General features: G+C 52.5%; 2 protein-coding genes across 2 annotated transcripts; one reads left to right on the forward strand and one right to left on the reverse strand.

Annotated features, from left to right (window-relative positions):
• Window positions 1-1,673: 1,673 nt before the first annotated feature.
• Odf3l1 (outer dense fiber of sperm tails 3 like 1) lies at window positions 1,674-5,076 on the reverse strand. The gene is made up of 5 exons (XM_040730230.1): window positions 4,975-5,076; window positions 4,735-4,863; window positions 3,823-3,933; window positions 3,086-3,199; window positions 1,674-2,305 (listed from the first exon to the last, which is right to left on the reverse strand). Exons 2-5 carry the CDS (start codon window positions 4,853-4,855, stop codon window positions 1,824-1,826), a joined length of 828 nt encoding a protein of 275 aa, XP_040586164.1. The 5' UTR covers window positions 4,856-4,863; window positions 4,975-5,076; the 3' UTR covers window positions 1,674-1,823.
• Window positions 5,077-15,966: 10,890 nt separating this feature from the next.
• Window positions 15,967-51,672, forward strand: Cspg4 (chondroitin sulfate proteoglycan 4). Its single transcript, XM_005069575.4, has 10 exons — window positions 15,967-16,167; window positions 34,149-34,312; window positions 35,630-39,169; window positions 40,838-41,320; window positions 41,563-41,739; window positions 43,498-43,696; window positions 43,806-43,940; window positions 44,044-44,210; window positions 48,321-48,504; window positions 48,803-51,672. Exons 1-10 carry the CDS (start codon window positions 16,080-16,082, stop codon window positions 50,635-50,637), a joined length of 6,972 nt encoding a protein of 2,323 aa, XP_005069632.1. The 5' UTR covers window positions 15,967-16,079; the 3' UTR covers window positions 50,638-51,672.
• The last annotated feature ends 17,848 nt before the right edge of the window (window positions 51,673-69,520 follow it).

The raw sequence follows: 69,520 nt of genomic DNA on the forward strand, positions 1-69,520 counted from the left end.
ATCCCAGCACTCGGGAGGCAGAGGCAAGTAGATACTTTTAGAGTCCAGGACAGGCTCTAAAACTACGCAGAGAAACCCTGTCTCAAGAAAAAAAAAAAAAGAGGAAAGAACTATTAGACATGGCAACACCACCTGTAATCCCAGCCCTGAGGAGGCGGAAACAGGAGGATTTCAGGGGATTCCCTGGCCAACCAGTCCAGCCAACCTGAGGAGCCTCCAGATCAATAAAAAACCTGGACTCAAAAATTAAAAGTGGTGAGGAATTGAGGCAGACTCTAAATGTTGACTCTGGCCTCCAGGTGCACACATATGTGTACATGTATGCACATGTGTGTGCACACACATAAACACCTAACACACACACACACACACAAAACAGTTTTTTAAGAATCCTGTATACTTCTTGCTCTTACAAGGATGAATCATTTGGGAAGTCTGGTGGTGCAGACCTAGAACCCCAGTTACTCTGAAAGCTAATGCAGGGGCACCCTGAGTTCAAAGCCTGCCTGGGCTGCAAGTTTAAAACCAGCCTGTTCTAAAATAAGGGAGGGAGTTGGGTGTAGTGGCATGCACCTTTAATCTCAGAGGCAGGCAGATGTATGTGAGTTCAAGGCCAGCCAGATCTACATGCAGAGTTCCAGTAAAGCCAGGATTACAAAAAGAGACACTGTCAATAAAATAAAATAGAGGGGACAAGCTATCAGACACCAGCTCTGGTTCTGAATGCCCACCAGTGGACTCGTGAAGGGTAAGAATCAAGAGTCAAGGAATGCGAATGTCCCCACCTACAGGTACCTGCTGACCACCCAAAAGCAGGTGGAGCCAGGCCGGGCCCTGAGGACTGAGGCAGTGCTGCCCTCCCCTGGCCACATTGATGTTCTCTGCCAAGCTGAGCTGCTGAGATTGTGGAAGCGGCAACCGACTCTCCAAAGACAGAGTGTGACACTCAGAGCCCCTCCCAGTAGCCCACAGGCTGACCACAACCTCCAGCACTTCCCATGCTGGCCAGCTTTCTCCAACTGCTCAAAGGCTTCCGGAAGTACTGTCTTCACTGGGTGTAGTGTTGTGCACTAATCCCACACTTGGAAGGCTGAAGACAGCTTGGGCTACAAAACAAACAACAAAACCACTGTGTCCTATCTAGCTAACGCCCTCGGGGTACAGCTGGAGTTCCTTGCTAGATCTTCCCCTCAGCTTGTACCCTTTGGTCACCCTGCATGCTGTCACGACTTCTACCTGTCCCCAACAGTCTCCACATGTCCATTCAGGTCCTTTTCCAGGAGCCTGACTTTCCTGAGCCCAAACCAAGATGATCCCTCCCATTTCTGCCCATGTCCTGACTTCTCTATCTTGAGGATGGACCACTGACAGGAACCAAATATACAGCCCTAGAACTGGGGGGAATTTAAACTTCATTCAAGACTATCCTGTACTATTGGAAAGGGACTGTAAGACCCAGAGAAGTGCAGGAAAATGCCACACAGCTTGTCAGTGGCCACTCTAAGGTGGGCCTGCCCAGGCTACCTAGAGCTCACACAGCTGCTTCCCCTAGGGACCACCAACGAAACCCATGTATATGCATAAATCATAAATATATGTACCAAGGATCCCCAGGCCCTCACCCAGAGCAGGGTCCAAAGGAAGCAGCTGAGAACGTTTGCAAAACAAAGGAATGAATAAACAAAAATATTTATCTAATGCTTCTTGTGTTGGTCACTCAGCAGGCACTAGCTCTGCTACAGGAATCCTTGATCAGGTTGCTCAATGTCACACAGAAAAAAATAGCATCTGTGAGGAAGGAGGGGCATGTACCAGCAGTGGCCTCAGTCAAGAATGTCCACAATTAGTGGGCACAGGTGAGGCGAGTGTTTGGTGCCCATGGTGAAGGCAGGTATGCGGGGCTTGTGCATAGTGACCAGCTGGACGTTGTGGGAGCCAGGGCCAGGACGAAGTGTGTGGTCCAGCGGATAGGCAATGCGCTTGGCCATGCTGAACACAGGGCTGCGGTTCTGGTAGACGGATGGCTCAGGTCGGGCACGCATAGCAGGTCCAGGACCTCCTGCTATATTCTCTTTGTAGAACCAATTCTTGTTCGAGGAAGCCAGGCTAGAGCAGGGGGCAGCTCGCAAGACTGGGATGTTGGGCCCCAGTGAGAGTGGCAGCTGGTACCGGTTGGGGGCCGGGTTGGGATCCATCACTCTGTATGGACACCGGTAGCCAAACGTGTACTGGGGAGCTGTACGTTCCCCAGGGGGGTTAATCTTCTCAGCTTTGTAGTGGCAGGGGTCTGGGGTGGCGCTTATCCCTGAAAGGAAGGAAGGTGGGGAGAAACTCACAGGCCCTGGTGGGAGCTGCTGGATCAGGGAGGGAGCTGAGTTCCTGCCCAGCCCTGGGGGCTTCAAAAACAAACAAACAAACAAACAAACAAACAGCTCAGCAACAGGGCAGGGACATTAGGACTACATGATGCCGTGGGCAGGGAAAGGGCCCCAAGACAGTCACCATGATGGTGACATTGTTTTCATAAAACAAAAGCTATCACTGCCATTGTAGCAATGATTCATTAGCTGTCAACATGATGGCATTGCCCCAAGACCCATGACAGCACCAGGAAATTTTCTTTAGGTCACTAGGTCTGTGAGCTCATTAGCATGACAATATTGCTACTTTGACATGAGCCCTGTGACATCATAACACAATGTATATTATAACATTGGCTTCTATGTATAAAAGCAATGACACATATATGGTGATGGCAACATCATGCTATTTGTGTCATACACACACACACACACACACACACACACACACACACACACACACACACGCACGCACGCACGCACGCACGCACGCACGCACGCACGCACGCAACCCTGACTGGCCTGGAACAAGCTGTCCTCTGCTTTCCAGGTGCTGAGATTACTACTATGGGCCACCATACTTAGCGAACATGGGAGTCCTGATGAGGTAATGAGCAGATGCCAGCATCTCAGATACGCCCCTGCTTGGCCCCTCCCCAGGTTCTAAGGAAGGATGCCTCCCACACCCCACCCTCCCAATGGCCCACCTTCTCAGCCCATCTTACGAATGTTGGAGATGTGCTCCTCCATGGGGACCTGGGGGCAGGTAGACATTCCAAAACGAGTTACTTTGGGATCCAAGATATAGCAAGGTCCGGGACTGTACGTATCTATGATCCCTGCAGGGGACAAGGAGGGGCCTGCCTGTCACAACTGCCACCCCACCAAGGGCTCCCTTCAGATTCCTGTGTGCGTGACTGCTGGAGGCTGCTGGCAGGGCCAGATAAGAGAAGGAGGACCACAGTGTGGTCAGTCTCCTACCACAGACAAGTCTGGGTTGGTGCCAAGGGTAGTGACAACCACTGTAGCTATTGAGAATGTGGAGAAAGAGCTCAGTCCCAGCCAAGAAACCTCTGCCAAGGAGCTATGACTTGGGGAAGGGAGTCAGGCACCCTAAACCTCGGGCCCCCAAACAAACGACCATATCCCCACCCCACCTCTCATTTCAATGACCTTGGCTATCAGCCACCAGTCATCTCTGACTACTGCAAGCATCCCCAGCAGAATATGCGACACCAGAGCTGAAGAGACCCAGGGAAAGAGAGCCCTGCTCTGCCAGTGACAGTTCTAGGCCCCCACAGCTCCCTGGGGAGATCTGTCCAACCGGCTGCACAGAGCGGCCTTGACATGTGGGGGTCCACTTAGGTCTCCATCTTCACCGGCCCCTGTCCCCAGTGGCCTGTGGCTGCAGTCTTGGACAGTAGCCCTGACCCTTCAGGGACAGACAGTGGGGAGTGCTCACGTTTCTCGGTGTGCCGTGCGTGCAGGCTGTAAGCCGGCTCTTGAAACATAGAGGGGTCGTGGTCTATGTAGCCAGTACAGGATGGCCGGAGGTACTTGGCAGGCCCTGGACCTATGAGGACAGACAACACAACCTTTAGCCTCGGCCCCCAGTGTGATGTGCCATGAGAACACAGGGGCTTTGCTCTGATTGATGGCACACTGCCACGGAGCTGGGCGCCGGGTGGGCTCCCTACAAGGAAGGTAGTATGCAGAGCTAAAACGCAATTTCCTGCAGATCCACAGCCCATTGTGAGAAAGCAACAGCCACGGTTCATTGAGGACTTGGTCTGCACTGAGATTCATACGAACCACTTGATGGCGTTCTTCCAGTTGAGCCTCTAGACAACCTTATTAAGACAGACACTCTTCTCTTTTCCATCTTACAGATAACAATACTGAGGCTAAAAAAAAATCTATCCAGCTACAGTAACTGGTGATGTGAGAATCGACAGAACCGGAACATTTGATCACTGCTCTAAGACACTTCCCATGTAATCACCGGCCAATAGCAACCTAGTGAGAATTCATCTGCCTGGCCGCCACTGAAAAGAAGGAGGCATCACTAAATGTGGGAAACAGCTGAGTGGTGGAGTTCTCGCCTATAATGTATGGGTCCCTGAGTTCAATTCCTAGCACCTATAAAAGTGAAAACTGAGCTAAACACTCTAATCCTTTCCCCCAAAGCATGTTATATGCCCCCACGTTCCAACTCTCTTAGCCGGCTCACAGAGCCAGTGGGCCTCGCTCGGAGGTGCAGGTTGCTTTAAGGTTTTGAGGGGTACTTTCTGGGGCTCTGCTGGAGGCGGGGCTGGCAGGCTAGGCCCTTGACAGCAGCCCAGCAGAGTGGACCCTAGAGTAGGGCTGCTCTCACCTTTGATTGTGGCCATGACGACAGGGGTCTGCTTTACTTCCTGCCGTGAGGGCATTTCTTCCCTCTTCTCTGGGTGCTGTGCATAGAACACACAGTTCCTGGCCTCCTTGGGCAGTTTCATGGTGAAGACTGGGAAGAAACATGAGCAGTTACCAACAGTAGCCCTGCCCAGGCCCCCTCCATCCACTCCCCACCCCACTTAAGAGACTCCAAACAGCTGGGGACTGAGGGGAAAGATGCCTGGGCTCAGCAGCTGAAGCCACAGAGGTACAGCCAGCACAGGGCCCAGTGACTGGAGTGGAGAATGACATCACATCACGGCAGAACTTGTACTGTGAGGCCCGGAGTGTTTATTTCTCCCGTTGCCGTGGCGCCTGGACTGTGGCATAGCAGCTCTGTGTTAAGAACCCAGCTACAGGAAAATTCAACTCCATTGCCCACTCTTACATCCAACCAGGCTCAATGCCCTGGGCGTTCCTCAATAGCCCTAGTCTGAGAAGGGAGTAGTGAGTGACATGACCCTTGAGCCAGCTACCAGTGGGTATCTTATGACAGAGGACAGGAACAGAAAGAGTGAGTAGGTCCTGGGTGATGAGTTCTTGCTCACCCCCACAGCCCTCTGGGACCTTCTAACTCTGTCCCTTTCACCAGTCTCCCCCAGACTCTGGACAAGTGCTTTCTTCTATCAGTCTTCCTGTTTAAGCTAAACTATTGTCCACTAAGCTGTGACTGTCTCACAGTCCCTTCCCAGGCTCTTTTGCCAGGGCACGGTATCTTTAAAGATCCACATCTAGCTAAAGGGATGCTTACCTAATGGTGGCATTTCAGACACAGAGTGAAGGCAAACAGGAGGGGGGCTCACACTCATGTCCACAGCTGCCCATGCCTACAGTGGAGAGCACCGCTGAGGGAATATTCTGGGAAATGCTGAGGGATGGAGCAGCATGCAGGCTCCACATGATGGAGGGATGGGCTCCAGGGCTGGGAAAACTCCAGAGACCTCTTCACCCCTGAGAGCTCAGGCAGATCCAGGGCTTCCATCCACCCCTGGGATTTGATCTGAGCCAGGTCAAGAAAGGTCTTCATCATAGGAACTAAAGGAAGAAGGGTAGTGCCGTTTAGATGGGGTCAGTCACCAACCCAGTGTGGACACCAAGACCACAGCAGGGATCAAGGGTAGATGGGCTTTTCTTTTTTTCTTTTTTTTTTCTTTTTCTTTTTCTTTTCTTTTTTTTTTTTTTTTTTTTTTTTTTGGTTTTTGGAGACAGGGTTTCTCTGTATTGTTTTGGAGGCTGTCCTGGAACTCGCTCTGCAGACCAGGCTGGCCTCGAACTCATAGAGATCCGCCTGCCTCTGCCTCCCGAGTGCTGGGATTAAAGGCATGTGCCACCAGCGCCCAGCTGGGCTTTTCTTTGGGTGACAATTTCACAAAAAAACAACATGGAGACTTATTAGTAATTATAAAAACTCGGCCTATGGCTTAAGCTTGTCTCACTGACTCTTCTAACTTAAATGAACCCATTTCTATTCATCTACGTGCTGCCATGTGACTCGTGGCTCTTATCTGTCCTCCTGCAAGTCTTGCTCCCTTTTCCTCTGGCTGGTGACTCTGCCTTTCTTCCTCCCAGAGCTCTCTGTCTCCAGAAGTCCTGCCTAACCTCTTCCTGACTAGATAATGGCTATTCAGCTCTCTATTTATTTATTTATTTATTTATTTATTTAAGTCTTGTTTTTGTTTTGTTTTTCAAGACAGGGTTTCTCTGTATTGCTTTGGAGGCTGTGCTGGAACTCTCTCTGTAGACCAGGCTGGCCTCAAACTCACAGAGATCCGCCTGCTTCTGCCTCCCGAGTGCTGGGATTAAAGGCATGTGCCACCAATGCCCAGCTCCCTCCTTGTATCTTAGAGTCCCCTCTTGGTCACATGGGTTCCAGTGTCCAGAAAGTAACTCTCCTCAGCTTCTCGGTGCCACCTGTCCCTCACTTACAACCTGGTGGCCCTGGTTCATGACTGCTACTGCCCTTCTCCTAACCCCTGCCATGACCCTGGAAACTTTGGCCCACCCAGAACCCACCCCCCAATCAGTGCCTAGTCACCCTCATCTACAGAGACCTCTGTCAACTCCCTCTGGAGCCCTGGGCTCTGCATTACCTCCCACAACATCCACTGCTGCCTCCCTCTGGACACCAGCTTCCATTTCCCACTCCCTAGCAGTTTCCATGAGACACCTGACTGCTAAGCCTGTACCTCCTCACCCTCAGGCCCTTCCTGCCTTCAGAGCTCTCAACTTTGGATTTGGCAGCCTCAATAAGCCTCATCTCCAGGCAGCTTGCTCCCCTGTCCCCAGACATTGTCCCATCATGTCATACTCCTGTCTACATGACTAGGTCTCCATGCAGTTGCTATTCACCTGCATCAAGCAAAAGCAGGCCATGAAGCCAGGCTGCAACTGCAGCCCTGTCAGCCAGCCCTTCCTATTCCACTACCCGCCGGAAGCTATGGCTGCTCTCCTCAGATTTCCACATGGCACCTCTGATATCTAAGGTCCTTATGTCTACTAAAAACTGTGTTTCTGGGGGGGCTGGACAGATGGTTCGGTGATCAAAAGCACTTGCAGTTCTTCCAGAGGACTGGGGTTCAGTTCCCAGAACCCACATCAACCACCTGTAACTACAGCTCTGGAGGATCCAATACCCTCTTCTGCCCTCTAGGGCCCTACATGCATGTGGTACTCATAAAGGGAAAAAAATGAACCTTTTTAAAACTAAAAACAACTCTGCCCTTGAACCCACACATGTCTCTGTTCCCACCTGTCCCTCTCCACCAATCCACAGGCACATTTACGCAAAGGGTGTTTTCTCTTGTGGTGGCCAGTCTTGCCTCTCCTTCTTGACTCACTGAAAGCTGGCTTTAGGCCTACTGCTCCACCCAAGCTATGCTGGACTAGATGCCCACAGACCTGCACACAGGCACTGCACACAGTGGACTCTCAGCATCACCTTCTGATTTGGCCAACATGGCTGACTACTCCCTGTGTCACCCAGAGCCTCTCCTGGCTCCAAGATGTTCTCCTGGTTTTCCTTCCCTGGTTTTGACTGTCCTTTTATAGGCTTTCTTTTGGCTCTTCTTCCTCACCCTGACCTTTCAGTATTCGCAAATGCTTATTAATCACAAAACGGAAAATACTAAGTTTACTTGGAAGCAGTCTCGGAAGGCTCTCCCTCAACCAGGTGATACATGTGAAGATATGCTTGCTGTGCCAGTATGAAGATCTGAGTTCAGACTCAAAGGATCCACATAAAAAGCTTCCAGGAGGCCAGGCGGTGGGGGCGCACCCCTTTAGTCCTAGCACTCCAAAGGTAGAGGCAGGCGGATCTCTGTGAGTTCAAGGTCAGCCTGGTCTACAGAGCAAGCTCCAGGACAGCCTCTAAAACAATACAGAGAAACCCTATCTCGAAAAACTAAAAAAAACAAACAAACAAAACAAAACAAAAAGGAGGTGGGGAGCAACGCAGAAAGACAACCAGTGGTGGTTGACCTCTGACTTCCATACAGGTGTACACACATATCCCTCACACACAGTATTATTATTACTATTATTTTATATTGTGTATTGTATGGGTATGTGCATGTCACAGTACATGCATAGAGATAAGAGGACACTTGTGTGAGTCTTTTCTCTGCTTCCACTGTGGAATCCAGGGTTTGAGCTCAGGTGTTAAGTCAGTGAGCACCTCTACCCACTAAACTAACCTGTCTTGCTGGTTACAATTTGTGGGGAGGGAGACAGGTATCATCATGTAGCCTAGAATGTCCTGGAACTTGCTATGTAGACCAGGCTGGCCTCAAACTCAAAGAGATCACCTGCCTCTGCCTCCCAGTGCTAGGTCAAAAGGCATGCACTGCCAATACCTCATTTTCAATGTTTTTAAATCAAAACCAAAGCAAAGGCAAATAAAACAAACCCCCACCAAGGGAGATGCTGGAACTTCCTGGTAGGGTGACACAAAGAGGCTACAGCATCACTCTAACATGTTTCACAAAGATGTAAAATCTGAGTCAAACACAAGACCAGAGAAGGCAGGATTCATCCACAAGATGGAGTCACAAAAAATAAAAATTAAAAAAGCCAGTACTGGGGGCTGGAGAGATGGTTCAGAGGTTAAGAGCACTGTCTGCTCTTCCAGAGGTTCTGAGTTCAGTTCCCAGAAACCACAGAGTGGCTCACAACCATCTGTAATGAGACCTGGTGCCCTCTTCTGGCCTGCAGGCAGACATGCAGACAGAACACTGTGTACATAATAAATAAACCTTTTTTTTTTAAAGCCAGTATCACAGAAAAAAAAAATCCTGAACTGTGCCAGATTTATAAAAGAGAGGGGGGGAGGGGAAGGGGAGAGAGAGAGAGAGAGAGAGAGAGAGAGAGAGAGAGAGAGAGAGAGAGAGAAAGAGAGAAAGAGAGAAAGAGAGAAAGAGAGAAAGAGAGAGAAAGGAAGGAAGGAAGGAAAGAAGGAAGGGAGAGAGAAAGCCAGACAACACAATGCAGCATGAAGGGCAGGGCAAGAGATGTAATTAAGAAAATTAGCCAAATCAGAAAAAAGACTGGTTTATTTCCTGATGGATCACTGCACTCCTAAAAGAGAAGATCTTTGTTCCTAGAAGACACATACTGACTTGTTTAAAGGAAAGTGCTGAGTGTTGTGGCATCTGCCTTTAGTCCAACGCTCAGGAGGCAGAGGCAGGCAGGTCTCCATGAATCTGACCAGACTGGTGTACACTAGTGTGGAGAGTAGACCAATGTAGACTGGTGTAGAGCTCCATCGTAATCAGGGCTGCACGGAGACCCTGTCTCAAAAATAAACAAAAGTGTGGCAAAGTATTAACACTTTGGAAATCTAAACAAATTAAAGTGTGAAGAGTATGTGAGGACTATCTGTAATAATGTTGCCACTTCTATGTAACTCTAAAACTAAGTGCAATTAAAAAAATCAAAAGAAAAAATTATCAGGTTGGGGAGATGCCTCAGTGGATAAAACACGTGCCATGTAAGATGCACAGCAATTAAGGAAGACACCTGATGTTGATCCCTGGCCTCAACATGCACACACACAAACGTACACACACACTCATGTTCCCGCACATGCACTCACATGGACACATGAATGCACAGCACATATACACACACTGAAAGAAAAATAAATGTTTTGAGGGGCTGAAGGTGCAGCTCACGTAGGACATGACTGGTTGAGTTCAGTCCTCAGCAGAGGGGATGGAAGGAGGGATGGAGGGGGATGGAGAGGGATGGAGGAGGGGATGGAGGAGGGCTGTTTGAGTAAGTAAATTCTTTGGCCACTCCACCAGTGCCAGCAGGAGCAGAGCACCCTACTGAGTGCAGACACTGGCCATCTCACTGGCCTACCCTTGGCAGGCAGCTGTTCAGCCTTACACCCATTCCCTAGTGTCACAAGACACGAAGAGTTTAGCACAGCAATCTCCTGTCTCACACAGGGCCTGGGTTTAGGAATTTGGGAGAGATCTGGCTGGAGATTCTGGCTCTAGAGCTCTTGGGAGAAGGCAGTCAAGATAGCAGTAGTGCCTGCAGTCTTCAGAAAGTTTATTTGGAGAGCTGGCAGATCCATACCCAAAGACGGTTTGGTCTCATGACCGGTGAGTTGGTGCTGGCTATTGGCAGGAGGCCTCAGCTCGTGGGCCTTCCACAGGACACTTACTGTCCTTGTCCTTATTCATGGAATAGCCACTCACTAGGAGTGATCAGAGGGAGCAAAGCGGAAGCCACTATGCCACTGTGACCTTGCCTTGGAGGTCACACCATCCTGCTACCCTTTCTTCTTGGGTGTACAGGCCAGTTCTATTCATCCAGGGCAAGGACTGCACCAGAATGTAAATGCCAGCAGATGGGGACTACTGAGGTCATCTTAGAAGCTGGCTGTTGTGAAGTTGTGTATGTATGTACTACATACATGTATGTGCAAGTGCGTTTGCCTGTGCATGTGGAGGCCAGAAGTTAATATGAGCTGTTTTTCTCTGCCACTTTCAAATTTATTCTTTTTAGAGATTTATTTTATTCTTAATCCTGTACACAGGTTTGTCTTTGTGGGTGTGTGCCATGTGACCCCAGGAAGCCAGAGGCACTAGATCCCTGGATCTGGGGGTTCAGGCAGTTGTAAGTTGCCTGATGTGGGTGGGTGCTGGGAATTGAACTCAGATCCTCTGAAAGAGTAAAGCACATTCTTATCCATTGAGCCGTCTCCTTAGCCCTCTCTCCACCCCTCTACACCTTATTTATTTTTTGAGACAGTGTCTTTCACTGAATCCAGAGCTCACAGTTTTAAGACAAGCTGACTAGCCAGCAAACTCGAAGAAACTACCTGTATCTACTTTCCTGATCTGGGATTACAGATTAGGCCAGGCTTACCTTTGCACATGGGTGCTAGGGATACACACTCAATTCTCCATACCTACACTCAGCCATCTCCCCAGCCCCATCATGAGGTTTTTCACCAGAACAAGTAGTCAGTGGACCAGGAATGGTCACAGCCCAGCTGTGCAGGCCTGTGTAGAGTGCATACTCCTCCAGCTCCAGACAGGCTGATAGGGGCCTCACCAGGTTGCTCCAGGCCCCTCTCCTAAAGGAATCTGAGAGTCATGAACCAAGAGTGAGACCCTGGGAGAGCCTCCAGGCTCTGCTCTTCAGTTTACAAAGCCTCAGGATCTCAGTTAGAGGCCTTCAGTCCAGCATCATGGTGGCTCTGCGGCTCTGTACAGATGAAGAAAAAGCACAGATAGGTGACGTGACTCATCCGAGGCACACAGAAGAGGTTTGGCAAGACCCAGCTCCTGGCTCCTCACCCCACATTCTTTCCATTGCCCTGCCCTGGCCGACAGCTCAGACCCACATCTGAAGCCCATTGCAAGCTTTGGTCCCAGGCCTAAGCAGGTATTTCTCCTCCTTCCGAGAAACCCAGCAGAATCCCTCAAAGGTGACCCTGAGTGAGTACACTCACAGATTTTCCACCTAGCTGGGCCCCACTCAGCCTCCCTCCCAGAGGCTGTCTCTGCACGTGGTCCATGTCCATCAGGACAGCACAGCAAGGGTTAACACCATGAACTAATATTTAGAAATAGCACATCCCAGAGGGAGTCAGCTGTGGCCAGCTGGTCACAGCCACTGAAGCCACAAGCCTTTGTGGACATGGTATGGCAGGGGAGAGCCTTCTCTGAGGAACCTGAGAGGCCCTGAGAGGGTAGACCACCCCTACCCCCACCCAATGGCCCCAGTATGGCATAGGCGTGGCCCAAAGCTCCCCACAGGCCTCCCATCCACAGCCTTGCTCCCAAGGCAGCAAAGACAACTTTTCAGCTTCTGAATTGTGTAATTGTTGGGACTAGCTGCTTCTGCCCACTGGAGTCTGGCTGCCTGCACTTGGAGGAGCCCCACTGGCTCCTGGGCCAGAAGCCAGGACAAGACCACTCCTAACAGAGGCTTAGTTAGCCTGAGGCTCTGCAGAGGAGTTCCTGATTATGAAACTATAGAGCCAAGCAACCAATGCCTAAAGCCCATGTCCCCTTGCACAGGGTAGTTGGCATTCTGTGTCCTTCATGGCAGAAGGCCAGTTCCCTAAGGGCAGGGCCTGAGCAGTTGAAGCACAGCACTGCTCAGACACCACCCCTTTGAGGGCACAAGCACATGCCATTTACCAGCAGGCTGACTTTGGCCACAGGCTCCTTGCAAGGGTGGAGCCAGTTGGTCAGGGTGCAAAACACCCAGGCCGAGGGCAGGGTGGGGCTGCAGCCACTGCCAGCGCTGGCATGCTTAGTCCTAGATGCACTGTGGATAAGGGGGCAGTAAAGGTGACCAGAAGAGCCTGGCCAGCCGGCAGGGTTAAACACTGGTGGGGAAGCAGAAGTCAGTTGTTAGGTGTCTGTTGTCTCATTCCCCTATAGTTCTTGGGGAAAGGGACACAGCATGTGCTATAGGCCATTGAAACTTCAGAGAATTTGTCACCCTCTGACTTATATTATAGGTGGGAGCATTCTGAGTCACCTTCTTTCCTAGTCCCCCCAGGTGTCCTGTCCTGTGGAGAGGTGTCAGTCTAGGGGGTGGGAAAAACACTGAGCTAAAATCCCCTGGTCTGGTCTAGCTATGGAGTCTACCCAGAAAGGTCAGTGTCGGGGGACGAGAGTAGTGAGGGCTTCCTGAGGTAACCAGGGACGTAGAGGCAACAAGAGTTGCCTGTGGATGTTTGCTTAGCCCAACTCCAGGAAAGTCATGGCAAAGGTTAGCAGGCAGAATGAAGGCAAGAGTCAACCCTGAGCATGCCAAGGAAGTTTAGGTCAGCTCTGCTCCAGTCAGGCATACCCAGGAGGCTGGGGTGAGGACAACGGACGAGCTGGAACTACCCCATCCAGTGACACTGCTCTGAGTCCATGGGAGATGATCAGTCCTTCTAAAGCCACAAGGGGCCTCAATCCTCATGCCATTGCTCAGCTTCGGTCCAGGGTTCAAGTCTCACACTACCGACAGAGGCCAAGCCTGTGTGCCCAGAGCCCCCATGACCCTTCAGTTTGAAAGCCTGTTTTCTCTTTCATCTGAGAACACACTCATTTCCAAGGGTGTCAAAACCTCAGGCAAATGATTTGTATTCTTAATCTCTCTCCCCCACCCCTAGCCCAGGAACCAACTTTGCAAATGACCTTGAATTTCTGATTCTCCTGCCTCTACCTCCTGAGTGTTAGGAATAAAGGTGTGCATGTCACCACACCCAGTTTTTTTTATTTATTTTGTGTATGTTTACGTGAATGTATGACATGCACGCAGGTACCCACAGAGGCTAGAAGAAGGTATCAGAGCCCCTGGAGCTGGATCTACAGTTAATTGTGAGCTATTCAATGTGAGCGCTGGGAACCAAGCTGAGAGGTTCTCTGCAAGATCAGTGAGCACTTAACACCGCTGAGCCATCTCTTCAGCCCCATACCCCGTTTTTATGCAGTGTTGCAGAGCAAAGCCAGGGCTTTTATATCTGGGCAGGAACTGTGCCAGCTGAGCTACATCCCCATCCCCACCATCCCAATGCTAGAGATTGAATCCAGGGCCTTGCATATGCGAAGCAAGTGTTGTACTGCCTAGGTATTCCCCTGGTGAGCCTCTTACAAACTGGGACCCCCAGCGGACGTGTACAAGCTGGGTCATGAATGCATTGCTGGTGCATTCTTCTTTAGAGCGGCGTTTCTTGGCCCCACCAGCAACAAGGCTGGGGAAGGCTCTGAGCTCATCCCGTCTTAAATCTCAGCTGTGGGATGGGCAGCAGCTACTTGTCTGGAGGCTCCCCAGAGAGACAAATGACCCCTGGTGGTGGTGGGCAAATAAATCTGTGGGTAGGGGCCAAGCAAGATGGGAGAAGATGAGTGGCATGGGACTGGAGTGGATCTCCACTCTAGTCCCTAATTCATCAAGAGGCAAACACTTCCTCGCCCTTTCATTCTTAAAAAGAAAGCTCTTACCCCAACATTCCCAGAAGTCTCCCCTCCCTAACCCTGGATCCATATTTGGATAATAATTGGCCCTTAATGAGGACCAAGTGTCTTGCTGACTCAGAGGAAGGAAAACAAACCATGGACTCAATGCCTCAGTTACCTAGGGTGCCTGGACAGTTCTTACGTTTGTCAAAGTGCCTGTAACAACAAATGGTGTCTTAGTCGACTTTAATGGGCACTTAATGAACACCTACTATATGCAGCTAACTGCTTCTGAAGGGGAAAGTCGAAGGTCACAAATGACACTCCATCAAGGGGAAAGGATAAATTGTATACAAACTGTGCTGGAATGTATAGAATAAGAAGGGGATAAAAGACAAATATAGGTTGAACACTTACTGTATGCCAGTCCCTGGGATAGACATTTGAAATTTATTAAAACACTTAATCCCTTTTTTGTTGTTGTTGCTGTTGTTTTGTTTTGTTCTGTTTTGTTTTTCGAGGCAGGGTTTCTCTGTATTATTTTGGAGGCTGTCCTGGAACTCACTCTGTAAACCAGGCTGGCCTCGAACTCACAGAGATCCATCCGCCTGCCTCTGCAAAACACTTAATCCTTATAAATTCAAGCTTGTGAATGAGGAACTGAAACCCAGGAGAAGGGACTAGTTAAAGGCCATACAGTCAAGTAAGAGAATTGGGATCAAGAACACCATCAGGACAGGCATGGCAGGAAGGGCTCAATGATTTGGCTTCTCCTCGTCTGGATCAACTTACTCAAGCCCTTAAATCTCTCTCAGCCTCAGATTCTCCATCCAAATGGGGCTCAGTTCTGTCAAAAGTTATGAAATATACTGGTGATGTGACTGTTGCTGGGGGCAAGGATTGGGAAAGGGTACATACTGGAGGGTGGGTTGCAGTGGGAGTCTAGTGCAGAGATAAGTGTGGGAGACCAGAGGTACGGGGGTGCTCCATCCATCTGCTGGAGAAACCCAGGCCAGGTCCCATTACAGCTAGAGCTGACTGAACACAGGCACTGGGAAAAGCCACGGTAAGTCTGCTTTTTCCAGCTCCTGGTTGGGACTAGGCAGGCTTTTGCCTGGGAAGGAGCCAGGAGAAGGCCCCAGTCTGAAGCTGTTAGGTAGGAGCTAAATCCAGGGCCAGATTTCCAGGAGGCAGTGGGGCAAGGGAGAACACCAAGATTCCTAGGTCAGGAAGCCTGGGTTCCTTGCAGGAATGGCCTTTGACCCTGGACTATGAGCTGGGCTCCTCCTACACAAAATGAGGGGAAGGGTGCTCAACCACTGCCTTGAGGGTTGTTTTGAAAAAACGTTATCACAGGCCTGAGCACGGTGAAGTCAAGACCTCTAGTCTTTACAGACAGAGAAAGTACAGTCTGTGAAACTCAGTGGAGTCCTCAGAGATCTGCGACCATGGGGACACCTAAACCCCCACGATCCCCACAAGGGCAGAAGAAGGCTGGCAGTTCACACGCCCTTTCCCATTCTCAAGGGATCCTGCACCGCAGTGTTCTGTGGATCCAAAGTCTCAGAGACTTTGTCTCAAATCCTTAAAATGGTGCATGGGTCTCGCTTGGTAGTAAAGTTCCTTCAACCCTGACTGGGAGCAGGAGCCCAGAACGGCCCCTTTAAGAAGGTTGGGGGTGGGAGCAGACAGGGAGCCCCCGCCCGAAATCCAAGCGCGGGTCGGCGCCTGCCCCGCCCCCGGAGTTAAGTACCGGACAGCCCTAGCGCCCTAGCCCTGCTCCCTCGACACAGAACTTGAGACTGCTGCTGTCCAGACTCGGCACGCTCTGTTCCCTCGCCTTACAAGTTCAGACGCCCAGCCGGCCGCGATGCTTCTCGGCCCGGGACACCCGCTCTCAGCTCCAGCCCTGGCCCTGGCTCTTACCTTGGCCCTGTTGGTTAGATCTGCATCTCCTGGTGAGTGAGGGGCTGAGATCCTGACCCAGCCTAGTGGATCTATGCGGGGGGGGGGTTGCACTCACAGGCCAGGACCAAGAGCCCAAAGGCCTGTACTTCTTCCCCAAGTTGAGGGTCTGAGAGGAAAGCTCTGATCTCTGTTTATGGGATTCCGGCGACCCCAGGTTGCCTGGCTTTCTTGACCCCATCAGATCCCCCAGAAAGGGGCCCCTGGAGTCAGATTGCCAAGGGCGTGGCTCTACCCACCCAAATGGTCTGAGTTACTCGGGCCACCTCAGTGCTATCCAGTCTCTTTCAGACAGGTTTGGGGTGACCATAGCGGTACTTTAAAGGACACCCAGTGGCAGTAATAAGTGGGCATCCTGGACAGATACCCTGGGCTAGAAATGGGGAGTGCCGTGAAGTGGGAAGCAGAGAGGAGGCATAATGCCCCCCTGTGTGCCCAGAGCACCTCTGCCATGGCCCTCCTCCAACTGCCTTCTGGCCTGTGTATCCTCTCACAGCTCTGCACCCCTCTTTTCCTTCCCAGGGGCTAACTGGCTGGCTTCTGCCTCTATCTCCTCCACCCACCCCCATGCCTTTTTCCCCCTCATCACTGCTCTCACTGAGAGGACCTGGTTGGTGACAGACAGGTTCCAGAGGCAAGGCTGCTGCCCCTCAGATATCACAGCCCTGGGGCAACCCATGCCACACCCCCTGTCCCTGGCTGTGGTGCCTGACCGGCAGAGACTGAATGAAAGTGTACCTTCTGAGAGGTGCTGGTGCACATTGCCTCTGTCCCCGTGCCAGGAATCCTAGCATTACAGCATTCTTCCCTTCCTGGAGACAAGGGCTGGCTATGCCATAAGATCTGTAGCCTCGGGACCCATCAGTCACTACTACCCATGTATGAATCAGGCCTTCAGCCTACATCTTTCAGGACCATTTCCAAAAGCAACTAAGAACAGAGAAGGAACTTGAGTCTCCCTTCCAGGGGCCCAGGCCACACCCTTCTCATCAGATGGGGGAAACCAGCTCTAAAGAAAGGGATCACAAGGCACCCAGACGGGAAATGAATCAGGGAAGGACCCCCTGCACTAAGGTGACTCATGGGTGGGCCCAGGCTCCCCATCCCTGCTTCGAAGACTTCCTTTCCTAAAACCTCACAGCCCCGGTGGTGAACAGACCTGAGAGGCGTGAAGAGAGCACTCGGGGTAGCCGGGGGTTCAGTTCATCCAGCCCCCAATTCCCAGCCAAGGGATGGTTCCCAGAAGCCCCTACCTACTCGGGCTTCAACTGAGAGCAACCCTCAGATTCCATCTTAGCACTGACAACATGAGACACAGCCCTAGAGCTGCACAGAGGTGGGCAGGCTGAATCAGGGTGGGGCAATGTGTGCCTGTAATGCCAGCATTGAGGAGGCTGTGGGTTCAAGGCCAGCCTGGGCTGCAGAATGAATTCCAGATCAACCTCAGCTAGAGTGAGACTCTGCCTCAAAAACAAACAAAAAGGAGAAAAAGCGCGGGGGGGGGGGGAAGAAGAGGAGAGGTGAAAGAGAAAGGGGGGAAGGCAAAGGGGGAAATAGAATTCGTATTAATTCAGGAGATAGAAAAGTGAAGTAAAACTCAAAGAGCAGTTTTTAATTGTGCATAGAAAGATCCGTGGGAAAAAAAAGTGTGGAGGAAATCAGAAGCAAGGTAGGTGGGATGGGGGGGCGGGGGGGGGCGGGAGGGCAGCCGTCCTTGAGTCAAGCCTTGAACGGTGGGAAGGGAGTCGGCACTTCTTTCTGCGGTCCTCAGCCTGGACAAGAGCGGGAGGTGGGCGTAGCAGGGTGTTGAAATAGAAAGAGCCACAGCCTGACTAGAAGGCATATTTTGAGCACAAGACAGGAAGAGCCATTGGGCTGGGACACAGAAACTTTAAATGGCAAAATGCAGCCCGCAGCCTAGGTGCCGTTAGTGACAAGAAGAGGGTACAGGTACAGGTACAGGGCAGAGAGCGGTGGGGTGCCTGGATTGTAACAATAAACCCACCCTGGATTTCAGGAAGGACTTGAGCATGGAGAAAGGATGAAAGCTGACTTTCTCCCCTATGCCGGAGCTTCTGCTAGCATGCCCAACCCTGTTTCCCCAGCACAGTCTAGGGGTCCTGAGGGCTGACTTGGGTTCCCTTGTTCCAGCTGGGGCACACTTGCGTGGCTCCCCTTCACCTATCAGCATTCCAGAGTGTCCAGGTCATGGGGTCTGGGAGGCAAGTTTTCTTGGCAGCCATCTGGGGCAACATCTCAACTGTACAGACAGGAGAAATGAGCTCCCAGAGAGGAAGCAAAAGTCTAAAGCCTTTGCAGAACCCCCGATGCCCAAGAAAAGCCCAGGGGAAGAGAGAGAGTCCAGTCCTTTTGAGCTCTGTGGGAGGCCCTGTGGGAGAGGCCAGGTGAGAGTGATGTCTGAGGGACAGGCTGGGGAGAAAGAAGGTGGCGTTCAGTACAAGGAGGCTTGACTCTGACCTCAGAGTACAGCACTGGGGACATTAACTCCCACACCCTTCTCTGGCCCGGCCTCACTTGGGATGTAAGGGACTCAGGTGGGACCTACATAGCGTGCCTCCCAGGGAAGTTCTCCGTATTATCTGGATGGGGATCAGAAGAGGAGAGGTATTTAAGACAGAGGGGCTCCAGGGCCCCCGATACTAGAAAGAGAATCAGAGCGAATCCTGTTGGCTCTGACAGTGGCTTACAGGGGCATCAGTGGAGTGGAGACAGATGAACCTTGTGTGCGCACTGTGCCTGCTGCCCCGGATCTCTGAGGCGGGGCAGAGGCCAGGGCCTTAGCCCAGCCCACCCAGACTCTAGGAAAGCTGCCCCAGAACCAAACATAACTGAGCTCCCCCTCCCAGTGTCCACATGCCCAGGCAGGACAAGAAGAGCCTTTTAGCAGAGTCGGCCTGGGAGGGTTGTGGGGGAGGGTGAGCCATGCCAGGTGGGCCAGGCTGCTGGTTGCTGGGACCAGGAGGGAGAGGGCCACAGGGAAGGGAAACGGCATGTGTGGAGCTCACGCAGGAAGTGTATAGGCTGTCTGGGAACTGGGCGTGCTGCCCAGGATGGGGTAGAGGAGGGGGACTTGGATATCCCTGATGTCCGTGCTCGCTTGTTCGCTGTTGCACACAGATGGGGCACGCACATGAATACCCACAGACCCATGACGTGGTGGTATACAGCTGCTCTCATAGACCCTGATAGAGGCAGTAAGCGCAGGAGTAGTAGCTGCTGCCTCATCTCCAGCCCTCTACCCAAGAGACCTGAGTTTTGGGTGGTGCCTTGGGGGACATGAGGTGTGGGGGACCAGGAGCAGATAATTTAGGGGCCTGTGGCCTGCGGTTTAGGCCTGCTTCCTCTTTCTCTGTTCACTGACTCCCCGACAACTGCTGGCCACATCTAGAGCCCCTGTAGCATGCCCTCTGCCCCAGCCTATGTCAATTCTTCAAAGCCTTCTAGAGATAAAACTCTTGTTCTAAGTGCAGACAAAATGGGCATGGCTGCACCATATTAAGTAACCTTCATTTCTGGATCTTGGAATTAACTGGATCAGCACCTACCAATAGTTAAATGTTTAGATCTTTCTAGGGCAGAGTTCCCCCCAGCTCTCTGGCCTCCAGGAGAATCCAAATCTGCTAATAGGGAGAGGGTCAAGCCTGTTCATCACTCAGGCTGATCACTTTCTTCCAGAGCCAGCCATGGAAATGGTCCCATTTTATAGAGGAGGAAACTGGGCTCAGAAAGAAACAAGGACTCCCCTAATCACCCTAGGCATTCTCATTGATCCCAACAAAGTGGGCCATCCCAGATCAGGCCAGCAGGGTAGGGGCATCCACCAGTGACCTCAGCCCCCACCCCCCCCAAGAAGAGAGATATCTCCTAGAGAAGTCCAGGTCCCTGTCCCTCCAGCAATTGTTCCCACTTTTCCAAGCCCTCCTACCTCATACCAATCCCCCACTAAAAGCCTCCACCTACTTCAAGCTAGGACAGCAAAGGAAGCCACACATTTGTCTCTGATATAGGTTATAGCCTGGGGCTGCTGTCAAGGTAGCTTGGTGGTTGGTGGTGTGGGTCACCCATGTTCTGGAGGTAGTGTGGGTGGGCCTGGCCCAAAGCAGTGCCTGTCTTGTTGACCAGTCCTTCTCGCTCAGGGCCTGCCCACGCCTGCCAGTTCTGCCAACTCTGGTGTGCATTAGCCAGGCTGCCAGCCATGGCTCATGCTTTCTTAAATGTTTCAGTATGTCTCCACCCCCTCTGCCTCCATAGACCTAACAGCAGAAACCCTGACTCCAGCCCCAAGTGGGTCACAGCAGGGTTCAAGAGGTTGCTTGCCCTGGAGTCACGCAGTGCTTTCTTAGTAGAAAAGGCCTCCCTGCCCTTTTCCTTATTCCCTGGCATGGACGGTGGCCTTACCCACAGGAGCAGCAGCCCCGTGGGGACAGATGTGTCACCTCCTTTTTCCTGGCTCTCCACCACATGGCTGAGCACAGGGTTGGTCCACTGGGGGGCTGTAGAGGTCACTGTGCTGACAAGGGATTGCAGAATGGGCCTCAAAATGATCCCAGGGGTCACACTGCAGCCCACCTAGAGACATATAATTCTGGGAATATGGGATGCCTGTCTCACTCAGGGCACGTGTAGTGACTTCCTGAGCAAATATTTATAGATTGAGTTTTATGTCCTTTTTGCCAGGAGTGATGGCACATTACTGTAATCCCTGTACTTAGGAGGAAGAAGCAAGATTGAAAGTTCATGACCAGTCTAGTCTACATAGCAAGACCCTGTCTCAAAATACAAATGATGATGGTAATGGTGGTGATGGTGGTGATGGTGATGATGATTATGATGATGATAAATGCTGGACTGAGGAATATAGCTTGTTTGGTAGAGTGCTTGTCTAGCATTCATGAAGCTCTGGGTTCAGTCCTCAGAAGCACACGGAGTATGACAGCATGCACCTGTTATCCCCAGGACTTGGAGGTAGAAGCAAGAGGATCTGGAGTTCAAGGTTATTCTTGGCTAAATAGTGAATCTAAGGCCTTCAGACATTCTAGACTACGTGAGATCCTGTGTCAAAAGCAAACAAACAAAAATATGCTGTTTTAATAGAGGATTCTGTAGTGGGGGGAGGGGAGAGAGAGATTACTTCAAAGAATCCCACTCAAGACTGATTGCAGGGTTTCTCATAAAGCATCCTTCTCCAAGCAGTTCAGCAGGAAGCCTGAAGACAGGGAGCAGCCCCCGAAACAGCCTCCCCACACCCAGACTCCGAGCTTTCTCCTGTCCCAGACTCCCACTCTGCTACTCCTACAATCAAACAGAATTCCTGAACATTCAGATTGGAAAAGCTTCATGGTCTCACTGCCAGCAGACCCCACCACACCATTGCTATTCTGTGCCCTCTCTCCCCGCAGTGCCTCAGCCTGCACGGTCAATGTGACTCATGTCCCAGTGTCTGGTTGAGCACGGCCATCAGTTAACATCTGCTGTTGCCAGCACCCTTCCACATCTGCCCCGGGTGGGCTCCACAGCTGGACTTCCCTTCACCCAGTCCTTCCAGCTTCAGCACCGCAGCCCCTCAATGTCTTTTTACCACTCAGGGCTCTGAGACCTATAGCCTAGTCAGCTTTTCTCTTGGGACCCTGTATAAAACAGCCACTTTCACCTTCCCTCTGTCTCCCGACCCATGGCTAGACACTCGTGAATCTGTGTGTGCCCACATGTTCACATACACACACCAGCGCAATTCAGGACACACACCCTGGCCCGGGAAGGACCTCTGGCTAAGTCTAGGCCAATCTGCTCTCTGGGGAGCAGAGAAGACTGGGGAGAGGAGACCAATTTCCGTTCCCACCTAAGAGCAAACCCTTCCCCGCCCACATTTCAGGAGGGGGCAGCTATAAATATCAATGGGCCCAGGATGCTGATTCCCACGACAAGAGCTCCTCCCCGCCCCCTTCACTAGTGCACAGGCACTGGGGCCAAGAAGCTCTGCCGCAGCCGGGGCAAGGCAGGCTTGCCCCCCTTCAAGCAGAGGGAGAGCAAATCACCATTTTGGGGAGTCTCTGGGCTATGGATGAGCTCCTCTCCTATTCTCATTGTGACCCAGCCCCCACCTTTCCAGCTCTCAGCCCTTGCTCCTCAGAGACCTTCTATGGGGAGGCAGGAGGCTAGGCACAGTGGTTACAAACATGGTGTTAGAGCAAGCGCTCATCTGGGATTAGATTCCAGCTCTGCCGCTCCTTGTGTGACCTTGACTTGGCCTCCTCTGAGGCTCCAGTTAGTCCTTTATGAAACCGGAAAGAATAATTCCTACCTCTCACATGTGTCGAAGACAAAAAAGCCAGATCGTGGCCTGGAATAAAAGCTCTGTGAGCACGGGTGCCCGAGGTTGCTGTTATTCTGTTCCTTCTCTCTCTCTCTCTCTCTCTCTCTCTCTCTCTCTCTCTCTCTCTCTCTCTCTCTCTCTCTCTCTCTCTCTGGGGTGGGTGGCTCAGCGTTGGGTCCTCTTCAGGAAGGGTTCCAAGGACTCTGTGAAGGCTGTCAGCCAGTTGCTGCCCACCCGCCACACCCCAGCCCAGGACCCTCACAAAGTGAAGACAGGGCTCCACGTCTGTCCTGCCCCAGGCCTGCCTCACTCACAGAAGCAGAAGGCCCCTCTTAGGTACCCAGAACCTACTTCCCAATAGCTGACAGTCCTGAACAAGACACACTGAGCTGGTATGCACCTGAAACTCAGAGGATGCCAAGTGAGCAACCAAAAGATATTCAAACCCTGTGTCCAGAGCAAGTTAAGTGGGGAGGAAAAAATGGACCCCTGTATGGTTTATGGGCAGGGAAACCCTGAAACCTGTCTTTTCTTGCACTCTGCCAACCCCACAGGCCTTCTCTTGGTACACTCTCCGACTCTGACCGAGCCCTGTGACTTTGACATAAAGTGGTTTGATTCCAGAGGACCACAGGGTTACTAACACCACTTGTGGTCAGCAACAGTGGCTGCATAATAAGGAGCAGAGACTCAGGCTGAGAGAGACTGAAAAGGAGTCTCTGGGATGCTGATGTTCATGTGTGAGTCCAGTGAGCAAATGTGAGAAGTGAATTTCCAGAGAGGGCTTCAGGGCGAGAAGTCTGACAGTGACTCTAGAAGAACCCTTGGGATGAAGGACTATCCAAACCTAAGCCCCAGGGTTGAGATCCTACTATGTGGGGACCTCTGCCTTCAACCCATGGCATTCTGGGAAGGGCCCAGCTAGCTCCCCGGATGTGCTAATAGAAACCAGGCGCCTGCTTCTGGCTGTTTCTGTCTCCAAGCATCTGGGACCCATGTGCTTCTGGTCACCCATCTGTAGCCCAACTGCACCCTTCTAGAGATAGAAACTGAGACAGAAGCTTCATCCTGTAATCAGTGACAACTGAGGCGTAGGGAACTAGAGCCTATGCTAACTATGTGACAGGTTGAGATATCTGACCCTGCTGTGTGGCCTTCAACAGACCCCTGTCCCTTTCTGTGCCTCTGCATGGGAACTCTAACCTCCCAAGTCAGCTCTAAAACTCTGAGTCCAAACTCTTAAGAACGGGACAGGAGCTCAGCTTCTATCTAGCTGCTTATCCTGAGCTGCACAGTGAGATGGGCTTAAGGGTACTGGTGAGCCAGTGTTCCCTGGCACTGGGAAATCTCTCCCCAAAGTTAGCCCCCGACCCTTGGGCTCTCCCAGGATTAGAGCTTCCCTCCACCCCCGGTTCCCATCTTCCACCCCCTAGCTTGGCCCCACCCTGCCAAAAATAAACTCAGACCACCCCATTTTGTCCCAGCCAGACCCACCCAGCCCCTCCAGAGCCAGTTGAGTCACTGCTTGGGACTGCTCCTTTTTTAACCGTCTGAGTCACCGTTTGTGGCTATGGCTGCATGACGCATGCCCAAGCTGAAGTCAGCCCAGAACCCTAATAAGCACAAGAGTGCCAGCATCTGCGCAGTGACTGGCAGCAGGTGGAAGCCCCTGCTGCTTCGGCTGGCAACCTCTCAGGCCTGGGAAGCCCTCTCCCTAGTAAGCCAAAGTTGGAGCTGACCCCCAGGCGCTGCCTCACCTGAAGCACTTATTGTACCCCCACCAGGCCTCAGCTTGTACACCAGAGCACCAGAAAGAGACGGGTCTCCAAGCCCAGGGTCTGGGGATGAATGGAAGGCCTGAGACTTTCCTACTATTGCCCGATCTGGTTCCAGGTCAGGCCCCACACTGCGCCTATAGTACCTCGAAGACTCTCTGTGGGCGGAAATGCCCACTTCTGGCTCCCCCGTTGCTCCTGCCTACCACTGGGCTGCTGTCTCCCTCCTGGCCTCACCATCTCTGCCTGTCCATCCTGACACTGCCGGTCCCTGGCCGGCTGGCTCCGTTTCTCCCATCTCTGTGGTTCCTCTCTCTCCATCTCCTCCTTCCCTATCACTAGCTTTGCATCTTTGCATCTCCCCACTCTGGCCCTGCTCTCTCTTTCTGTCATCCTTTTGGATGACAGTCTGAAGTGCTCCCTCTGCAGCTGGCACCCCTAGGCCCTCCTCTGTCTTCTCAGTAGACAAAATAGACCCACATCCACCCATTCCCACATGGGAGTCTGGGCCCCTGAGACCAATAATCCCGAGAGAAATTTTCCATCCACCTCACCCAGGCCCTGTCCCGTAGCCCAAAGCATAGGCTACATCCTGTCCCAGGGAATGTCAGGATCCCACAGGCACTTTCTTAGAGCCTGGGGGATGGGGAAGGGGCCTGGGAACGGCCCCTCCTTGAGCTCTGCTGGAGCAGGGGCCTGCACAGCTTCAAGCCCTATCCTCTGTCTGTGGCTATGCCTCCAGCTATAAATAGGGGCTCACAGTCTATTTTCTTTAAAAACAAGCAACAGACTGGGTCATCATGGCCAGAAAAGCACTCCCTGGCTAGAGCAGTCTCCCAGCCTTCCTCAGCCACTGTGTCCGGGCCTTTAGTTAGCAGGGCTGGGAAGGAGGCTGGGACTGAAACACGGTGGAGAACATCCATGGAGAATAGCCAAGGCAGTCTCCAAGGTGCCAACTGGACCAACCTAGGCCACCACTCCCCAGCATCTCCCTCCATCACACAAGGTCAGTCTTGTGCCTGAGACTCACAGGGTCAACAAAGAGAAGTGACAGCAACGTAACTCCCCAAGTCACAGCTGAGTGTCTTTGAACCCCAAGTGAAAGGAAGGTACCTTGGCTATGAGACAGGGGGAAGGAGGCATGAGGTCTGTCCTCAGAGAGCAAGAAGGAAAGAGCTGCATCCAAGACAGGGCATGGGAAATCTGCTGGATTCGGGCAGAGAAGCCGGAGGTTCAGCAAGGCTGGCGCATGCCAAGTTCGAGGGGGGACCGGGAAGCCGGGCGCTGGTGGCACACGCCTTTAATCCCAGCACTCGGGAGGCAGAGGCAGGCGGAACTCTGTGAGTTCAAGGCCAGCCTGGTCTACAGAGTGAGTTCCAGGACAGCCTCCAAAGCCACAGAAAAACCTTGTCTCGAAAAACCAAAAAAAAAAAAAAAGGGGGGGCGGGGAATGTAGTAGACAGACAGGAACAAGCCACTCAGGGCCTTCCACATCGTACTTGGGGTTTGGAGCCTGATCGTGGGAAGGAGAGCCGTACAAAGCTCCCACGCAAGGGAGGAGGATGTTGGGCAAATCAGTTCAACTGTAGCTACTAGTTGCAGTGGAAGGCAGGAAGTTAACCAAGGTAGGCACAGGATGGTGGTCATCTGCCTTGTAAAATGGCACAGAGGGAAGGGAGATTAATTTGAGGGAGAATTTAGAGGCAGGATGGATGGAAAGTGGAGATCCCTTGCCTATGAAGAGGGAAGAAGGGGTGGATCCAGGAGAACTCAGACTTCTGTCTATAGCACCTGCACAGTGGGAACTTTCCTGGGCCAGTGAGTAGGTTGGGGTGACATGGCCTTGTTTGCTATGAGTGGGGTTGGACATGGGGGTCCCCGGCCCAGATGTCCAGAGCCACTGGCAGTGGACCTGGGGGCCCAGAAAAAGAGGTCATGCCTGAGGCTGGGAGAAAAAAAAAGATGGGTACTGTGGCAAGAGTAGGGTTTAGTTCCTGGGAGCCACAGGGGGCAGGAAACCAAATCCAACAGGAGGCACACCCACATGAGACATGAGGCCTTGGTCAGGGCTCTGTGGACGGCCTGATCAGCCCTGGACCTGGTGGCTTCTGGGACCAACCTTTTAGCCACAGACTTCTGTGACTGGGCACTAGCCAGTATGGTGCTCTGCCTGTCTGAGACAGATCTGCTTGACAGAAAATTCTCAGGGCTGGGGAGATGGCTCAGAGGTTAGGAGCACTGGCTGCTCTTCCAGAGGACATGAGCTTGATTTCCAGCACCCACATGGCGGCTTCCAACTGGCCATAACTCCAGTTCCAGGGGATCTGACACCCTCTTCTGGCCTCCACAAGGCCCACACATACTTGAAGGCAAACACCCATACACATACGTACGTATGTACATACATACATACATGTTATTAAAAAGAAAAAGAAAGGCCGGGTGGTGGTAATCCCAGCACTTGGGAGGCAGAAACAGCTGGATCTCTATGAGTTTGAGGCCAGCCTGGTCTACAGAGCTACACAGAGAAACCCTGTCTCAAATAAAAGAAAGGAAGGAAGGATGGAAGAATAAATTCTCGGCTGGGGCCAAATGTCACCTCTTTTTGATTTCTCCATCTTCATGTCCATGGACCTTGTGGACATGCAAGTGTCCTACGCAGAGACACAAGCCTGAGTCCTACCCTGAAGAACTTCTAACATGTGGGGTTGTCAGTCAGGGGTAAAGCACATGCTTAGTATGAGCAATGTTCTGGTTTGCTCTAACACACACACACAACACACATACATACATGTGTGCACATACACACACACACACACACTGCCTGCCTGCCTGCCTGTGTTAAAGGAGACAGATGATCTCTAAGCCAGTTCCTGATGAGAAGCATCTATCTGTGGGTCTCTCCCTCTTCTTCCCTAAATGTTAGACATGCTTGTTCCAAGGCCCATGGCTTGTTCTGCACACAGTGTCACCAAGCTTTAAGGTCAGTACTGCCCAGGCCCACAGTCATTGTTTCCCATCCCATCTCCAAACCCAGCCTGCCAGATGAGGGAGTCCAGAGGCACCTTCCAACAGCCCTATAACAACAACCCGCCTTCTCACGACTGGTCTGTGGCACTGTGTTCTCTGTATATATGAGCTCTGCCTGTGAGAGGGCTTGGCCCAACAGACACTCTCAGAGTAGCTCCCCGCCCGGCCTAGTTCCTAGACTCCCTATTCTCCACCCTTCCTGACCTCCAAGATCCCAGTGGGCAGGACTGGCACTTAATCCCTAGCTTCTGAGAAGACTGGGCCACCTTTTGCCAGCCCCTCCCTCTCCCAGCGGCTCCCAGAGCCCACCCGCAGCTGCTCCAGGAGAAACCAGGCCGCCTCACCCTGCCAGCCAAAGCAGATGCGTTCCCTCCGGCCCTCCACTCCTCCGACTTCTACCCGACCCTGACAGAGGGAGCCTCAGGGGGACAAGAAGGGAAAAAGTGTGTCTTCCCCAGGCAAGATGCCAACCCTCACACCCTCCGCCCACCACAGCCAGTGCAGATGCTGCGACTCACGTGCTGCTCCCAGCTCTGAAGCCACACCCCAGGGGCTTCAGTCCTAGCTGACCTCTGTCCCTGTGAGCCCCTTGCACATGGAATAGGGGTCCCCACTTGTAAGATGGGAGGTGTCTCAGAGAGATCCTGCTAGGGCCCACTGACATGGGATTCTCACACCCCCTAGGCCTGGCAGCCAGGATCAGGGAATGTGGAAAAGGGCCTGGAAATCCACCCATCTGAACAAGGAGGAAAATTATAAGGCAGAGAAAAGCCTCATGGAATTGCTCCGCACACACTGGCCCTGCCCTCTTTGCCTGGGGCAAGGGAGCGGTGGAGTTCCACAAAGACTCCATTGAAGCCGGCTTCCTCCCTGTCCCAGCCTCCAGCCTGGGTGGACTCTGGGCTATTGGTTCCATCAAAACCTCTCATTTTCCCTACTTCCTCTAGTGCCTCACACGGCCCCAGTGCCGGGATATGTGGCTGGACGCCCAGGACACTAGCCCTGCCACCAGAGAGCTCACAGGGCATCTCCCAGCCCGTTCCTGCTCTCTCCAGAGCGCTCATCCTTCCTGGTCCTTTCTAAGGGCCTCTGCTTCGGAAACCATCCTTACTCCACGCCCCTCAGCATGACTGACTGATGGTGGTTGTTCAGAGGACCAATAGCTGAGGCCAGTGCCAGAGACAGAGCTCAGGCTATAACCGAGGAAACCGTGTTCTGTTCTCACCTCTTTGGACTTTCAGGGAACCAAAGGTCAGTGTGAGAGTGAAGGTCCAAGTGTGATACTTGCAGCTGCATAGCTCTTGGCATGAGGGGAAGCAGACCGTGCTGACCCCTCAGAAGTGTTTTGGAGTTCATCCGGGGAGGCCATTTGCCTGTGAACCTCACATCACTTGGTGATCCAGCACTGCCCTGGGGTGGGGATGACTTCCTCCCTGAGAGGGAGCATGGCTTCTGTTTTAAATCCCAGTCTCATGTGGTTTTGAACGAGTCTTCCGCCGTTCCCATGGCTGGGAAGCCTGGGATCAGGTGAGGATGACTAGAGAGCAGCGACACTGTGCGGTCTCCAGCGATGTGGGCAGCCCTCAGCGGTGAGAGGTGTCGTGCCTGGGGAGGCTGTTGTCCCTCTGGTCTGACCTGAATCCGTTCCATTTCACCCTCTCCTCCACACCCTCAGAGTAGCCGAGGTGAGGAAAGGTAGTGGCCAGCCTCAGGATGGTAGCTTGGCCTTGCTGTGCGTGGCATGTGATGATGAGGATCTGTGGGGAGCAGATGCCCCGCTAGCTAGGCCCACTAGGAAGACTTGCTCTTGCCAAGGGGTCCAAGGAGGGGCCAGGAATGGTAGATTATCCTTCAGTGCGGGCCAACCAGGATCCAGAGCACAGTTGTAATAGTCTTTGGACCCAGTGTCCAGCCGCCCCATACCCACCGACATGCACTCTCCGGGTATGCTGACCCACACTTGCACACTGATCTGAGGGGGCTCCATGGACTCTTCTGTCAGCCTGTCACCTTGCTCCCCCAGCCCACATCAGGGAGAGTCGGCAGCCAGGGCGCCAGTCTCTGGGCTCTGCCATCCCTAGCCTCTCTCAGCTTTCCCTGGCTTGGGGGCAGCACTCTGGTGGAGAAAAGAGAGGGAGTCCTTGGAGGTTCAAGAGAAGGAAGGCAAACTGCTCTGAGGGCTGAGGGACCTCAGAGAGAGTGCAGTGGCTCTTGCAGGGCATTTGGCCTACTGCTCTTACAGAGGCTGTATTCAGCCCCAGGTGGCCCCCACACCCATGATGGTAAACAGAGAGCCCTTCATCCCTGCATCAGCCCTCCCAAGAGTCTACCCCACGAACCTTTAGACTCCCTTGGAAACTCCAGCCTCACCCTGCCTTCTCAGTCCTGGAGCCAGGATGTATTATTACCCCTGATGGCAAACCCCACAGGCTGCCACAGGCTGCAGTAGAGAAATCCAGCTTCCCCAAGGCAGGATCCTCTTTCTCCCCACTTGCTGGACGCCCCTCATTCCAACCCACAGCAGCAGGCCCCTGCCTTCACTGTCTCCCTTGGCTTCCCCATCTCCTTTCCCAACTCTAGTCTGTGTCCCGTGAGTTCAGTCTTTGTGAGGAGAGGTCACTGTGCCTCATTTTTCTTGGGCTTTGTCTCTTCTTTTCCATCCCAATTGCTGCATTAGGCTGTGTGTGTGTGTGAGTGAGAGAGAGAGGGGGGGGAGAGGAGTGTGAGAGAGAGAGAAGAGAGAGAAAAAGAGTGTGTGTGCACAAGAGTGTAAGCGTGTATGTGTGTGAGTGTGTGTGTGTGCACATGCACGCACCCCTGTATGCAAGCACATACAGATGAATGAATGATTGGTGAAGACTGCCCCCCCCCCGTCTCTCTTACTGCCTCTCTTGCAGCAGCACTGGGTGCCACCCCTACCCTGCACTCAGCTGGGCAGCAGGCACTCCTCCTACCCATCCTGCCCAACAGCTCTGGGCTCCCATTTTCTCCCTTATAAAGTCAGGCGACGGCAGACAACCAGGAATGCTGCTGCTGCCCATGACGCAAGCCAGCTGTGGGGGCCCGCCTGACTGCCCTGGGCTATAAGGGGTAGCAGGGAGCTCACAGAGGTTCACTGCCAGGGGGCAGGGTGCTGGGGTGGGGCTGGGGTGGGGTTTAGACGATGGCTGGGCTGAGACCGGAAGCTTACCTTTCTGAGACCCAGTCTGATCGCTTCCCTCCACCCCCGTGTCCCCTCTACGGCTTGTGCTACAGAGAACTTTGATATTGTGGAACTTGTTCTTCAGTGGAGGAGGAACCACAGGACGGGGAACCAGAGGCCTGACTCCCCAGTACCTCCTGGGGCAGGGAGTTATATTCCCACTTAAAGGAAGATGGGCACAAGGGAAGTCAAAGACAAAGGTGGGGGAAGAGAGACTGGAGGGGGGGCGGCCAGAGGCCTGAGGTGGGCTGTGGCAAGGCTGAGGGGTCATAGCCAGAGGCTCTGTGAGGACAGATAGAAAGACAGTCGGCTTGCACCGAGTTCAGACTGTGAGGAGCTGGGTCTACAGCAGCCTTCCAGGACTAGGGAAAGCATCTAACCTGGAGACCTTGCCCCCAGCCAGGCAGAGAGGCTAAGGCACATAGGTATGGCCTACACGGGGACCCCTTGTCCCCAGAGCCTGCTGGCAAGCAGAAGGTTGAACATCCTAAGAAGCAGCTCCAGGTGCAGCATGGTAGTGCGCATCTGTAATTCTGCCAGGTGATGCAGGGCTAAAGGGTAACTTTAGCTGCAGAGTCACCCTACCTCAACAAAACTGAATGCCAAGTGTCACCCCAGGCACGCAGGAGGTACCAGCACAATCCGGGGCCTGCCAAAGGATGGCTATCTAGGAGACTGACCAAAGTCTCCCCTGGCCATCTGTGAGAGGGACCAGCATGGCAGGACACAAGCTCTTTCTGTCTCCTAACCCTGGGTCTCAGGAAAAGCATGGAGCCGCCCCACCCTGGGACCCAGACAGCAGCTCCCTGTTCACAAGAGGAAGGGTGGGAAGCTGCGAGGACTTCTCCACCTTCATCAGGACGCTGCGACGGGAGGGGTAGGAGCCCTCCAGGAACACATGGCCTCTTTGAGGGAGCCAGGCCTGTCCAAGTAATGGCAAGCAGGCAAGGGCTGGGCACAATGGCTCCTCTGTCCTAACAGCTCTGGGCCCTTGTGCGTATACACAGACACATAGCCTTATACAAACCCCACAGGCGCCCCAGCAGCCACCCACATACTCATGCACATCTGTGCCGCCCTGGACACTCACCTGCGACCTTCCTCCACCAAAAAATAAAAATAAATAAATAAAGCCCACACAGGCAGCAAGCAGCCTTCCTGCCTCTCCAGCTCCTCTCCCAAAGCCTGGGGCATTTGCCCCTCCCACGCAGAGGGCTTGGCCTGTTCATTATCACAACCCCCCTTCCTCAGTCCACACCACTGTCTCTGCTGTAAGTTATCTAGAACCAGTTGGGGGCGTGGGAGCAGAGACCCCGCTGCCCCGCCCGGAAGGATCTGTGCAGCCCTACTTGCCTTTCACCCATCCTTGTCCCCTGGAGGTCATTTATTCCCCTCCCTCTGTGATGCCAGCCTCGCCTCCTCCAAGATGTCCTCTGGGATTGACTTCCGGCTTGTTGTTTCTTCATCCCGCACCCTCTTTATATTTGAAGCCGCTCTCCAGCTGCCCTCTACCTAATGACAGCGATTCTGAATGCAGCCGATCAGAGGGGTAAGAGGAACACAAGCCTGGAGGTGAGGGGTAGTCCTGTCAGAGTTTCCAAAGCCTCAGCCAGCTTGGTTTCAGAGGCCTCTGTTCGGACAAGGGGGCTGCCTGGCCTGCACACTCCAGCCACACAAGGCAGCCAGTGTGAGCGCCTCTCCACACAGGAAACAGCGGGGCCCAGTCCCTCAATGGGCTTATTCAGACCCCAGCTCTCTGGAAAGTACCTCTGCTTCCTGCCACCCTCCCACTTAGCCAAACAGACTGCTGCTCTCTCCTGTGGGAAGGGAGCAGAGGCAGGTGGTTCAGTGGTTAAGGCCCAGCTATGTACCTTGGTGCCTGACCCAGAGCCTTGGCTTCTAGGACTTGGAAGTTGACATCTACCTCCTGTACAAGAGAGTTTGGGTGGGATCCTCTCACCGAGGGGAGAGTGCCCTCTTCCTCGTGGGCGGTGAGCAGCCCAGCCCTAGTTTGAGATGTTTACCTCTTTGCAGGGTATAAATATTCTCAGAGTGGGCAGCATCACCTGGCTCACAAAACCCCTGAAGGTTTACTGCTCAGCTCTCCCCAGCTGCTGCGAGCCACTCCAGCCCACCAGGGTGGTGGCTCCATCCTGTGGGGGCTGTGTGCCCCACCGTCTGTTCTGTGGCTGCCCTTGGTTTTGCCTGCTGCATTTTGCTCAAGCAGATGCAGCACCCCCTAAAAGCACCTACTGCCTGCCAGTTTCTTGGTCTGAGGTTCCCTGGCACAAGTTATGCTGGGACTGCAGAGGCTGCCAGTCACACCTGGGCAGGAGGCTTTTGCTCACTTTATCCTTTCAATTCGAGGCACCAGGGCCACCAGAGAGATTTGAGCTCAGCCCCGAGAACAGCATTATCTTTCTTGGCCATCCCTCCTGGGCCAGAGAAGGCGCAGGCCCCTGCAGTGGCTGGTGCTGCCCTCAGGAGGATGTCAGCTGGCCCAGGCTGGCCAGGGCCCAGCACTTGTGTGACTGAAGCCAGATCATCTCTATCAGGGCCATCAGCCTGACGGGGGCCCTGAAGTTTCAGAGGCCTGACTGGGATGAGTCTCCGTTTCTCCGCCTGCTGTCTTTGCCCAAAGCTAGCTATCTAGCAGTAGGGTTCTAATCACCCCAAAGGGATGGACCAGAAACTGTGGTGGCGGGCAGGAGACAAAGGAAACCTAATTCTAGGAAACTGTCTGGAGGAAGATTGAAGCTCCGTCAAAGGAGGGGGCTCTCTGTGTGGTCCAAAGGGGGCCTGGATGGTGGTCACTAACCAGGGGTAGACCGTGTCTGTCCTGCTGCCTGAGGAAGCGCTCTTTGGTCCAGCTGGCAGAGCTGGGGTCCATCCTACCCTTATTCTCACAATCAGCCCCGGCTTGTCCTAGGGAAGGGGAACTCCGCTGTTGTCTTCCCTGACTCCTTGGGCAAGTTTGGAACCAGAGAGGCCGGATGTGACTATTCACCAGAGACTGGCGATAGTGCTGCAGCAGGAAGCAATCTCAGAGTGATGGAGGAAGTTTTGGCCCATTTTGAATCTAACACTGCATGTGCTCTCCATCTGGCCTGAGAGCCTTTGCTCCTTGGCAGACTCTGAGCAATAAGCTGCCCCACCCCACCCCATCCCCACAGGCACTAGGAAAATAGCATGAGAGAACAAAATTACCTGTCTGCATTCCACTATCAGGCACCAGCTCTGGCCAACCACAGGGGTGAAACGTGGTCGTGGCAAAGGGTGTGAAGAGCCCACCCTAGGAGAAGGAGTGTGACCAGGGATCCCCCTCATTGTGGGAGTCCCCTGGAACTCTATTCCCGGGGACTGTGCCCACCAAGAAAGATGATCAAGACAAGACAGGGAGAGACCAGACCCAGGATGGACATTCTCTGGGGCCCAGAGTTGGTGGAAGCCTGTGGATTCAGGAACCCATGGAACCCTGAACAGCAGGAGTCCTAACGAGGCCCCCTAGACAATGCTGCACAGAGCTATGGGACGTGTCGTCATGGAAACCCCCCAGCCCAGCTGTCCAACTCTGCGGTGCCTAGCCTCCTTCTGCCAGGAGCCTGGCCTTGACACAGCTCCCTCTCTCACCAGCCTCCTTCTTCGGGGAGAACCACCTAGAGGTGCCCATGCCCACAGCCCTGGCCAGGGTGGACTTGCTGTTCCAGTTCTCCACATCTCAGCCCGATGCCCTGCTGCTCTTGGCAGCAGGCCAAGTCGACCACCTCCTGCTGCAGCTCCACTCCGGACGCCTACAGGTGAGCAGCATACCTGGGAACAGGGCTAGGGGTTCCTTCTCTATTTTAGAATCCTTTGCTTCTGGCTGAGCAACCTCAGGCGAGTCACCTCTGCCCTGGGATCTTGGTCTGTCCACTGTGCGTGGACAACGACATCCCAGAAAGAGTGAGTTCCTGGTACAGTGCTTCTGCCTACCAGCTGGACCCGATCTCTCTTCCCTTCGTAGACCCTGGCTGGCCTTCTGGACTCTGAGAGCACTGGGAGGCTTCCTGTGTCCACCTTCTCACAGAATCTGACTCACAGGCTTTCTCACTATTGCCCCTGCCTCTCTCTTTTGCCTGCCTTCCTCTCCCCTGTGCCTGAGCAGGCTTCTGTCCTTGGCATCTCTGTGTGAGGAGTGTTCCTTTTCCCAGGGAGTGGCCTCGGCTACTCACCTGGCTCCAAGTCCCCATACCGGGCCTCCCTCTCCCCACCAGACTCCCCTGTGGTATGGTGATATAGCAGTGCCATCACCACCTGCTTCCTATTTCATGCTTTAAGACCAGTTTTATTGGCAAGGGGTCGTTTGGCTCTCTCTTGACTCTTCCCATTAATTGTGAAGAGTTTAGGATTGGACCCATATGCTTTCATGCCCTATTGCGGTTGGGGAGTATGGCCATATTATCCTAGACTGCCTTGGCTTCTCATTGTCACAAGGTGTCACTTTGAGTCCGGGGCCAGGTGCAGTAGACATAGTGGTGCCCAGAATCCTACAGAGACACTCCATGCTTGGAGCCCTAAGGTCTTGTACTCTGACACCACCCATTCCAGTTCTGGTGCCCGTGTCATGGAGGCAGCCTTCTCTACTGCATCCTCAAAACAGAGCCTCCGGGCTGCCGAGATGGCTCAGTACGTAGATGCCCGTCTGTGCAGGCCTCATGACCTAAGTCCAGTCCCCAGAACCCACAAAGTGACAGGAGAGAAGTGGCACCTGAGAGCTGTCCTCTGACTTTCACATGTGCACCCGTTACTCCTCCAGAAGAAACTTTTCTAGAATCCAGACTAGGTTTTCTGGCACAGTTTACCCAAGGAAAGAGAGGAAGAATGAGCTTGTGGGAAGTGCTGCTTCAGGAGAGAGCCTTGCTTTGTGTAAATCCCTGCGGTCACACGGGGACCTTGAGTCTACACCATTCATGTTGGCCAGTACTTAAAAACAAGTAAGGGCCATGAGTAATGTCACGAAAGCCTTCGTCCTAGTCCCTCTTTGCAGGGGACTCAGTGTGAAAATGTACTGTGCTTTGGTGGGGTAGATAGAAACATCACCCACTCCCACCCCTGATCTCCCTGTTTCTCTTCAGGTCAGACTTGTCTTAGGCCAAAAGGAGATGAAGCTGCAGACCCCAACCGACATACAGCTGAGTGACTCTGCCCCCCACACCGTAGTGCTTACGGTCTCCAACAGCTGGGCTGTGCTGTCTGTCGATGGGATTCTAAACACCTCAACCCCAATCCCAAAAGCCCACCTAGAGGTCACTTATGGGCTCTTTGTGGGGGGCTCTGGAAGCCTTGACCTGCCTTACCTGAAGGGAATCAGCCGACCGCTGAGGGGCTGCCTCCACTCAGCCAGTCTCAATGGCCGCAACCTTCTCCGCCCGCTGACGCCTGATGTTCACGAAGGTTGTGCTGAAGAACTCTCTGCTGGCGACGACGTGGGCCTGGGCTTCTCTGGACCCCACTCACTGGCTGCCTTCCCTGCCTGGAGCACTCAGGAGGAAGGGACCCTGGAGTTCACACTCACCACTCGGAGTCAGCAAGCACCCCTGGCCTTCCAAGCAGGGGACCAACGTGGCAACTTTATCTACGTGGACATATTTGAGGGCCACTTGAGGGCTGTGGTTGAAAAGGGCCAAGGTACCATGCTGCTTCGTAATAGTGTGCCTGTGGCTGACGGGCAGCCCCATGAGGTCAGCGTGCACATAGATGCTCACCGACTGGAGATCTCTGTGGACCAGTACCCTACTCGTACTTTCAACCGCGGGGTTCTCAGCTACCTGGAACCACGTGGCAGTCTCCTCCTTGGGGGGCTGGATGCAGAGGCCTCTCGCCACCTCCAAGAACACCGTCTAGGCCTGGCACCAGGGGCTGTCAACATCTCCCTGGTAGGCTGCATAGAAGACTTCAGTATCAATGGCAGGAGGCAGGGGCTCCGGGATGCCTGGCTGACCCGTGACATGGCAGCGGGCTGCAGACCCGAGGAGGATGAATATGAAGAGGAGGCCTATGGCCCATATGAAACTTTCTCCACCCTGGCACCGGAAGCCTGGCCAGCTATGGAGCTGCCGGAGCCATGTATTCCCGAGCCAGGACTGCCTCCTGTCTTTGCAAATTTCACCCAGCTGCTTACCATCAGCCCGCTGGTGGTGGCCGAGGGTGGCACGGCCTGGCTTGAGTGGAGGCACGTGCAGCCCACACTGGACCTCACAGAGGCAGAACTCCGCAAGTCCCAGGTGCTGTTCAGTGTGAGCCAGAGTGCACGCCACGGTGAGCTGGAGCTGGACATCCCTGGAGCCCAGACCCGGAAAATGTTCACCCTATTGGATGTGGTGAACCGTAAGGCCCGCTTTGTTCACGATGGCTCTGAGGACACCTCTGACCAACTGATGCTGGAGGTGTCAGTGACTGCTCGAGCACCTGTCCCCTCCTGCCTTCGAAGGGGCCAGATTTACATTCTGCCCATCCAGGTGAACCCCGTCAATGACCCACCCCGCATTGTCTTCCCGCACGGCAGCCTCATGGTTATCCTGGAACACACACAGAAACCTCTGGGACCTGAGATTTTCCAAGCCTATGACCCGGACTCTGCCTGTGAGGGTCTCACCATCCAGCTCCTTGGTACCTCCACTGGTGTCCCCGTGGAACACCGAGACCAGCCTGGAGAGGCAGCCACTGAGTTTTCCTGTCGTGATCTAGAGGCAGGCAACATAGTCTACGTCCACCGTGGTGGGCCTGCACAGGACCTGACATTCCGGGTCAGTGACGGGATGCAGGCCAGCGCTCCAGCCACACTGAAGGTAGTGGCTGTCCGGCCGGCCATACAGATCCTCCACAACACGGGGCTGCACCTGGCCCAGGGCTCTGCTGCACCCATCTTGCCTGCTAACCTGTCAGTAGAAACAAATGCAGTAGGACAGGATGTGAGTGTGCTGTTCCGGGTCACTGGCACCCTGCGGTTCGGGGAGCTGCAGAAGCAGGGGGCAGGAGGGGTGGAGGGCACTGAGTGGTGGGATACGCTGGCGTTCCACCAGCGTGACGTGGAGCAAGGCCGAGTGAGGTACCTGAGCACTGACCCACAACACCACACCCGAGACACAGTGGAGGACCTGACCTTGGAGGTCCAGGTGGGCCAGGAGACACTGAGTAATCTGTCTTTCCCAGTGACCATCCAGAGGGCCACAGTGTGGATGCTGCGTCTTGAGCCTCTGCACACTCAGAACCCCCATCAGGAGATCCTCACCCCAGCCCACCTCGAGGCTACCCTGGAGGGGGAGGCAGGCCCGTACCCTCACACCTTCCACTATGAGTTGGTTCAGGCCCCCCGGAAAGGCAACCTGCAGCTCCAGGGCACAAGGCTGTCAGATGGCCAGAGTTTTAGCCAGAGTGACCTACAGGCTGGTCGTGTGACCTACAGGGCCACAATGCGGACCTCGGAGGCAGCTGATGACTCCTTCCGTTTCCGTGTCACGTCTCCACCACATTTCTCCCCACTCTATACTTTCCCCATCCACATCGGAGGCGACCCAAATGCTCCTGTCCTCACTAATGTCCTTCTCATGGTCCCTGAGGGAGGGGAAGGAGTCCTGTCTGCTGACCACCTCTTTGTCAAGAGTCTCAACAGTGCCAGCTATCTCTATGAGGTTATGGAGCAGCCCCACCATGGCAGGCTGGCTTGGAAGGAACCAAAGGGAAAGGCCACCCCAGTGACATCTTTCACTAATGAGGACCTACTGCATGGCCGACTGGTCTACCAGCATGATGACTCTGAGACCGTAGAGGACGATATCCCATTTGTGGCCACACGCCAGGGCGAGGGCAGTGGTGACATGGCCTGGGAGGAGGTGCGTGGTGTCTTCCGAGTGGCCATCCAGCCTGTGAACGACCATGCCCCGGTGCAGACCATCAGCCGTGTCTTCCATGTGGCCCGGGGTGGACAGCGGCTGCTGACCACAGATGATGTGGCCTTCAGTGATGCTGACTCAGGCTTCACTGATGCTCAGCTCGTGCTGACCCGCAAAGACCTCCTCTTTGGCAGCATTGTGGCTATGGAGGAACCCACACGGCCCATCTACCGCTTCACCCAGGAAGATCTCAGGAAGAAGCACGTCCTGTTTGTGCATTCAGGAGCCGACCATGGCTGGCTCCAGCTGCAGGTGTCTGATGGGCAGCACCAGGCCACTGCCATGCTGGAGGTGCAGGCCTCAGAACCCTATCTTCATGTAACCAATAATTCTAGTCTTGTGGTTCCTCAAGGAGGCCAGGGAACCATTGACACAGCTGTGCTCCACCTAGACACCAACCTGGATATCCGAAGTGGAAATGAGGTCCACTATCATGTAACAACCGGCCCTCACTGGGGACAGCTGCTCCGGGACGGTCAGTCAGTCACCTCCTTCACCCAACGGGACTTGCTGGATGGAGTCATTCTCTATAGCCATAATGGCAGCCTCAGTCCCCATGACACTCTAGCACTTTCTGTGGCAGCAGGGCCTGTGCACACCAACACCATCCTACAAGTGACCATTGCCCTGGAGGGTCCCCTGGCCCCACTACAACTGGTCCAGCATAAAAAGATCTACGTTTTCCAGGGAGAAGCAGCTGAGATCAGAAGGGACCAGCTAGAGGTAAGGAACAAGGAGGTGAGCATGGTCATGGACCAAGCAGGGCGGCACTTCCACGAAGGGGATGTTACTGAGGCAACTCAGGGCTTGGAAGTATTATGGAACCGGGCGGTGGTGGCACACACCTTTAATCACAGCACTCAGGAGGCAGAGGCAGGCGGATCTCTGTGAGTTCCAGTCCAGCCTATTCTACAAGAGCTAGTTCCAGGACAGCGTCCAAAGCCACAGAGAAACCCTGTCTCAAAAAAAAAAAAAACCAAACAAAAAAAAGTATTATGTAGCTTCAGTACTCACCACATGTGCCTCTGGGGGAATCTGTTATACATGCATCTGCCTGTAAGCTGCTTGTACCGCCAGGTGTCACGTGCATACGTGTGCTTTGCTGTGGCTAACCATGTAAAATCTGGGCTCCAGTCAGACCCACGAGATGTCTTGAAGAGGAGTCCAAGCATGTGCAACCTGTTAAGTTCCCTAGGAGGTTGCCATGGGTAGAAAGCTTTGAGGAGTACTACCCCTCAAGTCCCCAGGCCTTCAGCTCTTTTCCCAGACTCCATACTGGGATTGTGAGGGTCTATGGAGGGTTAGTCACTCAGGGGGATCACAGTGTAACACCGACCAGCAGGTTCACTGCCTTACTGTGAAACTCAGACCAGATCCTTTCAAATCTTGATGCCCTTCTGGTTCTGAGTGTTTAAACTTTGAGAAAGACCACAACTGAACATGTCAGGAAGTGCCCACATTGGAAGAGGTAGCATATGAGCCAAGCTGTGGTGACATGTGGCTTTAATCCCAGCACTTGGGAAGCAAAGGCAGACCGATTTCTGAGAGTTCAAGGCCAACCTGGTCTATTTAGTAAGTCCCAGCCCAGCTGAGGCTCAAAAGAAGGGAGGAGCAAGGGAGGATATAGCATATGGACAGCAAACACCAGGCATGGCATCCCCAGTAAAAGCAATGCCCTCGGCCGGGCGGTGGTGGCGCACGCCTTTAATCCCAGCACTCGGGAGGCAGAGGCAGGCGGATCTCTGTGAGTTCTAGGCCAGGCTGGACCGACAGCCTCCAAAACAAAACAGAGAAACCTTGTCTCGTAAAAACCAAAAAAAAAAAAAAAAACCAAACAAACAAACAAAAGCAATGCCCTCTGTAAAGGCACAGAGTAAATCTGAGGTTAGCACTTAACTGTGTGTGTGTGTGTGTGTGTGTGTGTGTGTGTGTGTGTGTGTGTGTGTGTGTGTGTGTGTGTGTGTGTGTGTGTGGCTGGATCAGGCATTGAGGGAGTAATCAGGCATCTTCGGCTGAACCTAGCTCAGCAAAATACTTAAAACCTGGAGTCTGGGAGCCTGCGCTTCTAGGAACGGTGGGGGTGCCCTCTAGTGGTACATAGTAGCAATAATACCAAGATGGGGGCTGAAGAGTTAGGCAAATCCACCTAATATGGACCTGAACAGAAAGAGCCTGAGCAGAGCCCCATCAGAGGAACGTGTGTGTGTGTGTGTGTGTGTGTGTGTGTGTGTGTGTGTGTGAGTCTGGATGTTTTGCTTGTGAACCTAAATGCACATGAGCAGCAATATCCTGCAGGATGAGCAATACGTGGAGACCAAGCCTGCTCTGTCTGCCAGCTGAGGTCCAGCACAGCCTGTGACCCTGTATGTCCCTGCGGTCTCTGTTGACCAGGTAGCCCAGGAAGCAGTGCAGCCTGCAGACATCATATTCTCGTTGAGGAGCCCCCCGAGCGCCGGCTACCTGGTGACGGTGTCCCACGGTGCTTCGGCAGATGAGCCACCCAGCCTGGACCCTGTGCAGAGCTTCTCCCAGGAGGCGGTGAATTCAGGCAGGGTTCTCTACCTACACTCTCGCCCTGGAGCCTGGAGTGATTCCTTCTCCCTGGATGTGGCCTCGGGCCTGGGTGATCCTCTTGAGGGCATCTTTGTGCAGCTGGAGGTGCTGCCCACAGTCATTCCCCTGAAGGTGCAAAACTTCAGCATTCCTGAGGGTGGCACCCGTACCCTGGCCCCTCCACTGCTCCAGATCACTGGGCCGTACTTCCCCACACTGCCAGGCCTCCTCCTACAGGTGCTAGAGCCACCCCAGCACGGAGCCCTGCAGAAGGAGGACCAACCCCAAGATGGGAGCCTCAGCACGTTCTCCTGGAGAGAGGTACGGCTGTTCCAGAGACCCCAGGCTGCGGCCCAGCCCTACAGTTGCTAGCACTGCTTTATGCTTTATTTCTTGTCTTCCTCTGGGAGCTGGAAACCACTGTCCCCTGGCTTTTCATGGGTTCTAAAGGAATTTGTCTTCTCCTGCACCCAGCCACAGAACATTAAGGGTGCTGGTCCCAAGATCCCTGCTAAGTCTTAGGCTAGCTAACGCGTGACAACTAGCCCCGGGTCTGCTTATAGGTGGAAGAGCAGCTGATCCGCTACGTGCACGATGGGAGTGAGACACCGACAGACAGCTTTGTCCTGGTGGCCAATGCCTCAGAGATGGACCGCCAGAGCCAACCCATGGCCTTCACCGTCACTATCCTGCCTATTAATGACCAACCTCCTGTCCTCACCACAAACACAGGCCTGCAGGTGAGTTCACCCTGGGGACCACCCCATCTCTGCTTCTGGAAAGAGACCAGGGTCCCCCTTGCTTCTCCCCTCCTCTCAAGCTCAGTTTCGTCCTCTGTAAAAGGGTTCGCTGCCACATACCGGGTTGTTGGAAGGAGAGGCGTGATGTGGTGCTGAAAACACCGCAGTTGTGAGGTTTCCTTACTGGGCACTTAGAAACACAGTGGGCATCTTTGTTTTAGAAAGGCCATGCTCAGCCTTTGCTGTTCCCTGGACTCACCTATAGCAGAAGGCTCCCCATGCCTCAGGCCCAAGACCCCTGATAACATTTCTTATGAGCCCTGTATGGTGAGCTGCAGGTGGGGAACTGGAGTGCCACGGCAAACAAAGACCACTGCTAGACTTCGCAAGTTTCTATCCCTTATAGGCTGCAGAGCAGTGGCAGCCCTGCCCTGAAGAAATGGGAGCAGAGGTCCCAGCAAGACAGTATTCCATGATCACATGAAACAAAAAGGCTATAGCTTGACAGGCCTACCTGGAACAATAGAGGTTGGACTAACAATACAATACAAAATAATAGAGCTTCGGATGTCAGCATCTAGAGCAGTGGTTCTCAACGACCCCTTGGGATTGAATGACCCTTTCTCAAGGGTCACCTGAGACCATCAGAAAACACAGATATTTACATTATGGTTGCTAACAGTAGGAAAAAATTACCATTATGAAGTAGCAACGAAAATAATTTTATGGTTGGGGCCACCACAACATGAGGAACTGTATTAAAGGGTTCTATTAAAGGGTTACATTAAACTGTATTAGGAAGGTTGAGAACCACTGTTCTAGGGCATAAACCACCACCAAGAGTAGCTTTGGAAAGCTGTAGAAAAGGGGTAACTTTGGCTATTTCTGGCCTAGGGTCTGAGTCTTTGTGGTTATCTATGAAGAGGTGGTGTAATGTTGCCCGTGGGAAGGGATGAGTGGGATTTGGTCTAGATAACTAATGGTTGCTTAGGACCGCAGAGTGGAACTGCTGTGTGGCAAATTGGCCACCAGATGGCAATATCCACCTATATTAGCTCCCTGAAGCCTGACAACGAGGCTTTCTCTTTCGGGGACTCAATGAGGGAGGAGCTAATAGGTTCTAGAAGGATGTTCTCTGATTATGAGGACCCCTACCCAGAATGACCACAGTGACCGGCCTGTGCCACGTGGCCCAAGGCCCAGGAAGAGGCTCTTACCCTACTTGGGAGCATAGCCTAGGCGGCCTCCCCTGCATTCTGCGCGGGTTGGTTCAGGACTGAGAAGGAAATTCTCAGCTCTCCTCTGCTCTCCACCTCCGTCCCAGCCAGCATTCAGCTGGTAGGAGAGCCTATTTCTGAGCTGGCCATCCTCTCTACCTCTACCCCGTGCCCACCCCTGCCAGGTGGTGTTTGCCAGGGTGGGAGGAAAGGGAGGTCCCTGCCCACCTCTGAGATACAGATGGAATATCACCTTTGGCCAGGGATGGGGATCTCTGGGAAGTAAGAGCTCTGTAAGGGTCAGACAGGAGCATTTCTAGGCAGGGGGCTGTGGGCTGACTTTGAGGTGCAGTTAAGATTAGGACAGGTGGAGAACGAAGCGGGCCTGAGGAGAATGGAATGGAAGGTCCCTTATGTGAAGAGCCCAGAAAGACTCAGGCACCAATGACAGCTGAGCAGAGCACGGTGGAGCCTAGTGGAAGTCCTAGGACCAGGAGGGGGGGCACGACGTGGACAGACTTTCACATGCCTGTGTCCCCAGATCTGGGAGGGGGCCACTGTGCCTATCCCTCCTGAGGCCCTCAGGACCACAGACAATGACTCAGGACCAGAAGACCTAGTCTACACCATCCAGCAGCCCAGCAATGGACGGATAGCCCTGAGGGTGTCTCCAGACACAGAGGTCCGCCACTTCACTCAGGCCCAGCTGGACAATGGACTTGTGCTGTTCTCACACAGAGGTGCGTGCTCAGGGGATTCTTCGGTCCCCCACCCTACTCCCTGGGAGGTACCTTGAGGGTAGGGAGCTACACTGGGCCAGGAGCATCCAGATCGACCCCTTGTGCTCAGGAGTCCTGGAAGGAGGCTTCCACTTTGACCTCTCGGATGGTGTGCACACTTCTTCCGGACATTTCTTCCGAGTGGTAGCCCAGAAGCAAGTGCTTCTCTCGCTGGAGGGCAGTCGGAAGCTGACTGTCTGCCCAGGTAGGCCTGCTTGCTGAGGAGCTGGGGTAGCATTGGGGGTGGCACAGCGGGACCCTGGCCTTGGCCCCTGTCAACAGCTGACAGGCTCCTCTGTGCTTTTCAGAGTCTGTGCAGCCACTCAGCAGCCAGAGCCTGGGAGCCAGTTCCAGCACAGGCACTGACCCCCGCCACCTGCTCTACCGCGTGGTAAGAGGCCCCCAGCTTGGTCGGCTCTTCCATGCCCAGCAAGGCAGCGCAGAGGAGGCCTTGGTGAACTTCACCCAGGCTGAGGTAAGGGCCTTGCCCCTCAGCCAAGACACAGACCCCAAACTTACCTCAGGTGGCTGCCAGCCTGAGCATGTACCTCACTGGCAGCTGAGCTTTTCTAGACCCTACCCAGGTTCAGGGATAGGCCTCTAGAAGGAAGCTGTAACTGGATCCTAGACGTTAAAAAAGACCACAGTAAGCCAGGCGATGGTGGTTCATGTCTTTAGTCCCAGCACTCGGGAGGCAGAGGCAGGTGGATCTCTGTGAGTTCGAGGCCAGCCTAGTCTACAGAGTGAGTTCCAGGACAGGCTCCAAAACAATACAGAGATACCCTGTCCCGAAAAACCAAAACAAAAGCTCACAGTAAGAAGGAGCAGGGGCACCCCAGCAGCTAGGGCAGGGCTGAGTTTGCTTTAGTGGGACAGAGTTTGAGATAAAGTTGAGCTTGGGGCTCAGGGCAGGTGCCAGAGAGAAACAGAGCAAGCTGGGGGCAGATGAGTCACAGGCAGAGTGGGCCAAGCCGAGGGGTGCTGTTATCCACTCTTCGGAGCAGGGTTCCTAGGGCAGACCAGGGCCACCAATCAAAATGATAGTTTCCAGCCTCAAGTAGAGACTGTCTTCGGTAACCAGCAGGGCCAGCTGTCACTGTGAGCAGCTCCTCCAGGCTGCTCTTCTGGGCAAACAACACACTTGGTGCTCCCATCTAGAAGCCTTGTGGGCACATAAAACTAGGACGGACATGCTCCCAGTTATTTCTGTATAAGCAGGATCCAAAGGATGCAGCTGGCCCTGTCACTCTGTCTGCAGCACTGCGGTGCTGCTCCAAGAACTTTCCAGAGGGGGTTACCCTGGCCCTTGAGAATGGCAGGACCCACCCCCCAGGTCTCTTTCCAGAACTCCTTCACCTAGGAGGCCTCTTGGACCCTATAGGTTCCTTTCCCCCCCTTCAGGATGTGTGCTTATCCTGAGAAGTAACTGGATGAAGGAGCCAGCAGGAGGAGAGCAGCTCCCACCCAGCAGGTAGCTCAGAGGAGGAAGATTAGCTAGGGTGAAGTAGATTTCTTAGGTCTATCACATCATTTGCTAGGTTTGTGTTCGTTCTCTCTTCTCCTGGGCCCCGACATTTACCATAGGTCCTTCCACCTCCTCCCCACAGTGAAATTGGCCAGTGGCTAGAGCGGCTGTATGCCCTGAGTCACTGGGAGCCTTGTCATCAGAGACCAGGAAGGAGGAGAGAATAGGACAAGGCCACGAGGGCCCCTCCCCCACCCAGCAGTCTCTCCTCCCCGCCCCCCCCCCACTGCAACAACATGAAGGACAAGACTGGATGGCCACCAGGGGGCCAGACTGGCAGTGCCACCCAAGCAGGCTGAAAAGAGGCTACGTGGCACAGGCACCCTCCTCCACTAGAAGAGGGCAGGCAACCATGGCTTGACAGTCCCACTGGCCTTCAAGACTCTGGGCTGGATGGGGCAGGACTCACGCAGCCTCCCTTTGCAGGCAGGAATGTTTGTTTGGAAGTCAGCTGACTCTGTGTAGTGCACATGGCTAGTAAAAGCCAAACCAAGACCAAGCCTTCTGACTGCTCATCCAAGTCCCCTCCACCTAAGGATACCTTTTCCCACAGCTGGGGAGACCCCTGCACAGCTGGCCTGAGTTCTGCCTTTTTCTCATCCAGGCACTGCTAGCCAAGCATCACATTAACCTGCACCACCGCTGCTGGGGGTGGGTCTGCATTGCCCACCATACCCCCCCGTCAGCCTGGGCCAGAGGTTACAAGTGGCAGGCAGTCTTCAGTCCTTTAGGACACATCTGGCCCACAGATGTGTTTTATTTGAATACACATTACATCTAAATTTGTTGTTTTGTTTTGTTTTTATAAATTTTTATTTAAATTCGAAAATACCTTATTTGTGCTTTTTGAGACAGGGTTTCTCTGTGTAGCTTTAGAGCCTGTCCTGGAACTCACTCTGTAGACCAGGCTGGCCTCGAACTCACAGAGCAGATATCCACCTGCCTCTGCCTCTCGAGTGCTGGGATTAAAAGCCTGCATGCGCTGCCACCACTGTCCAGATTACATTTAACATTTTAGCATTAGTTGTCAGCATTGAAGCCTTAGGAAATTTCACACAAACCTGATGCCCCGATTCCTCCAAAGCCTGTGTTCCTTCATGTAACAAACCACTGAGGAAGAGTCCCTCTCTCAGCACGGGTCTGCCCCCAGTGTAGACAGCATGGCCCGACTGCGATGCTCTGGGGTTCTGAAAGTGCTTGCTTATAGCAATCCCACTTCACCTCCCTTTTATTGGTACACAAACCCTGTTTTGCTGAAAGGGAGAACTTTCTGTGTCTCCTAAAAGGGGAAAAACAAAGACAAGGCATGAGGATGTGTCTTGGTTAGAGGGTAGAGAAGGCAGATTCTTTACAGAAGCAAAGACTATCACTTGGTGTTCAGCGCACATGTGGCCCTAAATCATAGGTGCTGCTGTGGGTGTGACAGGGAGTTGAGATCTCGTGGATAACAGGGTCATGACCGAGCCTTTGTGGTCAGATACCCAGCAACTGCAGCGTTTGAACAAGAGTGAGCTTAATGCTGAGCCTGGCACTGTGGCACGTACCAGCTACTTAGGAGGCTGAGGCAGGAGAATCATGTCTTCAAAGGCTCGCTCTGTGTTAGGACGCTATAGAGGCAGTAGGCAGAGGCCTGGGGTGGAACACAAGAGAGGAGACTTGCAGTGGCCCGGGCAGGACCTGGGTGGCAGGGGAGAGGAGCCAAGGTCTCTGGGGTTTCCTGAGTCACTCACCAGCAGAGCTGCTGCCATGGAGATGGAGTCTCAGGAGGTGAGGCCGCCGGAGCACAACTGGGCCCAAGAAGCTTGAAATAGCTAATAGACATCTCTGTGGACAAAAGACACAGGTGTGAATCTGAGACTGGGGGACCACTGAGAGTGAGGGTGCTGCGTGAGGCTCTGAGACTGCATGAGTATGTAGGACAGAGACCGCACTGGGGAGCAGGGCCAACAGAGTCTGAGATAGGAGGAGACCCAAAGCAGAACCTCACATCCCATTCACTTACGTCAAGTGACACGCAGCAGTCACTAAGACTGAGACCCAACCTCTGGTCTAGTGCGTAGAGCCCATCAGTACCCTTGATGAAAACGTGCTTGGTGACATCATGGGAACAAAATCTTGAGGGGAGCAGGCTGAGGATGTGTGGTAACAGTGGAGACTATTCTTGGGGAATTTTGCTGCAAAGAAGAGTAATGAAGCCGGGCAGTGGTGGCGCACGCCTTTAATACCAGCACTCGGGAGGCAGAGGCAGGCGGAGCTCTGTGAGTTCAAGGCCAGCCTGGTCTACAGAGCGAGTTCCAGGACAGTCAGGGATACATAGAGAAACCCTGTCTCGAAAAGCCAAATTGTGGGGGGTGATGAAAAGGGGGAGGTAGCAAACGCCAGCAGAAAATGTCAGTTGAGGTGGGGATGTGGCTCAGTTGGAAGAGTCCCTGCCTAGAATGCATGAGGCCCTGGGTCCCGCCATCAGCCACCACATAAAACTGGAATTTTAACAAGTGCTAGAGCAGACTACAATACACGAAATCCGATCTCAAGTAAAAAAAAAAAAAAAGTAATTTCAATGTAGTTTTCTTTAAGATGAAAGAAAAAGTAACTTGGTTGCATAGCAAAAAAAAAGAGGAAGGAAGGAAGGAAGGAAGGAAGGAAGGAAGGAAGGAAGGAAGGAAGGAAGGAAGGAAGGGAAAGACCTATTTGGGGAAACTGACATAACAAGCGAGAATAGAAGTAGTGTCTGCAGGAAACAAGGGAGATGGGAGCCATTGCAAAGGAGGAAAGACCTGCTTTAAATGGCAACATGAACAAGTGATCAATTTCTCCAGCTAGAGCTAGGACTGAAGCTTAGGCTTCTGGCTCGAGAGTCCAGCTCTTCCCTGCCACATAATTGCCTAATGGTGACCCCTTGAACCAATGGGGTAGAGAGCAGGCTACACAGAGACCCATGTTCAACCAGGAGAGCTCAGAGTAAGACTGGGTATGGGATACTGGGGAGACGGGAGTGCTAGTGTCCTGCCAGCCTGATAGGAAGTCTCCAGGTACATCCAACCATAATGTCTCCCCTAGGTGAATGCTGGCAATATTCTGTATGAGCACGGGATGTCTCCTGAGCCCTTCTGGGAAGCCCATGACACCATCGGTCTCCTGCTGTCCTCGCCACCTGCCAGAGATGTGGCTGCCACCCTTGCTGTGGTTGTGTCTTTCGATGCTGCCTGTCCCCAGCGCCCCAGCCGCCTCTGGAGAAACAAAGGTGAGTGGCATGATGGGGCGGCAAGGTTGAGGGTGCAGAGAAATGCCTCAAACGGAGGGCTAGAGACCTGCCTAGCAGCTTCGGTCTTAGTCCCAGGGCCGAGGACGCTATGGGGACGGTGGGCGGGGACACTGACAGCAGAGGAAGGCACAGTCCTTGTTCTCTCAGGGCCACGAGCCCCACCCTGGAGCTACGGGTCTACAAGAGAGGCACAGACTTGCCCTGGGGTCTCCTTTCTGAGGGTTCACCGCCCTTCCTCCAGTGGGCTGGACCTTCATAGCCTGTGTCTCACCCCCAGGTCTCTGGGTCCCTGAGGGCCAGCGGGCCAAGATCACCGTGGCTTCCCTTGATGCCTCCAACCTCCTAGCCAGTGTTCCAGCATCCCAGCGCGCTCGGCACGATGTGCTCTTCCAGGTTACACAGTTCCCCACCCGGGGCCAGCTGTTGGTGTCCGAGGAGCCACTCCATGCTGGGAGGCCCCACTTCCTGCAATCTGAGCTGGCTTCAGGACAGCTTGTATATGCGCATGGTGGTGGGGGCACCCAGCAGGATAGTTTCCGCTTCCGTGCCCACCTCCAGGGGCCAACGGGGGCTTCTGTGGCAGGGCCCCAAACCTCTGAGGCCTTTGCCATCACCGTGCGGGATGTGAATGAGCGTCCTCCTCAGCCACAGGCCTCCATCCCTCTCCGTGTCACCAGGGGCTCACGAGCCCTTGTCTCTCGAGCCCAGCTGAGTGTAGTAGACCCCGACTCGGCTCCAGGGGAGATTGAGTATGAAGTACAGCGGGCACCCCACAATGGCTTCCTGAGCTTGGTCGGGGACAACACTGAGCCTGTGACCCGCTTCACACAGGCTGACGTGGATGCGGGGCGGCTGGCCTTTGTGGCTAATGGGAGCAGTGTGACGGGCATCTTCCAGTTGAGCATGTCTGATGGGGCCAGCCCCCCGATACCCATGTCCCTGGCTGTGGATGTCTTGCCATCCACCATTGAGGTGCAGCTGCGAGCACCCCTGGAGGTGCCCCAAGCCTTAGGACGATCCTCACTAAACCGGCAGCAGCTCCAGGTGATTTCAGATCGTGAGGAGCCAGATGTGGCCTACCGCCTCACTCAGGGGCCCCTGTATGGGCAGCTACTCGTGGGTGGGCAGCCTGCCTCTGCCTTCAGCCAGATGCAGGTGGACCAGGGGGAAGTGGTTTTTGCCTTCACCAACTTCTCCTCCTCTCAGGATCACTTCAAAGTCCTGGCTCTGGCCAGGGGTGTGAATGCATCAGCCACTGTGAACGTCACAGTGCAGGCTCTGTTGCATGTGTGGGCAGGTGGGCCATGGCCTCAGGGTACCACCCTGCGCCTAGACCCCACTGTGCTAGATGCCAGTGAGCTGGCCAACCGCACAGGCAGTATGCCCCACTTCCGGCTCCTGGCAGGGCCCCGATACGGCCGTGTGGTCCGTGTGTCCCAAGCCCGCACAGAACCTAGGAGCAGCCAGCTTGTGGAGCATTTCACTCAGCAGGACCTGGAAGAGGGAAGGCTGGGCCTAGAAGTGGGCAGGCCAGAGGGTAGGTCCACTGGCCCAGCGGGTGACAGTCTTACTTTGGAGCTGTGGGCAAGGGGTGTCCCACCTGCAGTGGCATCGTTGGACTTTGCCACCGAACCTTACCACGCAGCCAAGTCCTACAGCGTGGCCCTGCTAAGTGTTCCTGAGGCTGCTCGGACAGAAACAGAGAAACCAGGAAGAAACACCCCCACTGGCCAGCCAGGCCCAGCAGCATCCAGCCCCATGCCCACTGTGGCTAGGAGCGGTTTCCTGGGCTTCCTGGAGGCCAACATGTTCAGCGTCATCATTCCTGTGTGCCTGGTCCTCCTGCTCCTGGCCCTCATCTTGCCTCTGCTCTTCTACCTCCGCAAACGCAACAAGACAGGCAAGCATGATGTCCAGGTGTTGACCACCAAACCCCGCAATGGCCTACCAGGCGACACAGAGACCTTTCGCAAGGTAGAGCCAGGCCAAGCCATTCCACTCACAACTGTGCCGGGCCAGGGGCCCCCGCCAGGAGGCCAGCCTGACCCCGAGCTACTGCAGTTTTGCCGGACACCCAATCCTGCCCTCAGGAATGGCCAGTACTGGGTGTGAGACCTGGCCTGTGTCCAAAGGCTGCCCATTCTCCAGACCCACTGCTTCGGTACCCTGGTCTGGCCTGAGACTCTCCGGGGCCAAAAAGACCTTGAGATGCCAGGGGTGGAGGGAGCTGGGAGACAGTCTGGAGATCCTGGAGTGGAGTGGGTAGAGTCAAGAGCTGGAACTTTCCTCAGCTCACTTAGACCTGGAGAACTGCAGGGGCCAAGTTGAGAGGCAGCTAAAGTCGGCTCACTGCGGGAAAACAGGATACCAGCCTAGACAGGTCACAACTCTGGGTCCCGTGTCTGTGACCTTAGATAAGTCACACCTGACCCAGGCTGCCTAGAAGATCAGAAGACAGCACCTGGCTTTTCCACCACAGCTCTGGCCATTTGTTGTCTCTGAAGAACAAACTCTCCCTCTCTGGTGTTTTCCTGAAGCTGAATGGGGAGGAATGTTAGTCAATAGATTAATATATTCAAGGTGCAAAGTGGGTGGGTTGCTCTGGGCTGGCTAACTTAAGGCAAGAAAGCTATTTAACATGGTGCTGGGCTAGCCAGGCCTGATGGAGCCCTGGAGTATATGGGATGGAGAAGGGTCTGAAGCCATGTTACCCACAGAGCCCTGTGGTAAAACACTGAAGCACTGGCGAGCAACCTTCGACCCTTGGACTGGGAACGTAGAAGGCCACTCTGGTGGCCATGCTCCCCTCAAGACATGGGAGCAGGCAAACTGGGGCACTTGACTCCACGGAGCCTTGATAATGGTGCTTCAGAGGCTCCGGACAGCTGTGCATTGTTTGTGTTTGACTGTGCACTGGGCTCTAATCCATGGCAGCCTCACTCCCCTGGGGCAGGCCATTGGCCTAGCTTCATGGGGGTGGGGTGGACAGATCTGGGCAAGCTCTTGAATTCCCACCTCCTGGGGCCTTCCCAAAGTCCTCTAGTCTCACCTGTACAGGCAGAGGGGCTGTTGTTGAGATGGGACCAAAGCCCTTACTCTACAGGGAACTTCAGGGAAAAAAATAAAATAAATTCTCCCAGCCCTAGACTTCTTAGCCTGGGTCTTGGCCTCCACAGCCCTATCCTTCCCCACCTCCTTTCCATGTGTGTTGTAACAGAAAAAAAAAAGTGAGGGAATGCCAAAGCTTGGGACAAGATACATAAAGGGAAGATTTAGGCATGCAGACTTTTTTTTTTGACAAAGTTTCTCTAATAGCCCTGGCTGTCCTGGAGCTCACTCTGTAGACCAGGCTGGCCTCGAACTCACAGAGATCTGCCTGCCTATGTCTGCCACGTGCTGGGATTAAAGGTGTGCGCCACCACCACCACCCCCTGGCACATGCAGACTTTTATGTAGAGCCTTCACTATCTCCAGCCTTTGCCAGGAGGACTAAGGAGAGGAAGCACTGCAGACACAGGAGAGCCTATGGGCATGCGCTTGGCCCTAGATCATACCATTCAACTAGCAATGGTTCTGAAAATGCCAAGTCTCCAAAAGAAAGGCCATTGTATGATTACAAGGTAGACAGGATACTCCAGCCCTTACAAATTCTGGCCCAGAAGATCATATGTTCCTGAGAATGGATTGAAGTCACTATAAAAGAAACCCAAAGCTGAATTGGTGTCACTTGCCTGTCAACCCAGAATTTGGGAAGTGGAAGTAGGAGAATGAGTTCAAAGCCACTCTTGGCCTCATCTAAGGCCAATCTGGGCTGCTTAAGATCCTGACAGAGAGCAGGGCATTGGTGGCACACGCCTTTAATCCCAGCACCCAGGAGGCAGAGGCAGGCGGATCTCCTGAGAGTTCGAGGCCAGCCTTGTCTACAGAGTGAGTTCCAGAACAGCCTCCAAAACAATACAGAGAAACCCTTTCTTGAAAAAACAAAACAAAAACAACAACAACAACAACAAAAAAAAAAAACCCATCCTGACAGAGAGAATAAGAGGGAGGCAACAAAAAAAAAAAAAAAAAAAAAAAAAAGAGGGAGGCAATGGGTGTATGAGTTCCAGGGGAAAATTAGGATTTCTTGGGGCCCAAGAACAGGCAGGGTAGAGGTGAAGAGGTACAACCAGCCTTTGACACCTGGCCTGCATCTGGGGACCAGAATGATCTCTTGATGTGTCCCAACATCTATCACATTTGAGCCAGGAAAAGGACAGGAGAGGAGCCTCTTCCTCCTTACCATCCCATTCCCAGGCTGCCCTTCACGGCATGGTGCCTGTCTTAACATCTGACCCCCCAGAGCCTCAGGGGCTTCAGGAAGGGTCTTCAAAGGAACAGGAGGGACAGGGAGCAGAATCCGGGAGGGTATGAGAGAATTACACAGCACAGTAAAGGCAGACAAGACCCCTGACGCCCAGCAATGCTTCAGTGGTGCCTCACAGAAAAACACCCTCAGAAAACACTGGTCCCTGGAAGATGGCCAGGGCCTGCAGCCTCGGAGTTAACTCTGGCCCCCAGAAATATGCTACATCTTAAGCTCCCAACCCTACTTTCCTTTTTACAAACTTCGTGTCTCTGATCCCCAGGTTAGGAAGATCAAACCAAGAGTGTCCCCACACAACACAACTCTGCCTTGCCACTCCCAGGAAGTTAAAGCTGGATCCTCAGGGCCTTGATATCTGGGGCCAGTCTCCACCCAGAGTAACCAGCTCCCTGAAAAGTGTAAGCAGAGATGTAGGTGACAGACCTGCCAGGCAGGATCTGCCCTCATCTCCTATTTCCCCTACAGGACTGACAACACCCTCTATTCACACAGCCTGCCCTGCCCTGCCCTGCCCCCAGGAACTGGTGCAGGCTGACACAGCTCTGCTGCTCCCAGTCTGGGCTAGGTGGTGAGCAGATGCCCAGGCATTGTGCCCGCAGCCCTGCTAGGATGAGAGATTCTTTACTACACAACAGGGCTGAGGACCTAACACAGCTGGGGCGTGTGGGGGGGGGGACACTTGACCTTTTTTGAATACACTCCTACAACTTAACGGGGGATCCCATCCCTCTACTAAATAACTCAGCAAGGCTGGGCTATAGCTCAGTGGAAGAATGCAGGGCTGAAGAGATTTCTCAGTGGTTAAGAGCACTAGATGCTCTTCTAAGGAGCCAGGTTTTGATTCTCAGCACCAATATGGTGGCTCATAACTAAATGTAACTCCTGTTCTGGGGGATCCAGCACACATTCCTGGCTTCTTTGGGCACCAGACACACAACATGGCACACACACAAACACACATGCAGGCAAAACACCCATACACTTAAAATTTTTTTAATATGGGGCTGGAGAGATAGCTCTGCTGTTAAGAGTCCTGAGTTCAATTCGCAGCAACCACATGGTGGCTCACAACCATCTATAATGAGATCTGGTGCCCTCTTCCCATGTAGTCTATATAGGTAGATAGAGCACCATATAACATAAAATAAATAAACCTTTAAAAAATCTTTAATCTTAGAAACCAACCAACCAAAACCTTGCCTAGCATAAGGCCCCACGTTCAATCTTTAGTAAAACTAAGGAAGAGGGAAAACAACAAACAAACAAACCAACTACACCATCATTTCCTTAAGGAGTTTGTTCCTGGGGGGGGGGCAAAAACAAAAAAAGGAGTTTGTTCCTCCCAGGCTTTGGAGATGGATAGGAACTGACCTGTGAACCATGTTTTAAGACGTTGAAAACAGTCAGGCATCGGTGGCACACGCCTTTAATCCCAGCACTGGGGAGGCAGAGGCAGGTGGATCTCTGTGAGTTCAAGGCCAGCCTGGTTTACAGAGCGAGTTCCAGGACAGCCTCCAAAACAATACAGAGAAACCCTGTCTTGAAAAACCAAAAAAAAAAAAAAAAAAAAAAAGCCCTTAGCCCTCTTTTTTGTACACAAACACACGTGGTTATGTATTTGAACATGGATTTGCTCATTTGGACACACAACACAGAGATCAGTACCTGTCTACATAATATATAACCCATGGAGGATGCACACAAGTTTTGGAAGCATGTACCCTTTGCCTGTGGTCCCCTCAAATGCCTAGGAGCAAAGGGGGTCAGGACATCCTGCCATTAAAGGACCTATGCCAACATCATTGAAAAGAGCCCATGGATGTAGGGAGAGTTTGCCACAGGGGCCCAGGTCTCTAGGTCCCCAGCTTGGAAACCCTGCCTATTGCTGTATAGCCTCTTAGAGAGTAAAGAAGAGAACCCACTAAAGCTGGCCCTTTAAGTGTGTTTGCTCTGACGGTTGTGATGCTCACTGAGTTGGAACACCCATCTTCCAATAAGAAGCCGGAGAAGTGTTTCGTCTAACATCCACCTAACCTCCTCTGACCAACAGAAACTCTTCCTCACTTCCCAGAAGTTTCAGATCTTAAAGGAGTGATGGTCCCAGGGCAGACCTCCAGATTCTCTGGTTGGGTCCCTTTCCTGTCCACAACATGGGAGGAGTCCTGGCAAGTAGGTCAGACTGACCCAATGTCCATCTTGCCCTGGGTCCCCTCACAGTAAGTGCTCTGTCCTGTGCACCTAAGATTACTCAGGTCTTGGCACAACGAGCCAAAATTGCTGTGGTAGATGCAAATATGAATCTACTTAGCCCTTCCTGAAGAGTCCCAGACATTCCAGTAACTAACTAGCAAACCACGATGTGTGCCTCAAGCCGGTGGAGCTGGCCACTTGGAGTAGTCCGGAACCCGAGGACTGGCTGGCTCTGTCTGCTCCCTTCTCTCCTGGCAGACTTCTGGGCGTGTCCACTGAAGAAACAGCCACAGGAACCAAGCATGTTTCCGTCTTCAGTGTCATGAATCACAGTCTCTAACTGATGGCTGCTGTTGTCCTCATAAAGGGCGTCACCTCCTCAAAGGGCCTCCTGTGGCCACCAAGATAATGAGTGGGTTGAACTGTGTTCCTTTCCATTTCAGATCTGAAGCAACCCTTGGCTAAATCGAGCAGTAATCCAGAAAGGGTTTTTCTACATAAACAGGAGTGGTCTGGGGCTGGAGTTCTCCTGTTCCTAAACCTGAGCACTGTCAGCCAGAGACTGAAGCTCGTCCCAAGACAACCTTCTGATGTCAGAGGTGGTTTGCAGAGGGCTCATGTTATGTGGGCTGTAGGTCCTATGGCTCAGACGAAACAAGCTGTCTTTGCTGCTCAAAGTGCTCTAAGGGCTAGCAGCATCACTTGTGAACTTGCTAGAAACAAAGGGCAGGTAAGCCAGGCATGACGGCCACATGCCTGTCATCTCAGTATTTCGAAGGTAGAGACAGGAGGATCAGAAGATCAAAGCCAGACAGACTCTGCTACATACCAAGTTCCAGTCTGAGGCCAGCCTGGGCTATATTGAGACCGTATTCTCAACTGGGCTGCAGTTTAATGAAAGCACACTCACCTGAGCAGGTGTAGATAATGCTGCAAACAGGAAGCAAAGATTCCCAGGCCTTTCCCCAGACGGCTGAGTGAGATGCTATTCCAACAAGGCTACCAGCGATTGGAATTCACACAGCACAGTAGAGTTTATGGTGCATTGAGGATCTCTTCTCAACCTGGAGCTAACTCATTTCACTCAGGGGCAGGAACAAGGCAGATCACAGTCACACAGGTAGTAGCTGGGCTGGAATCAGTTGGACCATACAAACCTGTCCAAGAGTTTTTTGACTTTCACTTCATGTTACCATCTATCCTTCCTTGCACATTTATACAATTCTCCTACATGCCCTACCTTATGGTAGGGTTCAGAAAGACGTGTTAACTATAGGGCACTCCACCAAGGTCAAGAGAAGGAAGCTGAATAGAGACTGCTGGCTGGAAGCCAGGTCTGGTCTGACGGAGGGCCTGCAGGAAACAATCCACTCCTGCCCTTGTCTCCCAAAGGCTAGTCCCTGATTAGTTCCACCTGTCAATGAAGAGGACAGAGATATCTGGCCAAAGTCACCAGTCTGTACAAACCTAGAAAGGTCTCTTCCTGGAAGAGCTGCAGTTGCCATCAGAGGTGGAGGAGACAGGCCACCCAGAGTTCTCCATCCATACACAGTGCATGTTGTAATTCCAGCACTTAGATGACCAAGGAGAGAGGACCTCAAATTCTAGGCCAGCCTGGGCTACCCGATGAGATACCATCTCAAAAACGAATACCAATAAAACCCCACAGTGGACCCGAGGCTGTTTCGCTGTGCTTTCTGCCCTGTGAGGGGATATCAGGCTGTGTGACGTCCCCGTTGTGTGCTGTCTGGGTACAAGTACACGCTGGTACAAAAGGAGACTTGGCCCTCCCGTTCCTCTCTCCTCCTGACTGCTAAGTGTCTGGCCTGGCAGAGGCCCGACTCTTCTCACCTTGTAGTGAACGCTGTTTAGTTCTGTCCATCCATCAAGGTAGAGAGAGTCCAGCCTACCCCAGCCACTGGCACGCTCAGGTCTAGGTACCTAGTGGTTTGCAGGAAACAGCTATTGCTAGATTATAGCACTTGCCTTTCCACAGAGATACCCTCAAGCCTAGAGGCCTTTGGCTCCAAGATGCCCCAAGCTCCCACTTTGGAAGTGACTTTGGTTCCTCTGACTCCCCAGCCACAACTGCTGCTTTGCTACCAGAGCTCCGCCAGCATCCAGGCAAGAACACCACGGTCTGAATTCTCTTCGGAGTTTGCGCCTCATTCCCACCCCTGAACTCACCATGGCCCCCTCCGACCCTCTGTCTGTCTTCTCTGAACTCTATGGGCAAAACAGGTTTACACATCTTTCATGGGAGCTCACCCCATTGAGACAAAGGTCATTAAGAGATGCAGGCAGCCAGGCGGTGGTGGTGAGCGCCTTTAATCCCAGCACTCCGGAGGCAGAGGCAAGCGGATCTCTGTGAGTTCGAGGCCAGCCTGGTCTACAAAGCGAGTTCCAGGACAGCCTCCAAAACAATACAGAGAAACCCTGTCTCGAAAAACCAAAAAAAAAAAAAAAAGGGATGCAGGCAGCAAACATGAGCCAGGACCCCCCTCAACTCCTCCCCTGCTCTGATAGTACATGTGCAGAACCCCAAGTTTCCGTGAGCCCCTGTTCCAGCAAGGCTGACCATTCTGAAGGGCCCACCGAAGCCAACCTTGGATGAAGAGCAGATGCAAGGTGTCCTTGCCTCTCCCACCCAGAGGGCCTTCTGCTCACTCACACCCACACAGTGACTCCCTGGCAGAGCTGGGTCTCTTCGAGTCTGTAAACACTGTGAAGATCACATTTCTTAGCAGCTGACTTCCTGGTGGAGAAGCACCTGGGAAAATTTGACTGACAAGGGACACTCCAGACAGACGCCTTCAGGAGCCCAAGCACAGTAGGAGAACCCCAGAACCCTTATGATACCTATCAGAGAAAGTGGGACACCCTTAGAAGGCAAGACTCAGGCTGCCAGGACTGCTCTTGACTCTGCCTGTGGGCATGGCAAGGCTTAGACACCCCAAGGAGTTCCTGCACCCTCAAGGGGCTTCTGCTCCTTTGTTCAAGATTGTCCAGAGAACAAGATGGCTCCACTGGTAAAGGTGCTTGCCACCAAGCCACATAGCCTGAGGTTGTCACACACACACACACACACACACACACACACACACACACACACCAACACCCCCTCAGTTTGATCCCTGGAGCCCAATAGTGGAAGGGGAGAACTGACTCCTGCAAGTCATTCTCTGAGCACACACACATGAATAAAAGTCATAATAGTTTTTCTAAGATTACCTCAGTATTAGGGAACTAAATCCATAAATAGAAAGAGGGAGGAGGAGACAATGACTTCTACCTGAAGAATTTTGTGTAAGCCCACTCACCTATTCTAACTCAGGATGCTTTAACTAGGCCCAGACATTATGGAGCCAGGTCTAGAGTAACTTGGTGCCAGCTTTCTGCCTAGAGTCCCACACTTTCACTTCAGTCCTATTTCCTGTCTCCACCAGCATCCATGACAGAGGGTTCTCATCAGCTCCCAACACCTCCGGAGTTATCCTGGATCCTGGAGATACGTGCCCTGACCCACATGTCAGACCTCTGGTCCATGGCATCATGCTGCTTCTCCGTGTGCTGGGCAGCCCACGCTGAGAGGCATACCACTGGCAGCTGGAAAGGCTTCAAGCATTTAAGCTCTGCCCAGCTCTGCCAACAAGTTGCTGTCTGACTGTAGGTGACTTCTCCTCTTCTCTGGACCTGAGGCTGAATCTTAATAGGAACTTTAGGGACCAAACTGAAAAATCTGTGAGTAGTCCCTGGTCTGACAGGGTGTAGACTCTGGAAGACATCTGTGATGGACTGGGTCTTGGCTATTGTCCAACTCTCAGGGGCAGGAAAATATCCTTTAAGATGCAAAATTGAAGCAGGGCATGGTGGCGCTTGTCTTTAACCCCAGCACTCAGGAGGCAGAGGCAATAGGATCTCTGACTTCGAGGCCAGCCTAGTCTACAGGACAAGTTCCACGACAGCCAGGACTACACAGAAAAACCCTATCCTGGAAAAAAAAAAAAAAAAAGCACAGAACTGGCATGGGTGGGTGTGGCTGAGTCCCCAGGGCAGGGCTCTGCTCTCAATTTCCCCACCTCCAATGCTGTTGTCCCACCCATGCTAAGAGCCAGCAGGATGGAACATGACCATTCTTCCTACAAGTAGCCTAAATTCCACTCAGCTGATGCTGGCCCAGCTAGACTGGGCTTGAAGGCTGGAGAGGAGAAAGCTGCAGTTCTTCAGGGTTAGGCGAGCAGACAACCGAAGAATGATAGGACAGGAAAGAACTCTCTGGGCCTCCAGTGGGCTGGGCAAAGCCAGGGCACATACACCTCCCTCCCTCCTCATGCTTGACCAAGAGAGGGAAATACACCCATGTGAGTCACTGGGGCTTGGAGGTGTGGGAGATGATGTCAGGAAGGAGGCATGTTCTCAGCCACCAGCCTGCGTTGACGGCAGCACACACAAGCCCATGAACACAAGCTCACAGGACCGCCACAGGCTTCAGTGCACACGCATGTTCAGAGTCTCACTGGTACTGCAAGGGACATGAAACCACAGCCTACACATGCACTGTCTTGAGAACAGGACAGCTGATGTCCCTGCAGATGTCCAGAGTCTTTTGCTCTGAGCAAGGCACTGTGTCAGTCATGAGATATAACAGTAAATAAACTAGACAAACCCAGCTGCCATAAATGCTGCTTCAGACCTAGGCAAACAGCTTTTCACCAGTAATCCTAGCACTTTGGGAGGCAGAGGCAAAGAATTTAGTCATCTTTGGCTGCATAGTTACTGTGAGGCTTGGCTGGGCTATATGTGACCTTGTATCAATAAAATAAAATAAAGATAAACAGAGAAAATAACCTTAGAAGTTGGGCCTCATGATTCATACATATCTTTAATGCCACCTTTTTGTTTTGTTTTGTTTTGTTTTTTTGAGGCAGAGTTTCTCTAGGTAACAGCCCTGGCTGTCCTGGAACTTGCTTTGTAGACCAGGCTGGCCCCGAACTCACAGAGATCACCTGCCTCTGCCTCCTGAGCACTGGGATTACAGGAGTGTGCCACCACTGCGCAGCTAATGCTACTTTATTTAGAAAGCCAAGGCGAGGGAATTGGAAGCCCAAAGCTAGCCTGTACTATACAAAAGTAGCCACAGGTAACACTGTAGTTACTTTCCAACTAGCTGCCCTCTTACAGTGTATTGAGTATATAACTAGTCTTCCATTTCTGGTCAAAAAGTAACAGAATTTAATAAAACAAATGAAGTTGGGTATGGTGGTTCTAGTCTATAATTTAGCACTTAGGAGACTGAAGCAGGATTATCATGAGTTGGAAACTAGCCTGGACTACAGTGAATTTGTCACCAGCTTGGGATGCAGACAAAGACCTTAACTCAAAAAATAAAATTAAAGCCTGGTGCAGTGACTCACGTCCTTAATCTCAGCATCCAAGAGGCAGAGGCAGGTAGGTCTCTGAGTTCAAGCATAGCGTAATCTACATAGCCATAACCCTAGGACAGCCTGGGCTATATTTTTTTGTGAGACCTGTAAAGAAAAAGGATAAACAAAAAATAAATGAATTGATGTGTGGGTTGTGTTGCCACCACTGAAGGTCATGTTGATGTTTTTGTGATATTCTTGGCCTGTGCTGTGGCAGAGGGCCACGTAGATTTCCATAATCTCTACTGACACCAGAGACCATGCTGAGGTCTGTGGCATATGCTGAAAACCGGAGAACATGTGGATGTCCATGGTTGTCAGAAACCATGTGGAAGCCAGACAGTGGCAGAGCACTCCTGTAGTCCCAGCACTGGGGAGGCAGAGACAGGCAGATCTCTGTGAGTCCCAGAACAGCCAGAGCTGTCACACAGAGAAACCCTGTATAAGGAAGGAAGGAAGGAAGAAACCATGCGTAAGTCCATGATACGTGCTCCCACTGACTGTTCTGGTCTCCGAATGGAGGCGTGGGTTGGTATCTCACCCCTGACACCTGACACCAGGTGATGAGAGATAGCAAGACACACCAAGTATACAGGATGGGGAAGTCGTGTGATAATTCATTAGAGAGAAAAGTCAATTACACGAGAAGCTGAGACCTGAGGTCAGGGCTCTGCTGGTCTCCGACCTCAACCGGAACCTCAAGAGAGAGTTCGACCCCTCCCTCCTTCCTTGACCTTTATCCCTGCCTTCCCCCACATACCTGTGACCACACCCAAACGGGCGTTGTCACGGAAGCCTTCTAAGTCCCTTTCTCTCAAGTATGAGTCTTCAGTCACTGACAACACCTACTCCCAACCCACACCCAAAAAGCAACAGCCTAGACAGAAAGTCATCAAAGAGAACTCTTAAAACTTGTGATAAAGATGCTGAAGTGTAAATCTCCACAGTTTTTGGCTTCTGGTGGGGGTGGAGAAGGACTCAGTTTTCTTTAAGGGGCTGGCCACTGGGAGTTTGACCATGATCTAGTAAGTATATGGGCAACCCAAATTGGACTTGTTGAGTTTTTTTTTCTTTTGTTTGTTGGGGGCAGGGGAGGTCACAAGGGTAGGGAAGGCAAAGCTGGGAGGACTGAGAAGTGAGTATGATGGGGTCCATTATGTGAAATTTCCAAATAATAAAAATATTATGTTGGGCCAGGAGGTAGTGGTGCATGCCTTTAATCCCAGCACTCAGAGGCAGAGGCAGGCGGATCTCTGTGAATCGAGAGCAGCCTGGTCTATAGAGCTAACTCCAGGACAGGCTCCAAAGCTATACAGAGAAACCCTGTCTCCAAAAAAAAAAAAAAAAACTAAACCAAAAAATGTGTGTGTATATATATATATATATTATGTTGGGAAAAATGAAGAATAAGATATAGATATATAGCCGGGCGTTGGTGGCGTACGCCTTTAATCCCAGCACTCGGGAGGCAGAGGCAGGCGGATCTCTGAGTTCGAGGCCAGCCTGGTCTACAGAGCGAGTTCCAGGACAGCCTCCAAAGCCACAGAGAAACCCTGTCTCGAAAAACCAAAAAAAAAAAAAAAAAAAAAAGATATAGATATATAAATCTTAGCCGGGCGTTGGTGGCTCACGCCTTTAATCCCAGCACTTGGGAGGCAGAGGCAGGCGGATCTCTGTGAGTTCGAGGCCAGCCTGGTCTAAAAGTGAGTTCCAGGACAGTCTCCAAAGCTACAGAGAAACCCTGTCTCGAAAAACCAAAAAAAAAAAAAAAGATATAGATATATAAATATTTGCGTAGAAGTGCCTGAAGATAAGATTATAAAATGTCTGGAGTCTGGGAAAGTAAGACTGGCCTACTGTTGATCATTATGAAGCTGAGGGATGGACTCATGGGACCTGCTAGACCAGTTTTTCTATTTCTGTACATGCTTGAAATTGTCCATAATACAAAAAAACTAAATACTATAATTACAACTGGTAATAAATGAGATAACTGTTTTTTTTTCAAGACAGGGTTTCTCTGTATAGCTTAGGCTGTCCTGAAAATTTCTCTGTAGACCAGGCTGGCCTCAAACTCACAGATATCTACCCGCCTCTGCCTCCTGAGTGCTGAGATTAAAGCGTGTGCCACCACCACCCAGCATGAGATAATTTTTTTTCTTTTTCTTTTTTCTTTTTTTTCTTTTTTTTTTGAGACAGGGTTTCTCTGTATTGTTTTGGAGGCTCTCCTGGAACTCACTTTGTAGACCAGGATGGCCTCGAACTCACAGATATCTGCCTGCCTCTGCCTTCCAAGTGCTGGGATTAAAGGTGTGTGCCACCAACGCCCAGCTGAGGTAAATTTTTAAAGGTGTGGCAAGGGGACAGAAATACTGGGAAGTCTGCTTAGAGTGGATGGTTAAGGAAGGCTTCTCTGAGGAGGTAGCATTGAACCTCGATGTGCACATCTGTAACCATGAGGGGGTACACCTGTAACACCAGCACTCCGGAGGTGGAGACAGAAGGATCAGAAACTCAAGGCCAATCTTGGCTGTATAGTGAGCTGGAGACCATCTTGGGCTACATAAGATCCCTATCTCTAAATAAAACAACAAGGAAACAGAATTAGCAAGTACAAATCACATACACACATACATGTCTTGGGGAAGATCATTCCAGACACAGAAAGCAAATGAAAAGGCCATAAGATACTGGCAAACTGGAAGAGGGAACCATAAGATGACGGTGAATCTAGAGTTGCAAGAATGAAGGGAGGCGGTCCAAGGTGAGAGGAGAGGAGACCCTGACAGGGAAGCTACAGTCTACCTGGAGCATGGAGAGACACGGTTTGATCTGGAATACGACCGCAAAGATCACTCAGGTTCCTGTCAGTTTGCAGAGTACTGCATCAGTCCAGGCAAGCAGTAACGAGGTAGTGAGAGCATCAGTTTGGGACTTCTTTTGAGGCTTTGGTCACCTATGTGGTGTGACGGATGACAGCAAGAACAGAGCTAAGTATAGTTCTGAGTCTAGAACTTGTTCCTAGGTAACGTACTGCAGTTCTAGGCTGGGAAACGAGCGTTGTGGCTAAAGTTTCATGACAAAGGTCATTAAACGTCACTATCGGGACGTGTATACACGGACACAAATCGCACAACTGGACACACGTACCCTGAGTATCTGGAACCTTGCCTCACTTCGCCATGGATGACCCCAGAGTCACTTGCCATCTCTCCAGCTTAGCCCCAGCACTAACGAGACCCATGTCTCCCTTCCCCTGCCAGTGCCCTTTCTCAGAGTCCCTGTATTGCCTCCTAGAGAAAAACTTTTCACAATTAGTCTTGTTTGGTGTTTGTTTTGTTTTAGAGACTTGTTATTGCCAGAGCCTAAAACTCACTATACCGCCCAGATTGTAGTCAAACTCATAAGCCTTCTGCCTTAGCTTCCAATGTACCCTCTGCCTGGGAAATGCCTTTGCCTCCCAGGGGGTTCACCTGGCTCTGACAGTCCTGTCCCTTCCTCCAGTTAGTTCCCTTCCCCTGGCCTCTTCTATCCACAGACAGAACTCCCTCCCACACTCCAGCCTGAGGGCCCAATAGAAAAAGATCATTCAACAAATATTTGTCCAGTGCTGTCTGAGGGTCAGACTCTGCCCTCTCACCTGCTGACACGAAAGCAGAGCCTCAGCACACAGTCCAGGCTGCACAGGGCGGTTACAGGCCTCATACAAGTGACTCAGTGCCCCTAAGCCACCTTCTGCTGGAGCAAGTGAGCAGGCATCTAAGCAACTCAGCAGGCTAGCCTAAGGCACACAGAAAGCACATAGTAAAACTAAAAAGGGAGCCACTGGCATGCATTCAGGCCTGCCTTAACTGGCTGCCTGTGTGATGGCGCGGGTGTTGGGTTCACATGGGAGGGTCTGTGAAAATAAGACTCAGAGGCACCTTAAGAATGAATTTAGTCTTTCTCAGCTGCAGAGTGGATCCAGTCTCTGAAGTCTGAAACCCTTTCCTTTTGCCCAGGGCTTCTTTTATTGTTCTCCAATTGACACCTTAGCAAGTTGGTTCCCATAACCTCCAAACAACCAATGGGGCAAACTCTCCATTCATGAGGTACCACAGTTTTCTGGTTTCCTTGGGAAACTCTCCTGCAAGATTCACAAAAGGGCTGGGCGTCGGCGGTGCACACCTTTAATCCCAGAACTTCAGAGGCAGAGGCAGGTGGATCTCTGTGAGTTCGAGGCCAGCCTGATCTACAGAGTGAGTTCCAGGACAGCCTCCAAAACAATACAGAGAAACCCTGTCTCGGAAAACAAACAAACAAAGATTCACAAAAGGGAAACAACAGATATCTGCTAAAACAAAAGATGGATTAGGGCTTGGTACTGGCATTCTGGAGCCAGACCAGGGGTAGCCCAGTGGGAATGCTGCCACATGCCTGAGAATATAGCACACCTGGGAAAGTAACAGTGTCCACACTTCTGACCTTGTGACCTTTATAATCATAACCATTGTTGAACTAATGGGGGGTTGCTGAAACTAAATGGTGACCTTGTCTGTGGTCACCCCATGAATCCATCCACGAGAGACCTGGATATGAGTCTGAGTCTTTTAACTCCTGGGGAATATTATACTGTATGTTCTGATGTATGTGATGGTCAGCAGCCTCAAAGACCCTCCCACCCAGACCTGTGGGTACTACGATTCCTGGAAGCTGCTCACTATATAGATAATGTGGCAGAGTCAGGATCTAAGACCTGGGGTTGGTGGGAGATTTGGCCACCAGTCCAGCCATGCTATCTATGGTCTGTGGCAGCACAGGGCTTGGTCAATTTGTCTTCTCATGTAGGAAGCAGGATGTCAGATTTCTTGGCACTGCTCCTCTCTGGGGCTTCTTTGGCTCCACCCACAGCCAATAATCTCAGCCACTCCTCAAAGAAGGTTTGCCCAGCAGATATGTTTGCTTGTGGAACCCTCCCAACAGCCATCTGCAACTCCATGGCATGAAGGAGAATCGGAAGCCTGGAGCAACTAAGAATGTCAGTGCAGCAAGGACTCATCAGCTCTGTAGCTCTGCCTCTGGAAGTGGAGGAAAAGGAACCGGAGCCTGCGGCTGAAAGGTTCAGGCATTACACTGGCCTGACAGAATGCACTCAGGCATCACTCTGGCCAGCCCACAGTTCCATGAGAACCAGTCTGCAAGCAGGTGCAGAGGACCCCTTTAAAGAACTGACCCCTGCCTGCCTGCCTGCTCTCTCTCTCTGTGTTTCTGTCTCTGTCTCTGTCCCTCTCTCTCCTCTCTCGTATCTCGCTCTCAGCTCTGCACAGTTGGTTATCTCTCACGCCCCCCCTTTCCTTCCCTGTCAACCAATAAAACTCCACGTGGGATCCTTGACTCACGGTTCGTGTCTCGTTACTAGGTAAACTTAGACATTTTAACAACAGTGGCCACCTGCGGGGCAGCAGGACTGCATGGTGACTCTCATGTTGCTTTCACTCAGAGGACTTCTGACAAAAGACAACAAGGTGGCCGGCTCCCTCTGCATTCCAGCTAGCTTCCAACTACTAGCCCAGGCATTGGCCATTTACCTCTTAGCACAGGTGACCCAAGTGGCCCAAGCTAGGTACTGTCTCACTCTGGTCCTGGCTACTCTAGTATTTCCCCTTTCCTCCTCTGTAAAATAATGGTGATCATCATCTGGTTGTGAAATAATGACCTTTCAGTGTCCACCACAGACTGCACTTGGCAAGGGCAGAGGCCTCAGGGAGGCTGAGATTCAAGGGAGCAGGACATACAGCCCTTTCTCGGGTAGAACACTGAAGTGAAGGAGTTGCCTCGGAGTGTCAGCAGTCTCCAGAGCCTTCTGCGCTGTGGAATGATGACCACAAGCTACAAAAGGGGCCACAAGCTACAGAAGGGACTTTGCTACCTCCTACACAGTGGCAACAGAGGAAGAGAAAGTCCCAAACTCATGGAGCCTGGAGCTGGATATCAGGACAGGTGGTAGGAGGCTCGAGGGAGGACGGGGAGCGCCCACTGCCATTGGGGCCAGCTGCTAGCACAATGCCAGGGTCAGTTCTACAAGAAACAACCAACAGCACTGACATTTAGAGCAGGGGCGAAGAAAGGACAACAAGAGGAGAAAAAAGAAGATTTTTTAAAAAGTCAAAGTTAATGGATTTTTAAATTAAATCTCTACGGGTGGCTGGGTGTGATAGCACACGCCTCTAATCCCAGAACTGGGGAGGCAGAGGCTGGTGGATCTCATTGAATTCAAGGACAGCCTTGTCTACAAAGTGAGTTCCAGGACAGCCAGGGCTACACAGAGAAACCCTGTCTCAAAAAACCAATAATAATAATAATGTTAATCTCTACAGATGGGAACATTGTCATAATCTTTTAATGGGGAACAAATTTTAATACATGGGTTTCAGCCTTTGAAAGTCAGTCTGCCAGCAGCTTACAAAAGGTTTCCAAATATGTCAAGTCCAAAATACAACCCCTGGAAAAGGGGGCTTCCTCCAAGTTATTTGAGATTAATTTTCTATCACGTGGAAAGTGGGGTATGGTGGTTCACACCTGTACACCCAGCACTCAAAAGAGGCCTGAGAAAGGAGAATGGTTCTGAGTTCAAGTTACAGTTTGAGTTACAGTTTAAGATCCTGTCTCAAGACAAAAACAAAAAAATTGATTAGCTTCCTCAGTCACTTCCATTTGTAAACAGCCCAAGGCTTGAAGATGTCGCTATGTAGTGCTGTCTTGGTATTTTATCCCTGGGATGGAGTTGGAGGTGTGTGGAGGGGTGGTAAATAGGGACTCCCATCCTCAAGCCTCTCACATTTCACCAGCCTCCTGTTCCAGTCACACTTGTGAAGCAGAGATCTGCTCCCTGCTTCCTTTAGACCTCAGTGAATCCATCAGCACAACTTCAAGGAATGGAGCCAGAGCTGGGTTCAAGACCAGCCCTGCATGGGCAAATCCGTCTTCCCTCTGGCCAAGTATCCAGTGTCTGGAATGACCGGCGGGTGGAATCCGGAGGCCACAGCTATGTGTCAGACACTGCTTTTTAAACAGACCAGACTGCACTGGGGTTTAACTAACAAAACCAAACTAGAGGAAAAAAGTTTATGTTGAACTATGTAGATCCCTAGGGCTGGGTTTTGCAATCAGCTTCTGAGCTTAGGCTGGGGAGGGGAGGGGGGATAGGTTTTGACCTTCACATACAGTCCTCTTGCCAGGGCTAACAGTCTCCTCCTGCCCCAGTGGTAGAGGGGAGCCGGAGGGCAGTGGTAAGGAAACAGGTTTGGGGCGGGTGAGGGAGCAGTCTGTCAGGCTTGGCTCCTGGAGGTCTGAGTCAGCAGGGCAGGCAGGGCGGGCCCAGTCCACACTTGCTATGGGAAGACCCGGTACAGGAATGTTCCTTCAGTCCAGGGGAGGGCCCTGCCCACTGTGTCCTGACTCCTTCTCCCTTAGACACTGCAACTCAGCTACAGATGGGAGATGCTCCAAAGCTTGGAGCTGTGGCTGGTGGGTTCAGCCAGGGGCCTTCAGAACAGCCTGGTCCTCAGGACTGGCTCATGATGAACAAGGCCAGTCTGGCCCCAGAGCATCCCCCGTCCTGCTGGGTGAGGTGGCCAGGTACCATCTTCACTAGGACTTAGGATCACTATTCTGAACAATAAGTTGAACTTGGTGCTGTGGGGTGGTCCTGAATAGATACCCAGACCCCCTAGAGCACATGCCTGTATGTGGCACCTGTAACTTGCTCTGCATCTGATCTGGGACATGGACTCCCTGGGCTATTGGTCCCTCAGGGTTCTCTTGAGTATCTAATGAAGCTTCAAGGGGCCTATGAAGTGACACAGATGTGGTACATGTGACACACACCTACAGGATACCTGTTTCATGCTCATGTGATTCTGGCTATGTAAGACTGTTATTGTGTGCAGAGGACTGTTTTGACTACATAGCAAAGTGGCTGAGACATATCTGCAAACAGATGGTAACACGTGTGGTGACAGCTGTGAATACATAATAGAGCATGGCAGTGTAAAGATCTGACTATGTGAGTGGCTCATGTGTGAGTGGCCATGTGTAGACTTTGGACAAGTATATGACTGTGCATCTGTCTGTTTGTGGCAGTGTGTCTACAACCAAGGGACTGCGTCTGAGGCTGCAGTGCCACAGCCATGGCAGAGGCTCAGGTCTGCCTCCACCCCCATCTCTAAATAAGCACAAAGAAGACTCCTTTTCCAGGACTGGGCCAAGATTGGGAACCCAGGGGTCCCCACCCCCATCCCAGGTTCTGGTAGCTGCCCAGGGCAGAAAAAGAGGCCTTGTTTTCCAAACCCCTCAGAGGAAAGTGAGAGAGGAAACTAGAGGCAGCTGGGCCCAGCTCAGTCTGGAACATCTGCCCAGCATGTGACTAAGGCCAACAAGCCCTGTCACCACAGCATGCCCCCCTCTCTATCCCCCCCAGTCTCCTGCTGGGGGACACTCTGCCCAGCTCAGAATGATCACAAACTCCTCCAGTGCATACATAGAAAGAACCCAGAGACAGGGGATATGACACCCCCATTCTCCATACACCTGCTACTAGTCAGACCTCGGGGCTACCTGGATCAGGGTCACTTTATTTTTTCTCTTCTCTTTCTTCCTTCCTTCCTTTTCTTGTTGAGACACTGTTTCACTGTGTAGACCAGGCTGGCCTCGAACTCACAGAGACCCACCTGCATCTGCTGGGATTAAAGGTGTGTGCCACTGTGCTTGGCTTCTAGTTTTTGCTTTCTGATTCTTCTCCTAGGTCCAAGCCCCTCCGAGAACCCACTGTCATGTTATAGGAATAGGAGGTGGTTGCTTCTCAGCAGAGGGACACAGGAAGGCAATGCTATTCCTTGGGGGCAGGAAGTGCTAGCAGGGGGCTTTCCAGGCATCATGGGTTAAGAGGAACATTCCAGAGAGCCTCAGGAAGGAGCCCTACCCCCACCTATGCTCACAGCCTTCTCTAGAGAAAGCTACATGGAGGTCAAAGCTGAGA

The sequence above is a fragment of the Mesocricetus auratus genome, unplaced genomic scaffold (genome assembly GCF_017639785.1).
Source record: "Mesocricetus auratus isolate SY011 unplaced genomic scaffold, BCM_Maur_2.0 Super-Scaffold_100022, whole genome shotgun sequence".
NCBI lineage: Eukaryota > Metazoa > Chordata > Mammalia > Rodentia > Cricetidae > Mesocricetus > Mesocricetus auratus.

Excerpts from the sequence above, each read along its gene's own strand:
- Cspg4 (XM_005069575.4), top strand. The coding sequence starts at position 16,080 with ATGCTTCTCGGCCCGGGACACCCGCTCTCAGCTCCAGCCCTGGCCCTG. Across the intron at positions 39,170-40,837 it reads TCAGAAGGGACCAGCTAGAG|GTAGCCCAGGAAGCAGTGCA; the intron begins GTAAGGAACAAG and ends TCTGTTGACCAG. Across the intron at positions 44,211-48,320 it reads TGAACTTCACCCAGGCTGAG|GTGAATGCTGGCAATATTCT; the intron begins GTAAGGGCCTTG and ends TGTCTCCCCTAG.
- Odf3l1 (XM_040730230.1), bottom strand. The coding sequence starts at position 4,855 with ATGAAACTGCCCAAGGAGGCCAGGAACTGTGTGTTCTATGCACAGCAC. Across the intron at positions 3,934-4,734 it reads CGTCATGGCCACAATCAAAG|GTCCAGGGCCTGCCAAGTAC; the intron begins GTGAGAGCAGCC and ends CTGTCCTCATAG. Across the intron at positions 2,306-3,085 it reads GGAGCACATCTCCAACATTC|GGATAAGCGCCACCCCAGAC; the intron begins GTAAGATGGGCT and ends CCTTCCTTTCAG.